The 70,583-nt window shown below is 43.9% G+C and overlaps 4 protein-coding genes and 1 pseudogene across 12 annotated transcripts; 3 read left to right on the forward strand and 2 right to left on the reverse strand.

The window, feature by feature from the left end:
* Nucleotides 1-19,993: 19,993 nt before the first annotated feature.
* LOC129476140 (melanoma-associated antigen 3-like) lies at nucleotides 19,994-23,055 on the forward strand. Of its 4 annotated transcripts, none has more exons than XM_055268779.2 (3): nucleotides 19,994-20,095; nucleotides 21,899-21,964; nucleotides 22,045-23,055. In XM_055268779.2, exon 3 carries the CDS (start codon nucleotides 22,110-22,112, stop codon nucleotides 23,052-23,054), a length of 945 nt encoding a protein of 314 aa, XP_055124754.1. In that variant the 5' UTR covers nucleotides 19,994-20,095; nucleotides 21,899-21,964; nucleotides 22,045-22,109; the 3' UTR covers nucleotide 23,055. The 4 variants fall into 4 exon arrangements, with proteins under 4 accessions (XP_055124754.1, XP_063491206.1, XP_055124755.1 ...); XM_063635136.1 differs by lacking the exon at nucleotides 19,994-20,095 and adding an exon at nucleotides 20,253-20,340; XM_055268780.2 differs by lacking the exon at nucleotides 19,994-20,095 and adding an exon at nucleotides 20,969-21,065.
* A 9,271-nt stretch (nucleotides 23,056-32,326) lies between these two features.
* LOC129476142 (chondrosarcoma-associated gene 2/3 protein-like) lies at nucleotides 32,327-38,637 on the reverse strand. Of its 4 annotated transcripts, XM_055268788.1 has the most exons (5): nucleotides 38,555-38,605; nucleotides 37,879-38,094; nucleotides 37,300-37,359; nucleotides 32,917-33,067; nucleotides 32,327-32,706 (listed from the first exon to the last, which is right to left on the reverse strand). In XM_055268788.1, exons 3-5 carry the CDS (start codon nucleotides 37,313-37,315, stop codon nucleotides 32,637-32,639), a joined length of 237 nt encoding a protein of 78 aa, XP_055124763.1. In that variant the 5' UTR covers nucleotides 37,316-37,359; nucleotides 37,879-38,094; nucleotides 38,555-38,605; the 3' UTR covers nucleotides 32,327-32,636. The 4 variants fall into 4 exon arrangements, with proteins under 4 accessions (XP_055124763.1, XP_055124762.1, XP_055124760.1 ...); XM_055268787.2 differs by lacking the exon at nucleotides 37,879-38,094 and having other exon boundaries at nucleotides 38,555-38,637; XM_055268785.2 differs by lacking the exons at nucleotides 37,300-37,359; nucleotides 37,879-38,094; nucleotides 38,555-38,605 and having other exon boundaries at nucleotides 32,866-33,401.
* MAGEA12 (MAGE family member A12) lies at nucleotides 38,594-42,606 on the forward strand. Of its 2 annotated transcripts, XM_055268783.2 has the most exons (3): nucleotides 38,594-38,746; nucleotides 40,043-40,148; nucleotides 40,983-42,606. In XM_055268783.2, the coding sequence occupies exon 3, from the start codon at nucleotides 41,078-41,080 to the stop codon at nucleotides 42,020-42,022; it is 945 nt and encodes a 314-aa protein (XP_055124758.1). In that variant the 5' UTR covers nucleotides 38,594-38,746; nucleotides 40,043-40,148; nucleotides 40,983-41,077; the 3' UTR covers nucleotides 42,023-42,606. The 2 variants fall into 2 exon arrangements, with proteins under 2 accessions (XP_055124758.1, XP_055124759.1); XM_055268784.2 differs by lacking the exon at nucleotides 40,043-40,148.
* A 2,465-nt stretch (nucleotides 42,607-45,071) lies between these two features.
* Nucleotides 45,072-45,921, forward strand: LOC129476143 (chondrosarcoma-associated gene 2/3 protein-like; annotated as a pseudogene). The gene is made up of 2 exons (XR_010119717.1): nucleotides 45,072-45,334; nucleotides 45,545-45,921. The product of XR_010119717.1 is annotated as a chondrosarcoma-associated gene 2/3 protein-like (transcript).
* Nucleotides 45,922-61,720: 15,799 nt separating this feature from the next.
* LOC129475719 (melanoma-associated antigen 3-like) lies at nucleotides 61,721-62,867 on the reverse strand. The gene is made up of 2 exons (XM_055267986.2): nucleotides 62,843-62,867; nucleotides 61,721-62,762 (listed from the first exon to the last, which is right to left on the reverse strand). Exon 2 carries the CDS (start codon nucleotides 62,695-62,697, stop codon nucleotides 61,753-61,755), a length of 945 nt encoding a protein of 314 aa, XP_055123961.1. The 5' UTR covers nucleotides 62,698-62,762; nucleotides 62,843-62,867; the 3' UTR covers nucleotides 61,721-61,752.
* Between the last annotated feature and the right edge of the window lie 7,716 nt (nucleotides 62,868-70,583).

The raw sequence follows: 70,583 nt of genomic DNA on the forward strand, positions 1-70,583 counted from the left end.
GATGTGAGGCTGGAAGGAAATGAAGAAGGAATATTAATGGGTACAGGGCTTCTTATTGGGAAGATAGAAATATTCTAAAATTGATTGTGGTGATGGTTGCACAATCGTGTGAACACAGTAAAAACAATGAATTGTAGGTATAAATGGGAGATTTTATGGTATTTGAATTGTATCTCAATAAAGCTGTTTTTTAAAAGCAAGTTGAAGGATAAGATGCCATTTGTGCTAATTGATGGGTGATTGAGAGTATTAGTTTAGAAACCTTTTGTCAACAGAGCTGATGTTTATATTTACTGAATCCATTACTACTTTAATCAAATAAAATTCATCCTCACTGACAGCCTCATTCTGTGAGCAAGTCCGCCTTTCCCCAAGATAGCAGAGCACACAGGGACCTTGGTGGCGGCTCTAACTCCCCAACATTCCCCCCATTGCACAGATGGGGAAACTGAGACTCAGGGAAGAGATAGCACGTGCTACTTAGTAAGTTAGCAGGAGAGCAGGGACTGGAATGTGAATCTCCTCACCCCTGTCCCAGGCTCTTACCACTGTACAACCTGTCATCCACATTCTTATTTCCTTCTCCTTTCCCTTCCTTTCCTTTCCCTCCTCTCCAAAGCAGACCCTATCTTCTCACATATTTGCTTCAGCGTTCTTTTAAAAAAAAAAAAAATTCTTCCTTTTCTCTCTCCCTCACTTCCTCTCCCCCTTCCTTCCCTTTTCCTTCCTTTTTAAAAAAAAAAACAAAAACAGGGCTACTATTTTCCCAAAGAGTGATTTAAAGCTGGTTCTCTATAGTCGACTGTAATCAGGGTCATACTTTCCCTTCAGTCCAACATCATTCCTCAAAGTACTGGACACAGTCCCTGGGGCTTGTGTATGAGCATGCCAGGCTGTGAAGAGTGCACATCTGATGGCAGAGGGGGAGGGGAAGGTTGTCCCACAGGAGTGGAGGTGGAAGTGGGTTGGGCAATTGCCATTCCATGAAGGTCTGAGGCCCTAGCTGTGGTTTCTTAATCTTCTCCTTTCCTCCTCTCCTCAGTACCACTGAGTATCTTTATATTTGAAATTGGCAGTACGTATTTAAATAATTCTGTCTGGAACTTGTACCAAAAACTGCTGTTTTTTTCCCCTTATTAGTCTATCTTGTACCTGCAGCCTCTGTTTCTGATTATTTAGAAGGTGACTCATGTCTAGCTGCTGCAAAGAAGAAGAGGCCTTCTAGAGCAAGCCATGTGAGTAGGGGGAGTGGATAAATTCATCCATGAGAACCTGAGTCATGTCTAGCCATCATGTTGATAGTCCCAGGGAGGTCAGTGGGGCCCTAGGGAGGGGTAGGTTCTCTGCGGGAAGATATTGTCCCAACAGTAGCATTTTGCACAGCTTGTCGGGGAGGGTGGCCTCTTCAAGGAACCAGGTCTGGGCTGGTTGTCCAGTTCTGACTTTCCTGCTGACTCGCTGCTTTTCTGAGATCCTCACTTTTCCTTTCACAGTATCTCCAGAACACTAACAAATCAAATTCCTGTATTTCAAACAAAATCATAGCAGCAAATAACTCCAGGAGTTCTCTCCTATAGACAAAGTGATTGCTCCTCCTTTCTATCTTTCCCCAATGTTTCTATACAGCTGGTCTATTTCTATAGTCTTGGTAGATAGCCTAGAGATCGTGTCTTCTCTTCCCTCCTCCCATCTCTTTTCACTTTTTTTTCTTCCAACACTTTCACCTGGAGGATGACCAGAGTGAAGGCTATGGCTGCAGTAGGTCCAGGATGGATCGAGTGGAATCTTCCAGGGACCTTGCCTTAGTTAAGGGCCAGGGCTGTGCCTGCCTCTCCCCACCTTTACCAGCTTTCTTGGGCACCAGTCAGAGTCCAGCACGTTGTTTTCAATGGGCACAACTGTCCTTAGTCTCCTCTCTGATGCAAAGAACATATAAGGATTCTAATCTCTACCTTCTGGGGACTAAAGTCTCAGGCCGAGTGGGGGGCCCTGGCTGGCCAGCTCATGGCTGTTTCAGTGGGTGAGGCACTTGGCATCTGGAATAACCTATAGCAGTGGGAGTACAGCCTTGAGAAGGCATGGGTCTCATTTGCTGGCTTGGCACCCATGAGCCTTTTCATACCCAGCAGCCTGGGAGGAAGCCAGGGAAATCCCTAAGGAAACTACAAGAACTTCAGCAAGGTTACATGGTCAGCATACAAAAATGAAGTGTTATTACATATAACTACAAAAGTAAAAAATGGGGTATCAAAAGTTTAAAATACCATTTTAATAGCTCCAAACACGTAATATGTCTGTATAAATCTAAAAAATCATGCGTAGGATCTATATGCTGAAAATAACAAAATGCTGATTAAATAAATCAAATACGACCTAAATAATTAACTAATTGATAGAGACACATATCGTGTTAGTGGACTGGTAGACCCAACCTAGTGAAGATGTCAATTCTCACTCATTTGATCTATATATTCAAAGAGATACCTATCAAAATTGCAGCAGGATTTTTGTAAATATAAATAGGCTGATTCCAAAAGTTCATGGAAGGGAAAAGGAACTAGAATATCTAAAACAATCATAATATGCTATTAAACACAGATGCAAAAGTCCCCAGCAAAATACTAGCAAACTGAATTCAACAGCATATTAACAGAATTATGCACCATTATCAAGTGGAATTTATCCTGGGGATGCAAAAGCTCCTTGATATTGTTCCTGGCAATGACTTTATGACTGTGACTCCAAAAGCTCAGGCAACAAAAGCAAAAATAAACACACGGAGTTCAATCAAACTGAAAAAGTTTCTGCACAGCAAAGGAAACAATCAATGAAATGGAAAGGGAACCTATGGAATTGGAGGAAATACTTGCAAACCACATGTCTGATAGAGAGCTAACATCCAAAATATATAAGGAACTCATATAATTCAACAGTAAAATAAACAAAATAGGCAAAATATCTGAATGGACATTTCTCTAAGGAAGGCCAAGAGGTATATAAAAAAGTGATCAGCATCACTAATCATCAGGGAAATGAAAATCAAAAGTACAATGAGATATCATCTTACCTCTTAGAATGGCTATTATCAAAAAGTCAAATGATAAGCATTGGTAAGGATGGGGACGAAAGAACATCCTTGTATACTGGTTGCTGGGAGTGTCAAATGGCACAGACATTATGGAAAACAGTACGGAAGTTTTTCAGGAAACAAAAAATAACGCCCATGATCCACCAATCCCAGCTCTGGGTAAATATCCAAAGAAATTAAAATTGGGATCTCAGAGAGACATCTGCACTCCCATGTTCATTGCAGCATTATTCGCAGTAGCAAAGGTATGGAAACAACCTACGTGTCCATCAGTGGATGGAGGAATAAAGAAACTGTTATTACTCAGACATAAAAAAATGAAATCCTGTCATGTGCAGCAACATGGATGAAACTGGAGGACATTATACTAAGTAAAATAAATCAGGCACAAACGAACAAATACTGCATAATCTCATTTACATGGGGAATCTAAATAAATCAACCTCATAGAAAGAGAGAGTAGAAAGGTGGTTGTCAAGGGCTGGAAGTTGGTGGAAACAGAGGAATCCTGGTCAATGGGTACAAAATTTCAGTCAGAAGACGAGTAAGTTCTGGAGATCTGATATACAACATGGTAACTATAGTTAATAATAATGTATTATACATACTTGAAATTTGCTAAGAGAGCAGATCTTAAATGTATTCACCCCATGTAAAAAGTAACTATATAGGCATTTTTATTTGTCAAAAAGTTATAAAAAGCATAATAAATTTGGAAGTTCAGAAGAATTATAGCACCTGATTTGAAGATAAGCCTGTAGTGATCAAGACCTTGTGCTGTTGGTTAAGGCATGGACACCGATCAATGAAACTGAGTAGAGAGCCCAGAAGTACACCCACATAAGTACGGCCTGTAGAGTTTTCCCAAGACCTAAAGCAATTCAGTTGACAAATTTTGGTCTTTTCAATAAATGATATTGGAACAATTAGATATCCAGGTGTAAAAAATGTATCAAAGACCTAAATGTTAAATGAAAAAGAACAACACTTTTAAAGAAAGCATTGCAGAAAATCTCTTGACCTGAACTAGGCAAAGAGGTCTTGAACATGACAACAAAAGTAGGATTCATAGAGGAAGCAAATAAATTAGAATTTCTCAAAATTAAAAACTTTCGCTCAACAATAAAAAAAGTCAAAAAGCCAACAACGGACGAGAAGTAAATATTTGCAGATCGTATATCCAACAAAGGATTTGTGTCTAGAATACGTAATGAGCTCTCAAAATTTAACAATTAAAAAACACATGACCCAGTTTTTTTTGTTGCTGTTTGTTGTTTTTGAGACACAGTCTCACTCTTTTTTTTTTTTTTTTTTGAGACGGAGTCTTGCTCTGTCACCCAGGCTGGAGTGGCGTGGTCTCAGCTCACTGCAACCTCCGCCTCCCAGGTTCAAGCGATTCTCCTGCCTCAGCCTCCTGAGTACAGGCACATGCCACCATGCCTGGCTAATTTTTGTATTTTTTAGTAGACACGGGGTTTCACCATATTGGTCAGGCTGGTCTTGAATTCCTGACCTCATGATCTGCCCACCTCAGCTTCCCAAAGTGCTGGGATTACAGGCGTGAGCCACCATGCCCGGCCTAACCCAGTTTTGATAAGGGGCAAAATACCTCAATAAATACTTCACCAAAGTGGGCATATAATGGCAAATAAGCACATAAAAATTGTTTTACATCATTAACCATCAGAAAAATGTAAAGTAAAATCAAAATGAGATAACACTACACACATTGGAAAATGATTAAAATAAAAAAATTGACATTACTAAGTGCTAGTAAGGATAAAGAACAACTTGAAACTCGTACATTACTGTGGGAATGTAAAATGTCATAGCCATTGCAGAAGATGATTTGGTAATTTCCCAAAAACATACACTTACATGACTCAGCAATGCCAGTCCTGGGAGAAATAACAACGTTTGTTCACACAAAAGCCTACACCTGAATTTTTACAAAAGTTCTATTCATATTTGCCCAAAATCTGCAAACAACCCAAATATCCTTCCATGGGTATTGGCTAAACAAACTGTGCTGCATCTGAACAATTGTATACTATTTAGCAAAGCAAGAAAGAAAAAGAAAGAAAGATACACACAACTTGGATTAACATCAAAGGCATTTTTGCTGACAAGTGTATTCATAATAAAATAGCAAGAAAATCCTCTTGATTATTGCAGTCCTCATTTCTATTTTTTAAAATATTTTGTGTTTTTTTATTATACTTTAAGTTCTAGGGTACATGTGCACAACGTGCAGGTTTGTTACATGTGTATACATGTGCCATGTTGGTGTGCTGCACTCATTAACTCATCATTTACATTAGGTATATCTCCTAATGCTTTCCCTACCCCCTACCCCCACCCCACAACAGGTCCCAGTGTGTGATGTTCCACTTCCTGTGTCCAAGTGTTCTCACTGTTCAATTCCCACCTATGAGTGAGAACATGTGGTGTTTGGGCTTCTGTCCTTGCGATAGTTTGCTGAGAATGACGATTTCCAGCTTCATCCATGTCCCTACAAAGGACATGAACTCATCATTTTTATGGCTGCATAGTATTCCATGGTGTATATGTGCCACATTTTCTTAATCCAGTCTATCATTGTTGGACATTTGGGTTGATTCCAAGTCTTTGCTATTGTGAATAGTGCCACAATAAACATATGTGTGCATTTGTCTTTATAGCAGCATGATTTTTAATCCTTTGGGTATATACCCAGTAATGGGATGGCTGGGTCAAATGGTATTTCTAGTTCTAGATCCTTGAGGAATCCCCACACTGACTTCCACAATGGTTGAACTAGTTTACAGTCCCACCAACAGTGTAAAAGTGTTCCTATTTCTCCACATCCTCTCCAGCACCTGTTGTTTCCTGACTTTTTAATGATCGCCATTCTAACTGGTGTGAGATGGTACCTCATTGTGGTTTTGATTTGCATTTCTCTGATGGCCAGTGATGATGAGCATTTTTTCATGTGCCTCTTGGCTGCATAAATGTCTTCTTTTGAGAAGTATCTTTTCATATCCTTTGCCCACTTTTTGATGGGGTTGTTTTTTTCTTGTACATTTGTTTGAGTTCTTTGTAGATTCTGGATATTAGCCCTTTGTCAGATGGGTAGATTGCAAAAATATTCTCCCATTCCGTAGGTTGCCTGTTCACTCTGATGGTAGTTTCTTTTGCTGTGCAGAAGCTCTTTAGTTTAATTAGATCCCACTTGTCAATTTTGGCTTTTGTTGCCATTGCTTTTGGTGTTTTAGACATGAAGTCCTTGCCCATGCCTGTGTCCTCAATGGTATTGCCTAGGTTTTCTTCTAGGGTTTTTATGGTTTTAGGTCTAACATTTAAGTATTTAATCCATCTTGAATTAATTTTTGTCTAAGGTGTAAAGAAGGGATCCAGTTTCAGCTTTCTACTTATGGCTAGCCAGTTTTCCCAGCAACATTTATTAAATAGAGAATCCTTTCCCCATTTCTTGTTTTTGTCAGGTTTGTCAAAGATCAGATGGTTGTAGATGTGTGGTATTATTTCTGAGGGCTCTGTTCTGTTCCATTGGTCTATATCTCTGTTGTGGTACCAGTACCATGCTGTTTTGGTTACTGTAGCCTTGTAGTATAGTTTGAAGTCAGGTAGTGTGATGCCTCCAGCTTTGTTCTTTTGGCTTAGGATTGTCTTGGCAATGCAGGCTCTTTTTTGGTTCCATATGAACTTTAAAGTAGTTTTTTCCAATTCTGTGAAGAAAATCATTGGTAGCTTGATGGGGATGACATTGAATCTATAAATTACCTTGGGCAGTATGGCCATTTTCACGATATTGATTCTACCTACCCATGAGCATGGAATGTTCTTCCATTTGTTTGTGTCCTCTGTTATTTCATTGAGCAGTGGTTTGTAGTTCTCCTTGAAGAGGTCCTTCACATCCCTTGTAAGTTGGATTCCTAGGTATTTTATTCTCTTTGAAGCAATTGTGAATGGGAGTTCACTCATGATTTGGCTCTCTGTCTGTTATTGGTGTATAAGAATGCTTGTGATTTTTGCACATTGATTTCATCCTGAGACATTGCTGAAATTGCTTATCAGCTTAAGGAGATTTTGGGCTGAGATGATGGGGTTTTCTAAATATACAATCATGTCATCTGCAAACAGGGTCAATTTGACTTCCTCTTTTCCTAATTGAATATTCTTTATTTCTTTCTCCTGCCTGATTGCCCTGGCCAGAACTTCCAACACTATGTTGAATAGGAGTGGTGAGAGAGGGCATCCCTCTCTTGTGCTGGTTTGCAAAGGGAATGCTTCCAGTTTTTGGCCATTCAGTATGATATTGGCTGTGGGCTTGTCATAAATAGCTCTTATTATTTTGAGATATGCCCCATCAATACCTAATTTATTGAGAGTTTTTAGCATGAAGGGCTGTTGAATTTTGTCCAAGGCCTTTTCTACATCTATTGAGATAATCATGTGGTTTTTGTCTTTGGTTCTATTTATATGCTGGATTATGTTTATTGATTTGTGTATGTTGAACCAGCCCTGCATCCCTGGGATGAAGCCCACTTGATCATGGTAGATAAGCTTTTTGATGTGCTGCTGGATTCGGTTTGCCAGTATTTTATTAAGGATTTTTGCATCGATGTTCATTGGGGATATTGGCCTAAAATTCTCTTTTTTTATTGTGGCAACGTTTGGAAGTTACCCTATATGGCTGAAAAAGGGGAGGAGCCCTCAGTCCCAAGAATTCCCCACTTTTTTCCTGGAAAACTCATGAATAGTCCACCCCTTGTTTAGCATATAATCAAGAAATAACCATAAAAATGGACAACCAGCCGGGCGCCATGGCTCACGCCTGTAATCCCAGCACTTTGGGAGGCCAAAGGGGGTGGATCACAAGGCCAGGAGATCGACAGCATCCTGGCTACAACAGTGAAACTCTGTCTCTACTAAAAATACAAAAAATTTGCCAGGCATGGTGGCAGGCACCTGTAGTCCAGCTACTTGGGAGAATGTGGCAGGAGAATGGCGTGAACCAGGGAGGCGGAGCTTGCAGTGAGCCGAGATCACGCCACTGCACTGCAGCCTGGGCGACAGAGTGAGACTCTCTCTCAAAAAAAAAAAAAAAAAAAAGGCAACCAGCAGCCCTCGGGGCTATGGAGTAGCCATTCTTTTATTTCTTTACTTTCTTAATAAACTTGCTCTCACTTTACTCTAAAAAATAGAAATAAAAAGAAAAGACAGTTAATTGTCGGCTTTTTATTCATGTGCTGTTCTATAAAATTAAGCCATATATGTGTACCTGGATTTTCTTGGCTTATTCAAGGATGTAGGAGAAATTATATCTTAAATGGAAGTCCCGGTCACTGGCTCATTCTTTCTCAAACACTCACTGAGCATCTGCTCTTTGGAAGGCCCTATGTTAGTGGAGATACTGGCATAAGTCAGACCCACCCCTACCCAAAGGGTGGTAGAGTCTAGGAGCTATAGTCATAAAATTAAGTTGGTGAGATTTCCTCTAAGACCTAAAGGAAAAGTAAGAGAGGGCAGAATGTGTGGTGCTCCCGGTGAGAGTGGTGGAGTGTAAATGCCTTGAGCCAGGGCCTTTTGGGCTTTGGGAAACTGCAGTTCCTTCTGAGGAAGCTGATTCTAATGAAGCTGGTGGGTCCAGGGTCAGATTCTCAGTGAGAGAAAAGCCTGGAATGGAAAACTGCTCTGAGCAGTTCGTTATGGTTGGTGGATGAACATAGACGAGTTTCCACCAGGGGCAGGAATGGAAGGCATCCTGTGCTCTTATCCCAGTGCGGTTGAATACAGCCCAAGAGCTAGGTGATGGATACTCATCATCTACAAGGGTTTCCTGGGAGGTAAGGGTGAATCTCTCAGGAAGGGAGGCCCAGAAGCCACTAGCAAGTTACTCTTCTGCCTTAGAGGGAGAGCTAGAGCTGACTCTAGTCAAATGGCATTCTAATTAGGTTATCTCAAGTGTAATTTGGCCATTCCTAAGCATGGGCTAGATTTTGGATGGTGATTATATGAATGAAAATAGTGGTTGAGATGGAAAAGCAGCTGAGAGGGAGGAAAAGAGTTGGTCCTGGACTCAAATTCCAGGGACATTGAGCTGCATCCAGCTGAAGAAGACTCCTCCACACACAAATTAAACAACAGATTATCTAGGAGGGAAATTCTACTGTGTTTTGTCTATGAAGCAACACTTTGGGCTGAGTTGGTATTCTCTGTACTGTACTCTGAGGTTTCCTAGATAACAATAACAACAGCAACAACAAAATTCCCAGAGGAATCTATGGTAGGCTCTGAGTTCCAAATAGTAACACAAATAACTGCCAAACATTAACGATCTAATATATGCCAGGCCCTGAGCCAAGTGCTTTACTTACATTGCACACACTCCAAAAGTCCTACAAGACAGACTTTATCAAACCTGCTTCACTTCACAGATGAAGAACCTGATGCTCATGCGGCTTGATAATTTCCCCATAATTACACGGCTAATAAGCAACAGGGTTGGGATTGTATCCCTGCTAGATTAGGATGGGCCCCAATCCAATATGACTGGTGTCCTTATAAGAAGAGGACATTAGGACACAGACACACACAGAGGAAAGACCATGTGAAGACACAGGAAGAGAATGGCCATCTACAAGTCAAGGAGAGAGGCCTCAGGACAACTCAACCCTGCCCACACTTTGAGCTTGAACTTGTAGCCTCCGGGACTGGGAAAATACATTTCTGACGCTAAAGCTCCCCCAGTCTGTGGTACCTTGTTATGATAGCCAAAGCAAACTAATACACGTGGTCTGAATTCATCTGAGTGTATGTCATTCCTTCTCGTCCCAACCTGAAGCAGACCTTCGTCTTGCTATTTACTTCTCAGGAATCCATGTCTCTCAGGCAACCAAAAGAAGCACCCTGTGGTCAAGCTACAAAAAGTATGCCTAAAGAAGTGCTATGGACTGAAATGTGCTCCCCTCCAAAAAAAATGTATATGTTGAAGCTCTAAGTCCCAATGTAGCGGTCTGGAGATGGGGCCTTTGGGAAGTAATTAGGGTTAGACGAGCTCCTGAGAGCGTAGGCCCTCACGATTGGATTAATGTCTGTATTAGTTCATTCTTGCATTGCTATAAAGAAATACCTGAGACTGGGTAATTTATTAAAAAATAGGTTTAATTGGCTTACGGTTTGCAGGATGTACAGGAAGCATGGCAGCATCTGCTTCTGGAGAGGCCTTAGGAAGCTTTTACTTATGGCAGTAGGCAAAGAAGGAGCAGGCTCTTCACTTGGTGAAAGCAGGAGCAAGAGAGACGGGGGGGCATTGCCACACACTGTTATATGACCATATGTCGTGAGAAATCACTCACTATCTTGAGCACAGTACCAAGGTGATGGTACTAAACTATTAATGAGAAATCTGCCCCCATGATCCAATCACCTCCCACCAGGCCCCACCTCCAACATTGCGGATTACAATTCAGCGTGAGTTTTGGTGCGGACACTGATCCAGACCATATCAGTGTCCTTATAGGAAGAAATGCGAGAGAGCTTGCACATTTTTCTTTTTCTCTCTCTGCCATGTGAGGACTCACAGAGAAGGTGGGCATCTATAAGCCAGAAAGAGGACCCTCACCAGACACCTACCATACTGACATTCTGACTTTTGGCCTCCCAGCCTCCAGAACTGGGAGAAAACAAGCATCTGTTGTGTAAGACCCCCAGTCTATAGCATTTTGTTACAGCAGCATGAAATAACTAAGACAAGAAGGAAGGCGACAATGAGAACCAACACAATTTAGGAATCGTCTGTGGTTCCTTGAGAGCCAACTCTGTCCAGGTGCCAGCATTTCTGTGCATTCCCAGCACTTTCCCGAATTATAGCACCCTTCCACAATGGTCTTGCCCCACGTGCCTGCCTGTCCAATTCTGGAATCTAGCTTGCTGCTAAGCTCTTCATGGTTGCATCCTTTAAAGGCTGTGCCCTACTTCCAGTGGGACAGCCAAGAGTCACCTGCCCTTCTCCTAACACAGAACAGTTCTACTTTCTGCAGAAGTCCCCTTACTGTCCCTGTTCTTCACACTGGGGCCCCTCTAATAGCAAAAATACATTTGACTTTGAATAGCGACCTTTAGACATCTGATCATCCTGTTGGATGTCTTCAACACATTCTTAAAATGTTTTCCAAATGAGCTGGTGAGTAGCATCTGATTTTGACTTATAATGTATCAGTTCCTGGGATACAACCCTGAAGTTTGAAAGTGTTTGAAACCATCCTATATTTACAGTAGGACTTTAATAGGCTGTCTCATTGGAAACTGGCCACAGAGCACAAACATAGATGGTCAAAAGCCAAAGCCTCTTGTATTAGCTCAGGCTGCCATAACAAAGTACCATAACAAAGTACCACTGGGTGGCTTAAAAAATAAGTAGATGTTTCTCACATTTCTGGAGGCCAGGAAGTTTGAGATCAAGGTTCCAGCAGGTTTGATGCCTGGTGAGGGTCTTTTCCTGGCTTGTAGACAGCTACCTTCTCTGTGTGTCTGCACATGACAGAAAGAGAGAATGCAAGCAAGCCCTCTGATGTCTCTTATAAGAGCGGTAATCCCATCATGAAGGTTCCACCTTAATGACCTCATCTAACTCTAATTATTCCCAAAGACCTCATCTACAGATACGTCACATTGGGTCTTAGGGTTTCAACATACGAATTTTGGTGGGGGTGGGGACACAGTCCAGTTCACAACATCTCCTTCATAAGTGATAGATGAGGAAGGACTGTCAAAATCACTGTGGGGCAAATATCTACTGAAGCTGAATTCCTAAAACCCTAAAGTTCTCCTAGGAGACGAAAAGTGGTTCCTTGGTAGGCATGCTGGCTCTGATTAGAAATGAAAAAAAAAAATCAAAAATGAAAAAAAAAAAACTCTCTTGGCACTACTTCTGGTCTGTGGATATGCCCCACAGGAAAGACATAGCTTTCAATGTGTCTAATGGCATCTGAACAGACACGTTCAGGTAACAGGAGGGTAGCAGAGACCCACAGGTTAAGGTTTTACCCATCAATTAAAAGAATGAGAAATTCTCAGCCTACTAAGGTTTCAGACATTAATATTGCAAATGATAGTGCAGAAAAGTGTTAGTAAGTGAAGATAGTATATCTAACTAAACGAGTAAGGGAAGAAGTTAGTATATCACACGAGGGGCTGAGGTATACTGGATCCTTAGAAAACTACATGTGATCCTGAATTTGAAAGCATCTGTCATACAGCACACACTTAAAAAAAGTTGGAGAACGTGAAGAAAATCTGGTTTTCTCAGAAACTCCTCCCAGCAATGAAGAGGACGGATGTCAGAGCAAATAATAATAGTTCCTTTTTGTTGAGCACCTACTATGTAACAGTTTATGGGAGAGACTATAGTGCTCACCCACATCTCATCTTCCTCTCTTTCCTGGATACATGGGAACAGTACAGTCCACTTGTAGTTAGGAAGGGTCATGTGACAACCCCTTACCACTGAAACATGAGCAGAAGCATTGTTAGTCACATCTAGACATACATCTGAGAGCCAGTGTGCCATTTCCATGCTTTCTCCCTCCATCTAATAGTAAAGATGGCAGCCTCATGTTGAGATGGTGGAATCCCAAGGTGGAAGCTGCCTGGATACCTGGGTCACCGGAGAGTGGAGAGGCCCTGTGAAACCACATCAGGACTCATGTGCACATAAAATAAACTTGTGTTTTGTCAAGTCACTCAAATTCCAGGGTTTGCCTATTGCATCAGCTAGCAGTTACTTCAGTTACTTTAACTAACACACAGCTACTGTTTTTGCTGTTAGGCTTATTTAGATATTGTAATTAAAAAGGTAATAGTGCCTATATTCTTGTTGCAAAAGAAATCTAAAATACAGATAATTCACAATTCTTCTCTGCATAAAGTTCCTCCACAATTCAGCCCGCACCTCAGAGGTCACCACAATTAGCAATTTTCTGTGTACTATTTTATTTTATATTTTTATTTTTTTCTGTTTTAGTTTGTTTTTGAATGCATTTATTTCACAAATATGTTCATTAAGTGCTATAAAAATGTTTGTATCACCTTTTGTGTTTGTATAAATTAAATCAACAATAATTTCGGTCAAAATTAGTAGTCACAAGAATTTTTCTCCTTTATACAGGGTGCATATCCAGGGGGCCTTCAAAAAGCTCATGAAGAAAATTGAATTAAAAGATAAAAATAAACAATATGAACTAATTTCTGAACATAAATTATATCAAGTTCAAGACACTTTTGTAAGTGATGATACCAGATATTTAGTCCATTCCTAAAGAACTGAGAGTCCTGGGAATTTAACCACGTCAGTGCAGTCCTTTTACATGATTAACTGAAGAAAACTGAGTGTCCTTTGACAACTTCTCAAGATTTGGACTGTGGGCTTTTGCGTTAACGCTGAAATGAGTTAAGACTTTGGGGGACTGTTGGGAAGGCAGGATTGGTTTTGAAAGGTGAAGACATGAGATTTGGGAGGGGCCACAGGTGGAATGATATTGTTTGGCTCTGTCTCCCCACACAAATCTCATCTTGCAGCTCCCACTATTCCCACATGTTGTGGGAGGGACCCAGTGGGAGATAATTGAATCATGGGGTTGGGTCTTTCCCATACTGTTCTCGTGATAGTGAATAAGTCTCAAGAGATCTGATGGTTTTAAAAATGGCAGTTTCCCTGCACAAGCCCTCTCTCTCTGTCTGCCACCATCCATGTAAGACATGACTTGCTCCTCCTTGCCTTCCACCGCGATTGTGAGGGCTACCCAGACACGTGGAACTGCAAGTCCAATAAACATCTTTCTTTTGTAACATTCCCTGTCTCGGGTATGCTTTATCGGCTGTGTGAAAAAGAATAAATACAGAGGGGTACCCCTACTTCATTTGAAGGTTTATAAACTAACAATAATCAGTATAGTGTGGAATTGTCATAATTTTAGAAACACATAAAAAGAAGAGAATAAAGTCCAGGAATGGATCCACATGTATATGCATATATATAAAAGCCAAATATTGATAAAGATACAAATGAAGATTAGAGGAGAGAAGTGATAGTGTATTCAACTGGGTCTAGAACAGTTGGATATCCATATGCAAAACTGAATTTCAATCCATAATTGCTTTCTGTCTGTCTATCTATCTATCTATCTATCTATCTATCTACCTACCTACCTACCTACATATCTATCTATGTAAAAAGGGAGGGAGAGAAAGAAAGATAAAGATTTCATAAGGAATTATCTCATGTGATTATGAGGTCTCGTATATCCCAAATCTGTGAGGCAGGCCAGCAGGCTAGAAACTCACGCAACATTTTTATGTTAGTCTTGTGGTAGATTTCCTTTTCCAGGAAACCTTGGTCTTTTGTCTTAACACCTTCAACTAATTGGATGAGGCCCATCCACATTATGGAGGTTAAACTGCTTCCCTTAAAGTCAACTGATGGTAAATGTTAATCACAACTACAAAATACCTTCACAACAACATCTAGAGTACTGTTTGACCACACGGCTGTGCACTATAGCCTAGACAAGTTGACACATAATCCTAACCATTGCACACATCTTAGGACATACAAAAATGTAACTCAAAATGAACGACAGACTTAAAGGTCAAAATTATGTTTTTTTTTTTTTTAGGAGAAAACAAAAAAAACTGTGTTACCTGGGGTTATGTCTTAGTAAGCTCAGGCTGCCCTAACAAAATTCCATGGACTGAGTAGCTGAAACAAAACAAATTTATTTTTTTTTTCACAGTTTTGAAGTATGGAAGTCCCAGATCAAAGACTGGCTGGGTTGGCTTCTGCTGATGGCCTTATTCCTGGCTTGTAGATAGCCCTTTCTCAATATATCCATACTTGGCCTTTCCTGTGTGCATGTGCGGGGGTGGGGGGGACAGAGAGAGAGAGACAGAGCTAGTGCAGGCACACAAGTAATTTCGTCTGTCTCTTCTAACTTCTTATAACCACACTAATCCTATGGGATCAAGGCCCCACCCTTATGACCTCTTTTAATATTAATTACTTCCTTAGAGGCCTCATCTCCAAATGCAGACACCCTGGGCTGAGGGCTTCAAAATATGAATTTGGTAGTGGACATAAGCATTAGCAAAGAATGCACACATAGATTAATAAAACAGAACAGAGCTCAGAAATAGACATGCACACATACAGTCAGGTGATTCACAACAAAGGCAATAATGGTGAAAGTACAGCTTCTCCAACGAAAGGTGCCCGAACAATTAGACATCTATATGCAAATTATAATAACCTAGGCACATCCTGACATATTCCAGAAAAATTAACTCAAAATACATCACAGACCTAATGCAAAATGCAAACTATACAACCCTCTATAGGAAAACATAAGAGAAAATTCACATAACTTTGAGTTCAGTGGTGAGTTTTTAAATTCAACACCAAAAGCATGATCAATGAAAGAAAAATTTGCCAACTAGGTTTTATTAAAACAAACATCATATGCTCTTCAAAGGACAATGTTAAGAGAATGAAAACAGAAGCCACAGACTAGCAGAAAACATCTGTGGTACACATATGTGATAAAGAACATGTCTCTACAACATACACGAATTCTTAAAGCGCAACAATAGGAAAAACATGAAAATAGTCAAAGATCTGAACACACTCTTCACAAAAAAGAAGATACACACATGGTAAATAAGCATAATAAAAGTACTGAGCATCCGTTCTCACTAGATAATTGTGTACTAAAATGAGAAACCAGTACACACCTATTAGAATGTCCAAAATCCATAAAAAAGCAAAACAAAAAGAACAAAACCAAGATCAATTGCCAGGGAAGATGTGGAGCAACAGAAACTCTCATTCACTGCTGGTGGAAATGCAACATGGTACAGCAACTTTGGAAGACAGTTTGGTGTTTTCTTAAAAAACTGAACATAGACTTAGCATAAGATTCAGCAGTCATAATCAATTTACCCAATTGATGTGAAAACTTATGTCTACATAAAAATTTGTATTTGATTGTATACCAAAGTTTATTTCATAATCACCAAAAATAGAAGCATCCAAAATGTATTTCATTTGGTGAATGGATATATAAATATATATACACACACACACACACACACTATGGTACAACCAGACAATGATACTACTACTCCTCAATGAAAAGGAATAAGTTCCAAGCCACACAAAATTATACATGACTCTTCAGTTCATTATGCTAGGTGAAAGAAAGCAGCCTAAAACGGCTACATGTTATAGGATTCTATTTATATGACATTCAGGAAAAGGCAAAATCATAAAGATGAAAAACCTATCAGTGGTAGCCAAGGGGGTTATCTGCCAGGGGCAAGGGATTTATCAGGGCAGTCAAATTACTATGGTAATACTGTAATGGTGGATGCATGCTTGCTTTCATCTGAGTATTTGTGTTGCCACAAAATTCATCTGCTGAAATACCAAGGTGATGGTATTTGGTAGAAGGTGGGGTATTTGGAGTATGACTAGATCGTAAGAGCAGAGTCCTCATGAACGGGATTAGTGTTTTTATAAAATAGACCCCACAGAGATCCCTTGCCCCTTCTTCCATGTGAGGACATAGGGAAAAGGCAACTGTCTATGAACTAGGGAGCAGGACTCCACCAGACATGAACTCTGCCAGCACCTTGATCTTGGACTTCCCAACCTCCAGAATGTGAGAAATAAAGTTGCGTTGTTTATCAGCCACCCAGTCTACACTATTTTTGTTATGGAAGCCCAAACGGATTAAGACAATGGCACGAGGCATTTGTCAAAACCCATAGATCTTTACAGCACAAACAGTGAAGCTTAATGTATGTAAAGCCTAAAAGTAACTTAAGAAGTTGGAGAATCATGGGACAGAATGTAGAATGTTACACACACACACAAACCTAGCTGTATTATACATGTATGAAACCTCCACAGTGAAGCAAGTGGGGGGAATGTTACCATATTTGGGTACTCCATCAAAGAAATATATTTTTTATAAAGTATAAGTCAGCCAGAGAAGCATGTAAAATAGTTCAACATTTGATAATCATTTATATAATTTTTCAGATATGAAAACTATTGGGATTTTGTTTAATAAAACGTCCTTATCTTTTAAAAATGCATACTGAATTATTTAGAGAGGAAATGGTATAATGCCTTAGATTTGCTCCACGTTATTCCAGAAGCTGATATGCAGATAGGCGAGTGTCTAACTGGAACCAGATTTGCTGTGTATTTAAAGTTGTTCATGCTGGGTATCAAGTATCCTGGGTTCATTACATTAGTTTCTATTATTCTGTATGTGTGAAGGCTTTCCCTAATAAAACTTCTTTCATGATAAATATGCCATTAAAAGTGAAATCCTAAATGAAACTGACCACTTTGTAGAAATAAAATAAATCAGTAACCAAACTGATCCAAAAAGAAAAAGAAAACTTTAATTAAACTATACAAACTGAAACTGTACAATATTCAAAGCTCAAGCCACCTTCAAACATTCCAGGTTATGCAGTATTGGAGGCCAAATCTACCAAATGATCAGGGAAAACTAACCACTATCTTATCTCATCTCTTCTAGAACATACAAAACAATTTACAATTGTTCAATTCATTCTCCCAGACTAGCCCTCCTGGATTCAAAAACCAGATGAGGACCACATCCCACCCTTGATGGAAAAAAAAAAACACACATTAAGTAAGCTCCCTTACATAGCAGTAAATACTCTACGTAAATTACTAGCATATTAAATGAATAAACAGGCTCTGCCCAAGGAAATAACATATGGTTTAACATTAGGGAAAAAAAAAAAAACGGTTTCATTGTAATTCCTTACATACGAAATGGAGGAGTAAAAAATTTGATTGTGTCAACGGGTACAGAAAAAGCTTTTAAAAGAAATTTAATATGAGTTCATGGTAAAAAAAAAAAAAAGTATTTAACCTATATTCAAAGAGAAATTGCATTTCCTAAAATCAACAGCAAACATACTTAAATGTGAAACGTAACTATCATTCACGTCAGGAACGAGAAGTAGATGTAGGCTATTACCGCTACGTTTGAAATCAGGATTGAGACACAAAGAGCTATAAGTACCAAAATGAGTAAGTGGTATGAATGTTGGAAGAACATGTAATGTTTAGTGATAATACCATTATCGATTTTGAAAATTCAAAGGAAAAGGTATGTGGAATATCCGAGTGCATCGGCCTTCAGAACGAGGTGTGCAACCGATTACCAGAGCAAAATCAAAATCTTCACCTCACGAAAGCAATAACTAACTACAACAATTAATAGACAATATGCCATTTGCAATAACAACAAAATTCAAGAATTGCCCGAAAAGAAGTCTAATAAAAATGTATAAGGTCTTTATAGAGACAACCCTCGAAGTGTACTGACATATTCAGGTAAAAAAAAGCTTGAAATCCATAGAGGAGTATAACATATTCATTCATGGGGAACACAACAGTGTAAAAATGTAAACTCGGCTTAAATTATTTACAATTTAGTGCCTTACCTGTAGCCGCCGACATTACAACAAATTTGGGCTGCTGTGCTCTGCTTCCCAAATCAAACCTGGAAAATGACAGAATGGAAACAGTAAGTAAAAAACCAATATCAGCAACAAAATCTACATAACAAAACAGAGAAAGCCCATTGTGAGACTGAAGACTGTGTTGAGCTGGTACTTGTGTTTGGCACTTGCAGTGTGGGTTGGAGGGGGTTAGCAGCAGGGATGTTGGGGAGGTTTGTAGCCTGCCTACACGGTAGATGACAGAATGGGTAGAATAAAAGTTTTAAATTTTCCACTTCACTTCATTGCACAATCTGAGGCAGCCCCTGAAAACACGATGCCAAGAGCCCTAGGTAATAGCAGGACACCAGGAAAATTTGGTTGGTTAAGGCAGTATGACTCCAGACTTCTGCTAATAACAACCTGGAACCAACATAGTGGCAGAAGAATTAAATTTAAAAAAAAATTCTTTCAACAGAACACAATGACTGAAATAGGAGTAGAATAGGATATCAGAATGACTCATGCATACTAAGGGTAGGTGTTAGTTCATAGAAATAAATATATATATATATATATATATATATATATATATATATATATTGCTACCTACACATATACTTGGAAGATAATGTAAACCCTGTTTCTTCGATTCAGAGAATAAATCATTTAGGACCAAAGGTTTGCCAAGTGTAGCTCTGGCTGGGGAGAAGCCCCGGTGGGAAGGTGTGCGTCTTCTCCCAGAGGTTACTACAACCAGGGGAGCTGCCGCCCCGCAGGGAACACCTGGCCTGGGACCCGCAGGCATTCTCTACAAGGGGTGCAGCTGTGCAAATGCTCACAGGTGACAGAAACTGAGCATCTCCTGCCCATCACTTCATCCAACAGCCGGAGGTGAGGAAGAGGACCCTCCTGAGTGAGGAGTGAGGGTCCACACCGCCCCCCACCCCCCACCATAGAGGGACCACAGAATCCAGCTCAGCTCCTCTTGTCAGCCCTGGTAAACGCAGGCAATGATGTCACCCAGACCACACCCCTTCCCCCAATGCCACTTCAGGGGGACTCAGAGTCAGAGACTTGGTCCGAGGGGAGTAGAAACAATCTGCAGAGCATGGCGGTCCAGGCTCAGCCAGGCATCAACTTCAGGACCCTGAGGGATGACCGAAGGCCCCTCCCACCCCCAACTCCCCCGACCCCACCAGGATCTACAGCCTCAGGATCCACGTCCCAATCCTTACCCGTTGCCCCATCACCATCTTCATGCTTACCTCCACCCGCATCCAGATCCCCATCCAGGAAGAATCCAGTTCCATGCCTGCCCGGAACTCAGGGAAGTACCGTTGCCAGGATGTGACGCCACTGACTTGCGCACTGGGCGTCAGAAGACCGCGAGATTCTCGCCCTGAGCAACGGCGTGATGTCGGCGGAGGGAAGCAGGCCCAGGCTCGGTGAGGAGGCAAGGTAAGACGCTGAGGGAGGACTGAGGCGGGCCTCACCTCAGACAGAGGGCCTCAAATAATCCAGCGCTGCCTCTGCTGCCAGGCCTGGACCACCCCACGGGGGAGGACTTCCAGGCTGGGTCGCCACTACCTCATCCCGCCAACCCCTGCCACTTTAGCCACAGGGAACTCTGGGGACAGAGCTTAATGTGGCCAGGGCAAGGCTGGTTAGAAGAGGTCAGGGCCCACGCTGTGCCAGGAATCAAGGTCAGGACCCTGAGAGGGAACTGAGGGCAGCCTAACCACCACCCTCACCACCATTCCCATCCCCCAGCACCAACCCCATCCCCATCCCCCATCCCCCACCCCCATTCCCCATTCCCATCCCCACCCCCACCGCCATCCTGGCAGAATCCGGGTTTCGTCCCTGGTATCAAGTCACAGAAGCTCCAGGAATGGCGGCCGGGCACGTGAGTCCTGAGGTTCACGTCTACGGCTAAGGGAGGGAAGGGGTTCGGTATCGCGAGTATGGCCTTTGGGAAGCAGTGAAAGGGCCCAGGCTTTCCTGGAAGACAATGGAGTCCTGAGGGGACCCACCATGCCACGACAGGGGCCCACTGTACCCCTGTCTCAAACTGAGGCACCTTTTCATTCGGCTATGGGAATCCTAGGGATGCAGACCCACTTCAGCAGGGGGTTGGGGCCCAGCCCTCTGAGGAGTCATGGGGAGGAAGAAGAGGGAGGACTGAGGGGACCTTGGAGTCCAGATCAGTGGCAACCTTGGGCTGGGGGATGCTGGGCACAGTGGCCAATGTGCTCTGTGCTCATTGCGCCTTCAGGGTGACAAGAGAGTTGAGGGCTGTGGTCTGAAGAGTGGGACTTCAGGTCAGCAGAGGGAGGAATCCCAGGATCTGCAGGGCCCAAGGCGTACCCCCAAGGGGCCCCCATCTGGTGGACAGATGCAGTGGTCCTAGGATCTGCCAAGCATCCCGGTGAGGAGCCTGAGGGAGGACTGAGGGTACCCCTGGGACAGAATGCGGACTGCGGGCCCCATAAAAATCTGCCCTGCTCCTGCTGTTACCTCAGAGAGCCTGGGCAGGGCTGTCAGCTGAGGTCCCTCCATTATCCCAGGATCATTGATGTCAGGGAAGGGGAGGCCTTGGTCTGAGGGGGCTGCACTCAGGGCAGTAGAGGGAGGCTCTCAGACCCTGCTAGGAGTGGAGGTGAGGACCAAGCAGTCTCCTCACCCAGGGCATATGGACTTCCATAAATTTGGACATCTCTCGTTGTCCTTCCCGGGAGGACCTGGGAATGTATGGCCAGATGTGGGTCCCCTCATGTTTTTCTGTACCATATCAGGTATGTGAGTTCTTGACATGAGAGATTCTCAGGCCAGCAGAAGGGAGGGATTAGGCCCTATAAGGAGAAAGGTGAGGGCCCTGAGTGAGCACAGAGGGGACCCTCTACCCCAGCAGAGTGGGGACCTCACAGAGTCTGGCCAACCCTCCTGACAGTTCTGGGAATCCGTGGCTGCGTTTGCTGTCTGCACATTGGGGGCCCATGGATTCATCTCCCAGGAATCAGGAGCTCCAGGAACAAGGCAGTGAGGACTTGGTCTGAGGCAGTGTCCTCAGGTCACAGAGTAGAGGGGGCTCAGATAGTGCCAACGGTGAAGGTTTGCCTTGGATTCAAACCAAGGGCCCCACCTGTCCCAGAACACATGGACTCCAGAGCGCCTGGCCTCACCCTCAATGCTTTCAGTCCTGCAGCCTCAGCATGCGCTGGCCGGCTGTACCCTGAGGTGCCCTCTCACTTCCTCCTTCAGGTTCTGAGGGGACAGGCTGACATGGAGGACCAGAGGCCCCCGGAGGAGCACTGAAGGAGAAGATCTGTAAGTAAGCCTTTGTTAGAGCCTCCAAGGTTCAGTTCAGTTCTCAGCTGAGGTCTCTCACACACTCCCTCTCTCCCCAGGCCTGTGGGTCTCCATTGCCCAGCTCCTGCCCACACTCCCACCTGCTGCCCTGACCAGAGTCATCATGCCTCTTGAGCAGAGGAGTCAGCACTGCAGTCCTGAAGCAGGCCTTGAGGCCCGAGGAGAGGCCCTGGGCCTGGTGGGTGCACAGCCTCCTGCTACTGAGGAGCAGGAGGCTGCCTCCTCCTCTTCTACTCTAGTGGAAGTCACCCTGGGGGAGGTGCCTGCTGCCGAGTCACCAGATCCTCCCCAGAGTCCTCAGGGAGCCTCCAGCCTCCCCACTACCATCAACTATACTCTCGGGAGCCAATCCGATGAGGACTCCAGCAACCGAGAAGAGGAGGGGCCGAGCACCTTCCCCGACGTGGAGTCCGGCTTCCAAGCAGCACTCTGTAGGAAGGTGGCTGAGTTGGTTCATTTTCTGCTCCTCAAGTATCGAGCCAGGGAGCCGGTCACAAAGGCAGAAATGCTGGGGAATGTCGTCGGAAATTGGCAGCGCTTCTTTCCTGTGATCTTCAGCAAAGCTTCCGATTCCTTGCAGCTGGTCTTTGGCATCGAGCTGATGGAAGTGGACCCCATCGGCCACTTGTACATCTTTGTCACCTGCCTGGGCCTCTCCTATGATGGCCTGCTGGGTGACAATCAGATCATGCCCAAGACAGGCCTCCTGATAATTGTCCTGGCCATAATTGCAATAGAGGGCGACTGTGCCCCTGAGGAGAAAATCTGGGAGGAGCTGAGTGTGTTAGAGGTGTTTGAGGGGAGGGAAGACGGTATCTTTGAGGATCCCAAGAAGCTGCTCACCCAAGATTTGGTGCAGGAAAACTACCTGGAGTACCGGCAGGTGCCCGGCAGTGATCCTGCATGCTACGAGTTCCTGTGGGGTCCAAGGGCCCTCGTTGAAACCAGCTATGTGAAAGTCCTGCACCATATGCTAAAGATCAGTGGAGGACCTCACATTTCCTACCCACCCCTGCATGAATGGGCTTTGAGAGAGGGGGAAGAGTGAGTCTGAGCACAAGTTGCAGTGGGGGCCAGTGGGAGGGGGTCTGGGCCCGTGCACCTTCCAGGGCCCCATCCATTAGTTTCCACTGCCTCGTGTGACGTGAGGCCCATTCTTCACTCTTTCAAGCGAGCAGTCAGCGTTCTTAGTAGTGGGTTTCTGTTCTATTGGATGACTTTGAGATTGACCTTTGTTTCCTGTTGGAATTGTTCAAATGTTCCTTTTAACGGATGGTTGAATGAGCTTCAGCATCCAGGTTTATGAATGACAGTAGTCACACATAGTGCTGTTTATACAGTTTAGGAGTGAGAGTCTTGTCTTTTATTCAGATTGGGAAATCCATTCCATTTTGTGAATTGTGACATAATAATAGCAGTGGAAAAAGTATTTGTTTAAAATTGTGAGCAAATTAGCAATAACATACGTGAGATAACTCAAGAAATCAAAAGATAGTTAATTGTTGCCTTGTACCTCAATCTATTCTGCAAAATTAAACAAATATGCAATCCTGGATTTCCTTGACTTCTTTGAGAATGCAAGTGAAATTAAATCTGAATAAATAATTCTTCCTCTTTGCTGGCTTGTTTCTTTTCCATTCACTCAGCGTCTGCTCTGTGGAAGGCCCTGGGTTAGTAGTGGGGATGCTGAGGTAAACCAGACTCACGCCCACCCATAGGGTTGTAGAGTCTAGGAGCTGCAGTCATATAGTTAAGGTGGTGAGAAGTCCTGTAAGATGTAGAGGAAATGCAAGAGAGGGGTGAGGGTGTGGGGCTCCAGGTGAGAGTTGTGGAGTGTCAGTGCCCTGAGCTGGGGCATTTTGGGCTTTGGGAAACTGCAGTTCCTTCTGAAGGAGCTGACTCTAATGAAGCTGGGTGGGTCCAGAGCCAGATTCTCAGAGTGTCAGAGAAAAGCCTGGAATGGAAAGCAACTCTGAGCAGTTTCTTTCGAATGGGGGATGAACAGAGAGGAATCTCCACCTCAGGCAGAGGTAGAGAATGGAAGGTGTCCTCTGCTTTTGTCCCACTGCTGTTGAACACAGCCCAAGATCTAGGTGATGGACACCCATCATCTGCAAGGGTTTCCTGAGCGATAAGGCTGAATTTCCCGGGAAGGGTGGCCCAGAAGCCACTGGCCAGGTGCTTTTCTGCCGGGCAGGGAGAGCCAGAGCTGACTCCATTAAAAAGGCATTCTAGCTAGGTTATCTCAAGTGCAATTTGACCAATTGTAAGCACGGGCTAGATTTTGGATGGTAACAAAATGGATGAAAATAGTGGTTTGGGTGGGAAAGCAGCTGGGAGAGAGAGAAGCAGTTGGTCTTTGACACAGATTATGGGAGCTTTGAGCTGCACCTGGCTGGGCAAAACTCCTGCACACCCAAATTTTGAGGTGCATTCTCTGAGAGGAAATACTTAACTGAATTTTATGGAAGAAGCTTCCTTCTTGGGCGAATTATTCCATGTCCTATTGAGCTGTATATTCTCTGGTAAGTCCTGGAGAACAACGACAGCAACAACAAAATCCCAGAGTGTTAGGGCCTCGGGTTAAAAAATATTGGAAATAACAGTCATCCGCCATTTGTTAAACTTCTAATTTATACCAGGCCCGGAGCCAGGTGCTTCACCTGCGTTGCATACACTCCAACTGTCCTACTAGACAGGCCTTATCACATCTGCTTACAGATGAAGAATCCAAGGCTCATACGGTTTCTAAATTGGGATATAAAAACAGGGTATTTCCTGGGTATTTCTCGGGATCAAGTGGCTAGTAAGGAACAGGGCTGGAACCAGTCCCGTGTTCTGAATTCCTTTAGAGCCCGTGCTGTTCCCACTTCTCCCAGCCCGAGGCTGACCTCCTGACAGGTACTTCATCTTTCTTCTCAGCACTGCGCCATGTCTCTCAGGTGACAAGAAGGAGGACCTTGAGGCCAGCATAATGAAGCAGGCCTGGAGAACGCGACAATGAAACTCAAACACCATTTGGGGCTGGTGTGCGCTGGGTTCCCTGAGAGCTGACACTGGCAAGATGTGTTCATCTCTGTCCAGCCCCAGCACTTTCAGAATTACAGCACATTTCCCCGGGTCACTTCCATGTGTCCTGTCTGACTCCGGAACCTACCTGGCCTGCTGATCAGCTCCTCACTGGTCCCCACAGAACAGCCCAGAATCCCCTGCTCACCTCCTGACAGGGAGCATTCCTTTTCCCTGTGGAAGTCCTCTGGCTGTCCCATCTCTCACCCAGGAAGCCATATGATATCAACAATCCTTTTGATATAAAAACTGACATGGGGACAGTGACGTTTAGACACCTGGTTACCACTCTGGTTGTCTTCAACACACTCTCTAATTGTTTTCTGAAACGGCTGAGTAGTCTGTTTTGCCATATTATCTAAGGGTTCTTGTGTGATGTCACCCTGAAGTTAGAGGAATTTGGAACCACCTTGATACTTGAATTCGGACTTTCACAGGGCGTCCTTTTGGAATTCGCCTCTGAATACATGCACAGATAAATGGTCAAAGAGCAAACCATCCCTCATGAGTATTAGATGAGAAAAATCTTGGGAAATCCCAGTGGAACGAACATCTACTTACTGAGGCTGAATTCCTAAATTTCTGGAGTCCTCCAGGAGTTTAAAAACGATTCCTTGAAAACATGTCAACTCTAATGAAAGAGGAATAATTAAGCAGCCTTCTGTTTCTTGTCTGTTTACCTGCTCCATGGGAAAATACTGGCCTTTATTGTGCCTACAGGCACCCGATAGGTGTTCAGGCTTGTGGAGGGTAGCGGAAATTCACAGGTTAACATTTTGATCGGGAATCAAATGGAGGAAAGATTCTCAGCCTACTAAGGATTAAAGGGTCATGCAAAGGGAAGGCTTCCTGCTGAGACTTTCAAGATTCTTGGGCAGTTAGTTGGGATCGTATATTTGAAAACATCAGTCACATATTTGACCCTGGAAAAAGCTGGAGAACGTCACGGCACATTTGGCCTTCTCAGAAACTCCTCCTAGAAATGAGAAGGGTAGTGTAATACCAGATAATCACAGTCGTTTTCGTTGAGCACCTACTATGTAACGGTTTATGGGGGAGGGTATAGTACTCACACACATTTTGTCTTTGTCTCCTTCCTGGACACATGGGAACAGTAAAGTCCTTGCAGTTAGGATGGGTCACGTGATATTTCCTTTATACCAATATAGGAGCAGAAGCATTGTTTGTCACATCCAGGCATGTGGGAGCCAGTGTGCCATTTCCACGCTTTCTCTCCGCTTTCACTAGCAAACATGGCAGCTTCATCTTGAGATGATGGAATCACAAGGTGGAAGCAGCTTGGATTCCTGGGTCCTGTGAGAGTGGAGAGCTCCTGGCAAACTGCATCAGAACTTATTTGCACATAAAATAAACTTGTGTTGTGGCAAGCCATTCATGGTTGTTCTGTTGCAATGGCTAGCAATTACTTACACTGACATGGCTAGTATCTCTGTTTGTCCGGTTTAAATATTTTTTATTTAAAATGTAGTATTGTATATATTCTTATTGCAAAAATTATAGAAATGCAGATAATTCACAATTTTCCCCTTTACAAATCTCCTCCACATTTAACAACGCCCACCACCCCCACCACCCCCTCAGAGGTCACCACAATTAACAGTGCTGTATATTATTTTACTGCTGACTCTAGGCTTTTCAATGACAGCTAAACTATAACAATATATTGTTTTTATTTAATATACAAGAACAATGATATACATATTGATATTCTTTTATCACTTTATTAAATGGATGTAGGATCTTTCCACAACAGTAGATAGACAGACAGACAGACAGACAGATAGATAGACAGACAGACAGACAGATACATAGATAAGATAAGTAGATCTATCTCACTTTTGAAACCACTTTCTATAATTCTAAAGCAGGCATGCACCACAATTAATTAAACTCTTTCTTCCTAATGGACATATAAGTTGTTTCTCATTTGCTATATGATAAATACAATAAAATCAACATCTCTGAATATGAATTTTTAGGCAAACATGGTTTTCTTATAAGAAGGATATATTAACATGGACATTGGGTTAAAGTGAAAGGGTGAAAATAGTTTAACATTTAAAATATTTCTAAAATGTTATTACGAAAATGCTATACCAATTCAAATTCTCATAAAAATCACAATTGATTTAAAATTCTGAAATGTGGACAAGACATTTCTTCTCTGCTTTGAGAAGGATTTGGTCAGACTGAAGAGAAGCCAGGTAATGAGAGCAGACAGGAGACCCTCAGCCCGTGAGGGAGGATCCAGGGGAGAGCCGTTGCTAGCGTCCATGAGAGAGACCACATGCAAAACCAAGTCCACAGAGCCCCAGGCAGGCTGGAACTCCGAGCTCTAAATCCAGACTTCAGGCCGGTGGGGTCAGGGGCCTGAGGGAGAGAAGGGGGAAGGGAGGAGGGAGGACAGGACAATGAATAGGAATAGGCTTGGGAAATCCCGGCAACATCATCACCAGCTGGAGGGGGCCCTGTGATCTGAGTGGGCAGGCCTGTTGGCTGAATGCACCAGGGCTGTGCTGGTCAACCTTCCCGCCCTCAGAATCCCCTTCCCTCTCTCAGGAAGAGCTTGGCTGACTCCCTGCATCATTCTGGGCCAGCTACCTCACCTGAACACTCCAGTGGTCCTTTGCACCTTCACCGGCCTCCCAGATGTGGGAGCTGTCTTCATGCCTGCTGGGGGCTGGTGTTTTATCCCCTGGGGACCCTCCATAGAGGCTGGGCTATGTGAGTGGGTTGCTGACTGATGATCAACTGCCGAGACAGGCTCGGAATGCTGATGGGCAGTTGAAAGGGGCAGTGGGGCTGCACGGAGGAGAAATGGGAGGAAGAGTGCCCTGGGACTAGTCAGCTCAGACTCTGCAGATGAGGGATTGGCTGTGGACGTGCCTTGAAAATGTTCCAGGTGGCGACTGTGTCTCAGATAGACTTCTGTGGCTTCTGAACCCTTGGCACAGAAGGGGACAGGTGTCCTAGGGCAGTGATCGCTGGCCTATGTGGCCAGCTGACAGTGTCTCGGGTAGTGGGCTGGGGCTGGACCAAGGTGTGTACGTGAGCAGGTTGTATGGCAAGGCAGTGGAGGTGGCAGCTTTCCTTGTTAAACTGATGGGGACGTGTGGGGTCCAATACAGGAAGCATCCTGTTGGGAGCATCCTCACCTCCGTGACAGTGTTTGGGCCTGGGGAGAAGGCGTCTGCCGTGACCCTCTCCGTGGTAGTTTCCACAGGATTTCTGAACTCAAGTGAGCACAGGTGAAGGAACTGTGGGTTTCTTCATGTAGGCAGGAGGCCCAGGAGGGGCAGACTCCATAATTTGAACCAAAGAATTCCCATACCTGGTACTTTCATTCATTTCACGCATTTATTCATTCCTACAGAAAACTTTTATTGAATATATGCTGAGGAAACACCAAGTCAACAAAAGAAAGTGCCAAGGCCCTTAATTAGGTCTGCAGGGAGTGGGGGGATATGGTGAGGTGGTGTGAATCGCCCATCAGAGCCAGGGAGGCCAGGAAGGCAGAGCCAGACTTGGGGACTGGCAGTGTGCAAGAAAAGGAGCGACAGCCTGTGTCCAGGCCAGAAAGCTCTCCTTCTGTGACACAATTGATCTGGTTTTCTTCCTGGATGCTGCCTGTGTGTGAAAGCAACTGCTGCTCTCTGTGCCTACCTGCCTTTGTTAACAGGGAAAATGCTCTTTGGTTGGTGGATGCTCACTTCTGCTCACCTTGGATCACTTCTACTGAAGAGATGGTTTGACAGCAAGAAGACAGGAAGAAACTTTTGGGGATGATGAACATATTTTTCACCTTCACTGTGGTTGTGGTTTCATGGGACTAAACATTCCTCAAAACTCTTTGATTTGTTTCTCAGTACTTAGGAGAAAAAGTAAGCAGAAAACCAGGAATGATATAGATGACCTGAAAAGCACCATTAATTACTCTGACTAAATAAAAGAATAAGAAAAGCACCGCATTCAACCATAGCAGAATAAACAATCCTCTCAAGTGTGCATGAAATATCTCCCAAGATAGATGGTATTCTGGGCCATCAAACAAAGCTTACAAATGGAAAAGAATAGAAATAATAGAAAGCCTCTTCTTAGACCACAATACAATTAAACTCAAACCCAAACACCAAGATATCTGAAAAATGCCCAAATATTGGAAATTTTAAAATATGCTCCTAAATAACCTATGGGTCAAAGAGGGAGTCTCAGGAGAATTTTAAAAATACATTAAGTTGGCGATGCGGGCTCTTTTTTGGTTCCATATGAACTTTAAAGTAGTTTTTTCCAATTCTGTGAAGAAAGTCATTGGTAGCTTGATGGGGATGGCATTGAATCTATAAATTACCTTGGGCAGTATGGCCATTTTCACGATATTGATTCTTCCAACCCATGAGCATGGAATGTTCTTCCATTTGTTTGTATCCTCTTTTATTTCATTGAGCAGTGGTTTGTAGTTCTCCTTGAAGAGGTCCCTCACATCCCTTGTAAGTTGGATTCCTAGGTATTTTATTCTCTTTGAAGCAATTGTGAATGGGAGTTCACTCATGATTTGGCTCTCTGTTTGTCTGTTATTGGTGTACAAGAATGCTTGTGATTTTTGTACATTAATTTTGTATCCTGAGACTTTGCTGAAGTTGCTAATCAGCTTAAGGAGATTTTGGGCTGAGACAGTGGGGTTTTCTAGATATACAATCATGTCATCTGCAAACAGGGACAATTTGACTTCCTCTTTTCCTAATTGAATACCCTTTATTTCCTTCTCCTGCCTGATTGCTCTGGCCAGAACTTCCAGCACTATGTTGAATAGGAGTGGTGAGAGAGGGCATCCCTGTCTTGTGCCAGTTTTCAGAGGGAATGCTTCCAGTTTTTGCCCATTCAGTATGATATTGGCTGTGGGTTTGTTGTAGATAGCTCTTATTATTTTGAGATACGTCCCGTCAATACCTAATTTATTGAGAGTTTTTAGCATGAAGCATGGTTGAATTTTGTCAAAGGCCTTTTCTGCATCTATTGAGATAATCATGTGGTTTTTGTCTTTGTTTCTGTTTATATGCTGGATTACATTTATTGATTTGCGTATGTTGAAGCAGCCTTGCATCCCAGGGATGAAGCCCACTTGATCATGGTGGATAAGCTTTTTGATGTGCTGCTGGATTCGGTTTGCCAGTATTTTATTGAGGATTTTTGCATCAATGTTCATCAAGGATATTGGTCTGAAATTCTCTTTTTTGGTTATGTCTCTGCCAGGTTTTGGTATCAGGACGATGCTGGCTTCGTAAAATGTGTTAGGTAGGATTCCCTCTTTTTCTATCGATTGGAATAGTTTCAGAAGGAATGGTACCAGTTCCTCTTTGTACCTCTGGTAGAATTCAGCTGTGAATCCATCAGGTCCTGGACTCTTTTTGGTTGGTAAGCTATTGATTATTGCCACAATTTCAGAGCCTGTTATTGGTCTATTCAGAGATTCAACTTCTTCCGCCAAAAGAACAAAGCTGGAGGCATCACGCTACCTGACTTTAAACTATACTACAAGGCTACAGTAACCAAAACAGCATGGTACTGGTACCACAACAGAGACATAGATCAATGGAACAGAACAGAGCCCTCAGAAATGATGCCGCATAGCTACAACTATCTGATCTTTGACAAACCTGACAAAAACAAGAAATGGGGAAAGGATTCCCTATTTAATAAATGGTGCTGGGAAAACTGGCTAGCCATATGTAGAAAGCTGCAACTGGATCCCTTCCTTACACCTTAGACAAAAATTAATTCAAGATGGATTAAAGACTTATATGTTAGACCTAAAACCATTAAAATCCTACAAGAAAACCTAGGCAATACCATTCAGGACATAGGCGTGGGCAAGGACTTCATGTCTAAAACACCAAAAGCAATGGCAACAAAAGCCAAAATCGACAAATGGGATCTCATTAAACTAAAGAGCTTCTGCACAGCAAAAGAAACTATCATCAGAGTGAACAGGCAACCTACACAATGGGAGAAAATTTTTGCAACCTACTCATCTGACAAAGGGCTAATATCCAGAATCTACAATGAACTCAAACAAATTTACAAGAAAAAAACAAACAACCCCATCAAAAAGTGGGCAGAGGACATGAACAGACACTTCTCAAAAGAAGACATTTATGCAGCCAAAAAACACATGAAGAAATGCTCCTCATCACTGGCCATCAGAGAAATGCAAATCAAAACCACAGTGAGATATCATCTCACACCAGTTAGAATGGCCATCATTAAAAAATCAGGAAACAACAGGTGCTGGAGAGGATGTGGAGAAATAGGAACACTTTTACACTGTTGGTGGGACTGTAAACTAGTTCAACCATTGTGGAAGTCAGTGTGGCGATTCCTCAGGGATCTAGAACTAGAAATACCATTTGACCCAGCCATCCCATTACTGGGTATATACCCAAAGGACTATAAATCATGCTGCTATAAAGACACATGCACACGTATGTTTATTGCGGCACTATTCACAATAGCAAAGAGTTGGAACCAACCCAAATGTCCAACAACGATAGACTGGATTAAGAAAATGTGGCACATATACACCATGGAATACTATGCAGCCATAAAAAATGATGAGTTCGTGTCCTTTGTAGGGACATGGATGAAACTGGAAACCATCATTCTCAGTAAACTATCGCAAGGACAAAAAACCAAACACCGCATGTTCTCACTCATAGGTGGGAATTGAACAATGAGAACTCATGGACACAGGAAGGGGAACATCACGCTCCGGGGACTGTTGTGGGGTGGGGGGAGGGGGGAGGGACAGCATTAGGAGATACACCTAATGCTAAATGACGAGTTAATGGGTGCAGGAAATCAACATGGCACATGGATACATATGTAACAAACCTGCACATTGTGCACATGTACCCTAAAACCCTAAAGTATAATAATAAAAAAAAAAAGACAGAAAAAAAAAAAATACATTAAGTTGAATGAAAATAAAAATATACATACAAAAATGAGATTCAGCTAAAGTGTGTCCTTGAGGGAAATGTATAGCATATTTTAAATGTTTATATTAGAAAATGAAATCTAAAATCAATAACCAAAACCTTCACCCCAGGAAACCAAAGAACGAAGAGCAAGTTGAATTAGAGAAATTGTAGAGGATCCCCCCTCCTGTCCCACACTCCCACCTCTTCCCCCTTACTCCCTACCCCTACCATTTGAGACACACAGACACACACATCATTTTGCAACATGTTCACTTTATTTTCATCACCATGGGGCATACCCTTTGGGGTGTAAAATGTACTCTATACCCGGTTGGCTACTTATCTGGGGTTAGACCTCTGGAGACTTTTCAGATAGCCTTGAGGTTTCTGCCCTTGCCCGGGAATTACTGACTGCCCAAAGAGACACTGGAGAAGCTGGGGGTCTCCTTGCCCTTGTGGTCCTACTGTGGCTCATTTTGATTGAGTTCCTCCTTCGGCTGGTCAGAGTGGCTGGATAGTGTTGGCCCACTCCATTCCTCAGGTTTTTTTGAAGCGGTGGTCTTTTAGGGAGAGTCTTTTGTTCCTGGAACTTCCTTGACGGGTCCTTTTTCCCTTCCGGGTTGTCTTGGGAACCTGGAAGGACAACAGGGAGATCAAAGAAGGGCACTGGTTTGGGGAAGAGGATGGAGGAGGGGTGAGAACAGGGGCTTCATAGAGAAATGGTACAGGCTGGGGTGGGGGTTGTGCCAGGGGAGGACAGGGTAGGAGTCAGAGCTTGGGTAGGCCGTTCACTTTGATAAGGCTTCTGGGCCAGGGTTGAGAGGATGCTTTCCACGTTCTTGCCTCTTTGGTGTTGGTGGGTGGTTGTTGAACAATGAGCTGGAGGCTCGTGGTTTCCCGGACATCTTCACCAGACCAGCGTCTCTCAATAGTCTACTCCAGTCCACCTGGTCTCTCCATGCCTCCTCCAGGACAGTGAAGGCAGGCCAGCAGGCTAGAAACTCACACCGCATTTTTATGTTAGTCTTGTGGTAGAATTCCTTTTCCAGGAAACCTTGGTCTTTTCTCTTAACACCTTCAACTAATTGGATGAGACCCATCCACATTATGGAAGTTAAACTGCTTTCCTTAAAGTCAACTGATTGTAAATGCTGATCACATCTACAAAACACCTTCACAGCAATATCTAGACTACTGTTTGACCACACAACTGAGCAGTATAACCTAGACAAGTTGACACATAATACTAGCCATTGCACATATCTTGCACCATACAGAAATGTAACTCAAAATGAACTACGGACTTTATATGTCAAAATTACTTTTTTTTTTTTCTAGGAGGAAAGAAAAAAATTGTGTTACCTGAGGTTATGTCTTAGTCAGCTCAGGCTGCCATAACAAAATGTCATTGACTGAGTAGCTAAAACAACAGAAATTTATTTTTTTTTTTTCACAGTTTTGAAGTCTGGAAGTCCTAGATCAAGGACTGGCGGGGTTGGCTTCTGGTGATGGCCTTATTCATGGCTTGCAGATGGCCCTTTATTAATATGCCCATTCTTGGCCTTTCCTCTGGGCATGTGCAGAGAGAGAGAGAGAAAGAAAGAGAGAGAGAGAGAAAGAGAGAGAGAGAGAAAGAGAGAGAGAGAGAAAGGTCATGCAGGCACAAAAGTACTTTCTTCTGTCTCTTCTCCCTTCTTATAACCAAACTAATTCTATGGGATCAAGGTCTCACCCTTCTGGCCTCTTTTAACATTAATCACTTCCTTAGAAGCCTCATGTCCAAATACAGACACCCTGGGGCTGAGGGCTTCAAAATATGAATTTGGTGGAGGACATAAGCATTAGCAAAGAATAGACACATAGACTAATAAAACAGAATAGAGCTCAGAAATAGACCTGCACACATATAGTCAGGTGATTCACAACAAAGGCAATAATGGTGAAAGTACAGGTTTTCCAACAAAAGGTGCCTGACCAATTAGACATCTATATACAAATTATAATAACCTGGACATATCCTTACATATTCCATGAAAACTCACTCAAGATACATCATAGGTCTAATGAAAAATGCAAAAACAATACAACCACTATAAGAAAACATAAGAGAAAATCCACATAACTTTGAGTTTGGTGATGAGTTTTTAAATTCAACACCAAAAGCATGATCAAGGAAAGAAAAATTTGCCAAGTTGATTTTATTAAAATAAAAATCTTATGCTCTTCAAAGGGCAATGTTAAGAGAATGTAAACAGAAGCCACAGTCTAGCAGAAAACATCTGTGGTACACATATGTGACAAAGAACTTGTCTCTACAATATATACGAATTCTTAAAGCTCAATGAGAGAAAAAAATGAAAATAGTCAAAGATCTGAACACACACTACACAAAAGAAGATACACACATGGCAAATAAGCATAATAAAAGTACTGAGCATCCTTTGGCATTAGATAATTGTGTACTAAAATGAGATACCACTACACACCTGTTAGAATGTCCAAAATCCATAAAAAACCAAAACAAAGAAAACAAAACCAAGACCAATTGCCAGAGAAGATGTGTAGCAACAGAAACTCTCCTTCATTGCTGGTGGAAATGCAAAATGGTACAGCCACTTTGGAAGACAGTTTGGCGTTTTCTTAAAAAAATGAAAATAGACTTAGCACAAGATTCAGCAGCCATACTCAATCAATTTACTCAACTGATTTGAAAACTTATGTCTACATAAAAATTTGTATATGAACGTATACAATAGCTTATTTCACAATCACCAGAAATAGAAGCATCCAAAATGTATTTCATCTGGTGAATGGATATAAATATATACATATATATATATATGATTAACCAGACATTGATACTACTGCTCCTCAATGAAAAGAAATAAGTTATAAGCCACACAAAGTTATACATGACTCTTCAGTTCATTATGCTAAGTGAAAGAAACCAGTCTAAAAAGGCTACATAGTATAAGATTCTATTTATATGACATTCTGGAAAATGCAAAATTATAAAGATGAAAAACCTATCAGTGGTGGCCATGGGGTTTATCCGACAAGCACAAGGGATTTATCAGAGCAGTGAAACTAGTATGCATAATACTGTAATGGCGGTTGCATGCTTGCTTTGGTCTGAATATTTGTGTTGCCACAAAATTCATCTGCTGAAATACCAAGGTGATGGTATTAGGTAGAAGGTGGGGTATTTGGAGAATGACTAGATCATGAGAGCAGAGTCCTCATGAATGGGATTAGTGTCTTTATAAAACAGACTCCACAGAGATCCCTTACCCCTTCTTGCATGTGAGGACCTAGGGAAAAGGCAGCTGTCTAGGAACGAGGGAGCAGGTCTCCACCAGACATGAACTCTGCCAGCACCTTGATCTTGGACTTCCCAACCTCCAGAATGTGAGAAATAAAGTTGTGTTGTTTATCAGCCACCCAGTCTACACTATTTTTGTTATGGAAGCCCAAACGGACTAAGACAATGGCACGAGGCATTTGTCAAAACTCATAGATCTTTACAGCACAAACAGTGAAGCTTAATGTATGTAAAGTCTAAAAGTAACTTAAGAGGTTGGAGAATCACGGGACGGCAGGTAGAATGTTACACACACACACACACCTAGCTGTATAATAGATATATGAAACCACCACAGCAAAGCAAGTGGGGGGAAATGTTAACATATTTTGTACTCCATCAAAGAAATATAGATTTTATAAAGTATAAGTTGGCCAGATAAGTGTGTAAAATAGTTGAACATTTGATAATCATTTAATTTTTTAGATATGAAAACTATTGGCTTTTTGTTTTAAAAAAAATCCTTATCTTTTAAAAATGCATATTAAGTTATTTAGAGATGAAATGGTATAATGCCTTAGATTTGCTCCATATTATTCCAGCAGCTCATATGCAGGTAGACGAGTGTTTAACTGGAACCAGATTTGCTGTGTATTTAAAGATGTTCATGCTCGGTATCAAGTATCCTGGGTTCATTATATTAGTTTCTGTTATTCTGTATGTGTGAAGGCTTTCCCTAATAAAACTTTTTTTATCATAAATATGCCATTAAAAGTGAAATCCTAAATGAAACTGACCACTTTGTAGAAATAAAATAAATAAGTAACCAAACTGATCCAAAGAGGAAAAGAAAACTTTTAACTATACAAACAGAAACTGTACAATATTCCAAGCTCAAGCCACTCTCCAACGTTCCAGGTTAGACAGCTTTGGAGGCCAATTTTACCAAATGATCAGGGAAAACTAACCACCGACTTATATCAACTCTTCCAGAACATACAAAAGATTGACAGTTGTTCAATTCATTCTCCCAGGCTAGCCTTCCTGGACTTAAAAACCAGATGAGGACCACATACCTCCCCTGACGGAAAAAGAACACATCAAGTAAGCTCTCTTACACAGCAGTAAATATCCTACATAAATTAGTAGTATAGTAAACGAATAAACAGGCTCTGCCCAAGGAAATAAAATATGATTTAACATCAGAAAAAAAACTATTTCATTGTGATTCCTTACATACAAAATGGAAGAGAAAAAAATTTGATCCTGCCAACAGGTACAGAAAAAGCTTTTTAAATAAATCTAATATGAATTCATGGTAAAAAAGAAAATATTTAGGTAACCTATACTGAAAGAGAACTTCTATTTCCTAAAATCAACAGCAAACATACTTAAATGTCAAATGTTCGAAGAATTATCATTCAAGTCAGGAATGAGAAGTAGATGTAGCCTATTATCTCTACATTTGAAATCAAGATTGAGACACAGAGAGCTATAAGTACCAAAATGAGTAAGTGGTATGAATATTGGAAAAACATGTAATGTTTAGTGATAATACCATTAACTATCTTGAAAATTCAAAGGAAAAGGCATGTGGAATATTCAAGTGCATCGGCCTTCAGAACGAGGTGTGCAACAGATTACCACAGCAAAATCAAAATCTTCACCTCATGAAAGCAATAACTAACTACAACAATTAATAGACAATATGCCATTTGCAATAGCAACAAAATCCAAGAATTACCTGAATAGAAGTCTAATAAAAATGTATAAGTTGTTTATAGAGGCAACTATCGAAGTGTACTGACATATTCAGGAAAAAAGAGCTTGACATACATAGAGGAGTATAACATATTCATTCATGGGGAACACAACAGTGTAAAAATGTAAGCTCAGCTTAAATTATTTACAATTTAGTGCCTTACCTGTAGCCGCCGACATTACAAGCAAATTTGGGCTGCTGTGCTCTGCTTCCCAAATCAACCCTGGAAAATTATAGAATGGAAACAGAAAGTGAAAAACCAGTATCAGCAAGAAAATCTACATAACAAAACAGGGCCAGTCCAGGGTGAGACTGAAGACCTTGTTGAGCTGGTACTTGTGTTTGACACTTGCCATGTCGGTTAGAGGGGGGTTAGAGGCAGAGATTTTGGTGAGGTTTGTACCCTGCCTAGACGGCAGATGACAGAATGGGTAGAATAAAAGTTTTAAATTTTCCACTTCACTTCATTGCACAATCTGAGGCAGCCCCTGAAAACACGATGCCAAGAGCCCTAGGTAATAGCAGGACACCAGGAAAATTTGGTTGGTTAAGGCAGTATGACCCCAGAGTTCTGCTAATAACAACCTGGAACCAACATAGTGGGAGAGGAATTACGTTTTAGAAAAAAATTCCTTCAGCAGAACACAAAGACTGGAATAGAAGTAGATTAGGATAATCAGAGTGAATCATGCATACTAAGTGTTAAGTGTTAGTTCATAGAAATAAATATATATATTGCTACCTACATATATACTTGGAAGATATGTAAACCCTATTTCTTCAATTCAGAGAATAAATCATTTAGGACCAAAGGTTTGCCAAGTGTAGCTCTGGCTGGGGAGGGGCCCCTGTGGGAAGGTGTGTGTCTTCTCCCAGAGGCCGCTACAATCGTGGGAGCTCCTGCCCTGCAGGGAGCACCTGGCCTGGGACTCGCAGACATTCTGTACAAGGGGTGCAGCTGTGCAAATGCACAGAGGTGACAGAAACAGAGCAGCTCCTGCCCATCACTTTATCCAAAAGCCGGAGATGAGGAAGAAGACCCTCCTGAGTGAGGACTGAGGGTCCACACCGCCCCCACCCCCCACCACAGAGGGACCACAGAAGCCAGTCAGCCCCTCTTGTCAGCCCTGGTAAACTTAGGCAATGATGTCACCCCGACCGCATCCCTTCCCCCAATGCCACTTCAGGGGGACTCAGAGTCAGAGACTTGGTCTGAGGGGAGCAGACACAATCTGCAGAGAATGGCGGTCCAGGCTCAGCCAGGCATCCAAGTCAGGACCAAAAGCCCCGGAGGTCATCCCGGAGGGAGGACCAAAAGCCCCTCCCACCCCTAACTCCCCCGACCCCACCAGGATCTACAGCTTCAGGATCCCCGTCCCTATCCCTACCCGTACCCCCAACACCATCTTCATGCTTACTTCCACCTCCATCCAGATCCTCATCCAGGAAGAATCCAGTTCCACCCCTGCAATGAACCCAGGGAAGTCACAGGGCCGGATGTGACGCCACTGACTTGCGCATTGGGGGTCAGAGGGCAGCGAGATTCTCGCCCTGAGCAATGGCCTGATGTCGGCGGAGGGAAGCAAGCCCAGGCTCGGTGAGGAGGCGAGGTAAGACGCTGAGGGAGGACTGAGGCGGGCCTCACCCAGACAGAGGGCCCCAAATAATCCAGCGCTGCCTCTGCTGCCGGGCCTGGACCACCCCTCAGGGGAAGACTTCTCAGGCTGAGTCACCACCACCTCACCCCGCCACCCCCTTCCGCTTTAACCGCAGGGAACTCTGGCGTAAGAGCTTTGTGTTACCAGGGCAGGGCTGGTTAGAAGAGAGTAGGGCCCAGGCTCTGCCAGGAGTCAAGGGCAGGGCCCTGAGAGGGGACTGAGGGTAACCCCCCTGCACCCCCACCACCATTCCCATCCCCCAACACCAACCCCACCCCCATCCCCCAACACCAACCCCACCCCCATCGCTCAAACATCAACGGCACCCCCAAACCCCGATTCCCATTCCCACCCCCATCCTGGCAGAGTCGGAGCTTTGCGCCTGCAATCAACCCACGGAAGCTCCGGGAATGGCGGCCAGGCACGCAGCTCCTGACGTTCACCTCTGTGGCTAAGGGAGGGAAGGGGTTGGGTATCGTGAGTACGGCCTTTGGGATGCAGAGGAAGGGCCCAGGCCCTCCTGGAAGACAGTGGAGTCCGGAGGGCTCCCAGCATGCCAGGACAGGGGGCCCACTGTACCCCTGTCTCAAAACTGAGGCACCTTTTCATTCAGCCGCGGGAATCTTAGGGATCCAGACCCACTTCCGCAGGGGGTTGGGGCCCAGCCCTGTGAGGAGTCAAGGGGAGGAAGAAGAAGGAGGACTGAGGGGACCTTGGAGTCCAGACCAGTGAGAACCTTGGGCTGGGGAATCCTGGGCACAGTGGCCTAATGTGCCCTGTGCTCATTGCCCCTTCAGGGTGACAGAGAGTTGAGGGCTGTGGTCTGAGGAGTGGCACTTCAGGTCAGCAGAGGGAGGAATCCCAGGATCTGCCAGACCCAGGATCTGCCGGACCCATCATGAGGACTGAGGATACCCCCGGCCCAGAAAGAAGGGACTCCACAGAGTCTGGCTGTTCCTTATTCTTAGCTCTGGGGGAACCCCATCAGGGATGGCTCTAATTGGCAATCTCATTTGTGCCACAGGCAGGAGGTTGGGGAACCCTCAGGGAGATAAGGTGTTGGTGTAAAGAGGAGCTGTCTGCTCATTTCAGGGGGTTGGGGGTTGAGGAAGGGCAGGCCCCGGCAGGAGTAAAGCTGAGTAACCCACAGGAGGCCATCAGAAGCCTCACCCTAGAACCAAAGGGGTCAGCCCTGGACAACCCACCTGGGAGTGACAGGATGTGGCTCCTCCTCACTTCTGTTTCCAGATCTCAGGGAATTGAGGACCTTTTCTTCAGAGGGTGACTCAGGTCAACACAGGGGCCCCCATGTAGTCGACAGACACAGTGGTCCTAAGATCTACCAAGCGTCCAGGTGAGAAGCCTGAGGTAGGATTGAGGGTACCCCTGGGCCAGAACGCAGACAGGGGGCCCCACAGAAATCTGCCCTGCCCCTGCTGTTCCCTCAAGAGAGCCTGGGCAAGGCTGTCTGCTGAGGTCCCTCCATTATGCTGGGATCTTTGATGTCAGGGAAAGGGAGACCTTGGTCTGAAGGGGCTGCACTCAGGTCACTAGAGGGAGGCTCTCAGGCCCTAGCAGGAGTAGCTGTGAGGACCAAGCAGGCTTGTCACCCAGGACACCTGGACTCCAATGAATTTGGACATCTCTCGTTGTCCTTTGCGGGAGGACCTGGTTACGTATGGCTAGATGTTGGTCCCCTCATGTCCTTCTGTACCGTATCAGGGATGTGAATTCTTGACATGAGAGTTTCTTTGGCCAGCAAAAGGGCGGTAATAGGCCCTGCAAGGAGAAAGGTGAGGGCCCTGAGTGAGCACAGAAGGGACTCTCCACCCCAGTAGAGTGGGGACCTCACAGAGTCTGGCCAACCCTCCTGACAATTTTGGGAATCTGTGGCTGTACTTGCAGTCTGCACCCTGAGGCCCGTGGATTCCTCTCCCAGGAATCAGGAGCTCCAGGAACAAGGCAGTGAGGCCTTGGTCTGAGGCAGTGTCCTGAGGTCACAGACCAGAGGGGATGCAGACAGTGCCAACATTGAAGGTTTGCCTTGAATGCACACCAAGGGCCCCACCCGCCCCAGAACACATGGGACTCCAGAGCGCCTGGCCTCACCCTCCCTACTGTCATTCCTTCAGCCTCAGCATGTGCTGGCCGGCTGTACCCTGAGGTGACCTCTCACTTGCTCCTTCAGGTTCTGAGGAGACAGGCCGACAAGGAGGACTGGAGGCTCCGGAGCAGCACTAGCTCCTGCCCACACTCCCGCCTGCTGCCCTGACTGGAGTCATCATGCCTCTTGAACAGAGGAGTCAGCACTGCAAGCCTGAAGAAGGCCTTGAGGCCCAAGGAGAGGCCCTGGGCTTGGAGGGTGGGCAGCCTCCTGCCACTGAGGAGCAGGAGGCTGCCTCCTCCTCCTCTATTCTAGTGGAAGTCACCCTGGGGGAGGTGCCTGCTGCCGAGTCACCAAGTCCTCCCCACAGTCCTCAGGGAGCCTCCACCCTCCCCACTACCATCAACTACACTCTCGGGAGCCAATCCGACGAGGACTCCAGCAACCAAGAAGAGGAGGGGCCGAGCACCTTTCCTGACATGGAGATCGGCTTCCAAGTAGCACTCAGTAGGAAGATGGCTGAGTTGGTTCATTTCCTGCTCCTCAAGTATCGAGCCAGGGAGCCGTTCACAAAGGCAGAAATGCTGGGAAGTGTCATCAGAAATTACCAGCGCTTCTTTCCTGTGATCTTCAACAAAGCCTCCGAGTACGTGCAACTGGTCTTTGGCATCGAGGTGGTGGAAGTGGTCCCCATCGGCCACTTGTACATCCTTGTCACCTGCCTGGGCCTCTCCTATGATGGCCTGCTGGGTGACAATCAGATCATGCCCAAGACAGGCCTCCTGATAATCGTCCTGGCCATAATCGCAATAGAGGGCGACTGTGCCCGTGAGGAGAAAATCTGGGAGGAGCTGAGTGTGTTGGAGGCGTCTGACGGGAGGGAGGACAGTGTCTTCGCGCATCCCAGGAAGCTGCTCACCCAAGATTTGGTGCAGGAAAACTACCTGGAGTACCGGCAGGTGCCCGGCAGTGATCCTGCATGCTACGAGTTCCTGTGGGGTCCAAGGGCCCTCGTTGAAACCAGCTATGTGAAAGTCCTGCACCATATGCTAAAGATCAGTGGAGGACCTCACATTTCCTACCCACCCCTGCATGAATGGGCTTTGAGAGAGGGGGAAGAGTGAGTCTGAGCACGAGTTGCAGTGGGGGCCAGTGGGAGGGGGTCTGGGCCCGTGCACCTTCCAGGGCCCCATCCATTAGCTTCCACTGCCTCGTGTGACATGAGGCCCATTCTTCACTCTTTGAAGAGAGTAGTCAGTGTTGTTAGTAGTGGGTTTCTGTTCTATTGGATGACTTTGAGATTGATCTCTGTTTCCTGTTGGAATTGTTCAAATGTTCCTTTTAACGGATGGTTGAATGAACTTCAGCATCCAAGTGTGTGAATGACAGTAGTCACACACAGTGCTGTTTATATAGTTTAGGAGTAAGAGTCTTGTTTTTTATTCAGATTGGGAAATCCATTCCATTTTGTGAATTGTGACATAATAACAGCAGTGGAAAAAGTATGTGCTTAGAATTGTGAAAGAATTAGCAGTAGAATACATGAGATAAAGACCTCAAGAAGTTAAAAGATACTTAGTTCTTGCCTTATACCTCACTCTATTCTGTAAATTTGAAAAAAAAAAAAAAGACATGGATACCTGGATATGCTTGGCTTCTTTGAGAATGTAAGAGAAATTAAATCTGAATAAATAATTCTTCCTGTTCACTGGATCATTTCTTTCCCATTCACTCAGCATCTGCTCCGTGGAAGGCCCTGGGTTAGTAGTGGGGATGCTGAGGTAAGCAAGACTCACGCCTACCCATAGGGTTGTAGAGTCTAGGACCTGCAGTCATATAATTAAGGTGGCGAGAAGTCCTATAAGATGTAGAGGAAATGCAAGAAAGGGGTGAGGGTGTGGGGCTCCAGGTGAGAGTTGTGGAGTGTAAATGCCCTGAGCTCAGGGCATTTAGGACTTTGGGAACCTGCGGTTCCTTCTGAAGGAGATGACTCTAATGAAGCTGGGTGGGTCCAGGGCCAGATTCTCAGTGGATGAGAGAAAAGCCTGGAATGGAAAGCAACTCTGAGTAGTTTATTTCAGATGGGGGATGAACAGAGAGGAATCTCCACCTGGGGCTGGAATGGAAGGTGTCCTGTGCTTTTGTCCCACTGCTGTTGAACACAACCCAAGATCTAGGTGATGAAAATCTATCATCTGCAAGGGTTTCCTGAGCAATATGGCTGAATTTCCCAGAAGGGTGACCCAGAAGCCCCTGGCCAGGTGCTTTTCTGCTGCGCAAGGAGAGCCAGAGCTGACTCCATTAAAAGGGCATTCTAACTAGGTTATCTCAAGTGCAATTTGACCAATTGTAAGCACAGGCTCGATTTTGGATGGTAACAAAATGGATGAAAATAGTGTTTTGGGTGGGAAAGCAGCTGGGAGAGAGGGAAGGAATTGGTCTTTGACACACATTCTAGGAGTTTTGAGTTGCACCTGGCTGGGCAAAACTCCCGCACACACAAAGTTTGAAGTGCATTCTCTAAGAGGAAATACGTAACTGAATTTTACAAGTGAAGCTTCCTTTTTGGGCTAATTATTCCATGTCCTATTGAGCTGTATGTTCTCTGATGACTCCTGGACAACAACAACAACAACAGCAAAGTCCCAGAGTGTTAGTGCCTAGGCTTTAAAAATATTGGAAATAACAGCCATCTGCCATTTGTTAAACTTCTAATTTCCACCAGGCCCGGAGTTTCTGTTGCTCCACATCTTCACTGGCAATTGGTCTTGGTTTTGTTTTCTTTGTTTTGCCTTTTCATGGATTTTGGACATTCTAATAGGTGTGTAGTGGTATCTCATTTTAGTACACAATTATCTAATGCCAAAGGACACTCATTATTTTATTATGCTTATTTGCCATGTGTGTATCTTCTTTTGTGTACAGTGTGTTCAGATCTTTGACTATTTTCATTTTTTTCTATCATTGAGCTTTAAGAATTCGTATATATTGTAGAGACAAGTTCTTTATCACATATGTGTACCACAGATGTTTTCTGCTAGACTGTGGCTTCTGTTTTCATTCTCTTAACATTGTCCTTTGAAGAGCATAAAATTTTTATTTTAATAAAATCAACTTGGCAAATTTTTCTTTCCTTGATCATGCTTTTGGTGTTGAATTTAAAAACTCACCACCAAACTCAAAGTTATGTGGATTTTCTCTTATGTTTACTTTTAGAGGTTGTATAGTTTTTGTATTTTTCATCAGGTCTATGATGTATCTTGAGTTAATTTTCGTGGAATATGTAAGGATATGTCTAGGTTATTGTAACTTGTATATAGATGTCTAATTGGTCAGGCACCTTTTGTTGGAAAACCTGTACTTTCACCATTATTGCCTTTGTTGTGAATCACCTGACTATATGTGTGCAGGTCTATTTCTGAGCTCTATTCTGTTTTATTAGTCTATGTGTCTATTCTTTGCTAATGCTTATGTCCTCCACCAAATTCATATTTTGAAGCCCTCAGCCCCAGGGTGTCAGTATTTGCAGATGAGGCTTCTAAGGTAGTAATTAATGTTAAAAGAGGCCGTAAGGGTGGGAGCTTGATCCCATAGAATTAGTGTAGTTATAAGAAGGGAGAAGAAACAGAAGAAAGTACTTTTGTGCCTGCATGACCTTTCTCTCTCTCTCTCTTTCTTTCTCTCTCTCTTTTCCTCTCTCTCTCTGCACATGCACAGAGGAAAGTCCAAGAAAGGACATATTAATAAAGGGCCATCTACAAGCCAGGAATAAGGCCATCACCAGAAGACAACCCCACCAGTCCTTGATCTGGGACTTCCAGACTTCAAAACTGAAAAAAGATAAATTTCTGTTGTTTCAGCTACTCAGTCAATGGCATTTTGTTATGGCAGCCTGAGCTAAGACATAACCTCAGGTAACACAATTTTTTTTGTTTTCTCCTAGAAAAAAAAAAGCAATGTAATTGTGACATATAAAGTCTGTCGTTCATCTTGAGTTACATTTTTGTATGGTGCAAGATATTTGCAGTGGCTAGTATTGTGTGTCAACTTGTCTAGGCTATACTGCTCAGTTGTGTGGTCAAACAGTAGTCTAGATGTTGCTGTGAAGGTATTTTGTAGATTGATCAACATTTACAATCAGTTGACTTTAAGGAAAGCAGTTTAACTTCCATAATGTGGATGGGTTTTATCCAATTAGTTGAAGGTGTTAAGAGAAAAGACCAAGGTTTCCTGGAAAAGGAATTCTGCCACAAAACTAACATAAAAATGCAGTGTGAGTTTCTAGCCTGCTGGCCTGCCTTCACTGTCCTGGAGGAGGCATAGAGAGACCAGGTGGACTGGAGTAGACTGTTGAGAGACGCTGGTCTGGTGAAGATGTCCAGGAAACCACGAGCCTCCAGCCCGTTGTCCAACAACCACCCACCAACACCAAAGAGGCAAGGAAGTGGAAAGCATCCTCTCAACCCTGGCCCAGAAGCCCTATCAACGTGAACGGCCCATCCAAGCTCTGACTCCTACCCTGTTCTTGCCTGGCACAACCCCCACCCCAGCCTGTACCATTTCTCTATGAAGCCCCTATTCTCACCCCTCCTCCATCCTCTTCCCCAAACCAGTGCCCTTCCTTCATCTGCCTGTTGGCTTTCCAGGTTCCAAAGACAACCTGGAAGGGAAAAGGGACCCACCAAGGAAGTTCCAGGAACAAAAGACTCTCCCTAAAAGACCACCGCTTCAAAAAAACCTGAGGAATGGAGTGGGCCAACACTATCCAGCCACTCTGACCAGCTGAACGAGGAACTCAATCAAAATGAGCCACAGTAGGACCACAAGGGCAAGGAGACCACCACCTTCTCGAGCGTCTCTTTGGGCAGTCAGTAATTCCAGGGCAAGGCCAGAAACCTCAAGGCTATCTGGAAAGTCTCCAGAGGTCTAACCCCAGATAAGTAGCCAACAGGGTGTAGAGTACATTTTACACCCCAAAGGGTATGCCCCATGGTGATGAAAATAAAATGAACGTGTTGTAAAATGACGTATGTGTCTGTGTGTCTCAAATGGTAGGGGTAGGGAGTAAGGGGGAAGAGGTGGGAGTGTGGGACGGGAGGGGGGATCCTCTACAATTTCTTTAAATTCAACTTGCTCTTCGTTCTTTGGTTTCCTATGGTGAAAGTTTTGGTTATTGATTTTAGATTTCATTTTCTAATATAAACATTTAAAATACGCTATACATTTCCCTCAAGGACACACTTTAGCTGAATCCCATTTTTGTATGTATATTTTTATTTTCATTCAACTTAATGTATTTTTAAAATTCTCCTGAGACTCCCTCTTTGACCCATAGGTTATTTAGGAGCATATTTTAAAATTTCCAATATTTGGGCATTTTTCAGATATCTTGGTGTTTGGGTTTGAGTTTAATTGTATTGTGGTCTAAGAAGAGGCTTTCTATTATTTCTATTCTTTTCAATTTGTAAGCTTTGTTTGATGGCCCAGAATACCATCTATCTTGGGAGATATTTCATGCACACTTGAGAGGATTGTTTATTCTGCTATGGTTGAATGCGGTGCTTTTCTTATTCTTATATTTAGTCAGAGTAGTTAATGGTGCTTTTCAGGTCATCTATATCATTCCTGGTTTTCTGCTTACTTTTTCTCCTAAGTACTGAGAAACAAATCAAAGAGTTTTGAGAAATGTTTAGTCCCATGAAACCACAACCACAGTGAAGGTGAAAAATATATTCATCATCCCCAAAAGTTTCTTCCTGTCTTCTTGCTGTCAAACCATCTCTTCAGTAGAAGTGATCCAAGGTGAGCAGAAGTGAGCATCCACCAACCAAAGAGCATTTTCCCTGTTAACAAAGGCAGGTAGGCATAGAAAGCAGCAGTTGCTTTCACACACAGGCAGCATCCAGGAAGAAAACCAGATCAATTGTGTCACAGAAGGAGAGCTTTCTGGCCTGGACACAGGCTGTCGCTCCCTTTCTTGCACACTGCCAGTCCCCAAGTCTGGCTCTGCCTTCCTGGCCTCCCTGGCTCAGATGGGCGATTCACACGACCTCACCATATCCCCCCACTCCCTGCAGACCGAATTAAGGGCCTTGGCACTTTCTTTTCTTTTGTTGACTTGGTGTTTCCTCAGCATATATTCAATAAAAGTTTTCTGTAGGAATGAATAAGTGCATGGAATGAACGAAATTACCAGGCATGGGAATTCTTTGATTCAAATTATGGAGTCTGCCCCTCCTGGGCCTCCTGCCTACATGAAGAAACCCACAGTTGTTTCACCTGTGCTCACTTGAGTTCAGAAATTCCATGACAACTACCACAGAGAGGGTCACTGCAGACGCCTTCTCCCCAGGCTCAAACACTGTCGTGGAGGTGAGGATGCTCCCAACAGGATGGTGCATGACGCTTCCTCTATTAGACCAAACACATCCCCATCAGTTTAACAGGGAAGGGTGCCAACTCCACTGCCTGGCCATCCAACCTACTTAGGTACACAGCTTGGGCCAGTTCCTCTACCCCAGACGCTGTCTGGTGGCAACACAGGCCTGTGATCAGTGCCCCAGGACACCTGTCTCTGTGTGCCGAGAGCTCAGAAGCCTCACGAGTCCATCTGAGACGTGGTTACCACCTGGATCATTTTCACTGCATGTCCACAGCCAATCCTTCACCTACAGTGTCAGAGCTTACTAGTAGCAGGGCACTCTTCCTCCAACTTCCCCTCCATGCAGCCGTGCTGCCACCTTATACACCTCATAAATATTCCTGGCCTGTCTTGGCTGTTGCTCATCAATCAGCAACCCATTCACATAGTCCAGGCTCTATGGAGGGTCCACAGGGGATAAAACAGGAGCCTGCAGCAGGCTTGAAGACAACTTCCTGCCCTGGGACGCTGGCAAAATTGCACATGACCACTGGAGTGGTGGAGAGAGGGAGCTTGCCCAGAATGATGCAGGGAGCCAGCCATACTCTTCGTGAGAGAGGGAAGGGGATTCTGAGGGAGGGTTGGGTGTCTAGCACACCCCTGGTGTATTCAGTCAACAGGCCTGCCCATTCAGATCACATGGACCCCTCCAGCTGGTGACGATGGTGCTGGAATTTCCTAAGCCTATTCCTGTTCATTGTCCTGCCCTCCCTCCTCTCTTCCCCCTTCTGTCCCTCAGGTCCCTGCCCCCACCGGGCTGAACTCTGGATTCAGACCTCTGAATGCCAGCCCGCCTGGGGAAATGTGGACTTGGTTTCACATATGGTCTCTCATGGACTCTGGCCATTGCTCTCCCCTTGTATTCATTTATTTTCATACTGCTATCAAGAAATATGTGAGACTGGGTAATTTATAAAGAAAAAGAGGTTTAATGGACGGACAGTTCTACATGGCTGGGGATGCCTCATGGCAGAAGGCAAAGGAGGAGCAAAGATGTGTCTCACATGGCAGCAGGCAAGAGAGCATGTGCAGGGAAACTGCCCTTTGTGAAAACATCAGATCTCCTAAGACTTATTCACTATGGCGAGAACAGCATGGGAAAAACTTACCCCTGTGATTAAATTACCTCCCACCTGGTCCCTCCCATGACACGTGGAGGTTATAGGAGCTACAATTCAAGATGAGATTTGGGTGGGGAAACAATCAAACCATATCAGTGCTGGATCCTCCCGATTACCCTCATGGGCTATGGGTGTCCTGTCTGCTCCCCTTCCCTGGCTCCTGTTCATTCTGACCAAATCTTTCTCAAAGTACAAAAGAAATGTCCTGTCCCCATTTCAGAATTTTAAATCATTCCTAGAGAAATGTTACTCAGGATGTCACTGTACAAATCCAACTTTATATGGGTGAGGGATTAAGTTAGTGTGTACTTAACCTAGTTAAACCTAGTTAGAGAAAGTAAAGACACAATTTAAAATAACAGTGAAACAATATTTCTTCACCAAATTTTATTCATAATTTTCACCAAAAATTAGAAGATTGATAACACAAAATCTTTCTGTGAATGTAGGATATTCACATCTATTAATTTGTGAGAAAATTAATTGGTACAGTATTTTTGGAATAAAATTTTGACAATACTTCTAAAAAGCTAAACTATTCACACCATTTCTATATTAACCCAATGTCCACGTTAATATACCTTTCTTACTGGAAAGCATGCATATTTGTCCAAAAACGTATGATTATTTCAGTTCTATTAATCATAGCAACAAATGGAAATGAATGTATGTGTTTATCAGGAAAAGAAAAGTTTAATTAACTACGGCACACACCTACTTTAGAATTATAGGGAATAGTTACAAAAGTGATGTCGATTGTAGGTACAGTTGTGGGAAGACCTTGCATTCATCTTATTACGTGGCAAAGGCATGTGACATATCAATACGTACATCACTACTTGTGGGTGTTAAAACACTATATATTTTCATAAAACATCCATGTCTAAAAAATCCTAGACTGAGCTTTAAAATGCTGCCCACGGATCTCATCCTCCACACTCTTCTTCATCAAATCACCACCAACTCTTACCCTTCTCCCTCCCTCTCAACTAAGGGAACAACGTCACCAACCTCAGAAGTCAGGTCAATAGAGATTCTCTCCATCAGTTCACAGTCCCTCACTTCCTAAAACTTCCGTGTCTTTCCACCTCACCATCTCCCTCACGCCTCCCATAGACTGAATTAAGGGCACTGCTGCTTTCTTGTATTTTGTTGACTTGGTGTTTCCTCAGCATATATTCAATAAAAGTTTTCTGTAGGAATGAATAAGTGCATGAAATTAATGAAAGTACCAGGCATGGGAATTCTTTGGTTCAAATTATGAGGTCGGTCTGGCCTGGGCCTCCGACCTGCATGAAGAAACCCACAGTTCCTTCACCTGTGCTCACTTGAGTTCAGAAAAACCCGTGGAAACTACCACTGAGAGGGTCACAGCAGACGCCTTCTCCCCAGGCCCAAACACTGTCATGGAGGTGAGGATGCTCCCAAAAGGATGCTTCCTGTATTGGACCACGCACGTCCCCATCAGTTTAACAAGAAAAGCTGCAACCTCCACTGCCTTGCCATACAACCTGCTCATGTACACACCTTGGTCCAGCCCCCTACCCCAGACAGTGTCTGCTGGCAACATAAGCCAGCGATCACTGCCCTAGGACACCTGTCCCCTTCTGTGCCAAGAGTTCAGAAGCCACAGAAGGCTATCTGAGACACAGTCGCCACCTGGAACATTTTCAAGGCACGTCCACAGCCAATCCCTCATCTGCAGAGTCTGAGCTGACTAGTCCCAGGGCACTCTTCCTCCCATTTCTCCTCCATGCAGCCCCACTGCCCCTTTCAACTGCTCATAGGTATTCCTGGCCTGTCTCGGCAGTTGATCATCAGTCAGCAACCCACTCACATAGCCCAGCCTCTATGGAGGGTCCCCAGGGAATAAAACACCAGCCCCCAGCAGGCATGAAGACAGCTCCCACATCTGGGACGCTGGTGAAGATGCAAAGGACCACTGGAGTGTTCAAGAGAGGTAGCTGGCCCAGAATGATTCAGGGAGTCAGCCAAGCTCTTCCTGAGAGAGGGAAGGGGATTCTGAGGGCGAGAGAAGGTTGACCAGCACAGCCCTGGTGCATTCAGCCAACAGGCCTGCCCACTCAGATCACAGGGCCCCCTCCAGCTGGTGATGATGACCCTGGAATTTCCTAACTCTATTCCTATTCACTGTCCTGTATTCCCTCCTCCCTTCCCCCTTCTCTCCCTCAGGTCCCTAACCCCACTGGCCTGAAGTCTGGATTTAGAGCTCGGAGTTCCAGCCTGCCTGAGGCTCTGTGGACTTGGTTTCATATGTGGTTTCTCTCATGGACGCTAGCAACGGCTCTCCCCTGGATCCTCCCTGGATCCTCTCTCACATGCTGAGAGTCTCCTGTCTGCTCTCATTTCCTGGCTCCTCTTCGGTCTGACCAAATCCTTCTCAAAGCAGAGAAGAAATGTCCTGCCCACATTTCAGAGTTTTTTTTTTTAAATTGACTTTTAATTAAAAGCAACTCGACATTTTAAAAAATTCTACATTCTCCCTTTCCCCTGACATTTGAAATTCTCAATGAAGTCTTTCCTGAGACATTTAAATAGACATTCAACATTATGAGAGTTCCTTCTTTTGGGGGTTTTATAAATACGAAGCACGGAACACATCAAAGTAAAGACATATTTGTTCATCTATTGCTATTCATTTTTCTTTCCCTTTTTCGTCTCCCTCTATTCCAGGTCACACTGTCCCACCCACACCATAGCGAGTGTCTTAGGAGGTCTCATTCTGACTTAAGACTGTCTTAAAGTCTTTTTAATTTTTTCCTAAAACAGAGAAATGTCTTCAGGGGCCAGATAGGTAATATACATGTGAGTTACAGAACAGGAGGAAGTGGGAGAAATGGAATTTAGGTAAGTAAGTTCACATCTTCCTCAAGAACATTCAGATTAAAATTTAAAAGCCATACTGTTCTGATGAGATGAAACAAACGTACAAGAGCACAATTTCATCCCCATTTTATTTTTTTTGTTTTTTTTTTTTGTTTTTTTATCTAAGGAGTGTTTTATTTATTTTTATTTATTTATTTATTTATTTATTTATTTATTATACTTTAAGTTCTAGGGTACATGTGCACAACATGCAGGTTTGATACATACGTATACATGTGCCACGTTGGTGTGATGCACCCATTAATTCATCATTTACATTAGGTATATCTCCTCAAGCTCTCCCTCCCCCCTCCCCCAACCCCACAACAGGCCCTGGTGTGTGATGTTCCCCTTCCTGTATCCAAGTGTTCTCACTGTTCAATTCCCACCTATGAGTGAGAACATGCAGTGTTTGGTTTTTTGTCCTTGTGATAGTTTGCTGAGAATGATGGTTTCCAGCTTCATCCATGTCCCTACAAATGACATGAACTCATCATTTTTTATGGCTGCATAGTATTCCATGGGGTATATGTGCCACATTTTCTTAATCCAGTCTATCATTCTTGGACATTTGGGTTGGTTCCAAGTCTTTGCTATTGTGAATAGTGCCACAATAAACATACGTGTGCATGTGTTTTTATAGCAGCATGATTTATATTCCTTTGGGTATATACCCAGTAATGGGATGGCTGGGTCAAGTGGTATTTCTACCTCTAGATCCCTGAGGAATCGCCACACTGACTTCCACAATGGTTGAACTAGTTTAGAGTCCCACCAACAGTGTAAAAGTGTTCCTATTTCTCCACATCCTCTCCAGCACCTGTTGTTTCCTGACTTTTTAATGATGGCCATTCTAACTGGTGAGAGATGATATCTCACTGTGGTTTTTATTTGCATTTCTCTGATGGCCAGTGATGATGAGCATTTTTTCGTGTGTTTTTTGGCTGCATAAATGTCTTCGTTTGAGAAGTGTCTGTTCACATCCTTTGCCCACTTTTTGATGGGGTTGTTTGTTTTTTTCTTATAAATTTGTTTGAGTTCTTTGTAGATTCTGGATATTAGCCCTTTGTCAGATGAGTAGATTGCAAAAATTTTCTCCCATTCTGTAGGTTGCCTGGGGGGTGGAGCCAAGATGGCCAAATAGGAACAGCTCCAGTCTACAGCTCCCAGCGTGAGCGATGCAGAAGACAGGTGATTTCTGCATTTCCAACTGAGGTTCCAGGTTCACCTCACTGGGGAGTGTTGGAAAGTGGGTGCAGGACAGTGGGTGCAGTGCACCGAGCATGAGCTGAAGCAGGGCAAGGCATTGCCTCACCTGGGAAGCACAAGGGGTCAGGGAATTCCCTTTCCTAGTCAAAGAAAGGGGTGACAGACAGCACCTGGAAAATCGGGTTACTCCCTCCCTAATACTGCACTTTCCACACCAGGAGATTATATCCTATGCCTGGCTCGGAGGGTCCTATGCCCACGGAGCCTCACTCACTGCTGGCACAGCAGTCTGAGATCAAACTGCAAGGTGGCAGCGAGGCTGGGGGAGGGGCGCCTGCCATTGCCGAGGCATGAGTAGGGAAACGAAGCAGCACGGAAGCTCGGACTGGGTGGAGCCCACCGCAGCCCAAGGAGGCCTGCTTGACTCTGTAGACTCCACCTCTGGGGGCAGGGAATAGCCAAACTAAAGGCAGCAGAATCCTCTGCAGACTTAAATGTTCCTGTCTGACAGCTTTGAAGAAAGTAGTGGTTCTCCCAGTATGCAGCTTGAGATCTGAGAATGGACAGATTGCCTCCTCAAGTGGGTCCCTGACCCCCGAGTAGCCTAACTGGGATGCACCCCCTAGTAGGGGCAGACTGACACTTCACATGGCCAGGTACTTCTCTGAGACAAAACTTCCAGGGGAACAATCAGGCAGCAACATCTGATTTTCAACAATATCCGCTGTTCTGCAGCCTCCGCTGCTGATACCCAGGCAAACAGGATCTGGAGTTGACCTCCAGCAAACTCCAACAGACCTGCACCTGAGGGTCCTGACTGTTAGAAGGAAAACTAACAAACAGAAAGGACATCCACACCAAAACCCCATCTGTACGTTACCATCATCAAAGACCAAAGGTAGATAAAACCACAAAGATGGGGGAAAAGCAGAGCAGAAAAACGGGAAACTCTAAAAATCAGAGTGCCTCTCCTACTGCAAAGGAATGCAGCTCCTCACCAGCAATGGAACAAAGCTGGACAGAGAATGACTTTGACGAGTTGAGAGAAGAAGTCTTCAGACAATCAAACTACTCCTAGCTAAAGGAAGAAGTTCAAACCCATGGCAAAGGAGTTGAAAACCTTGAAAAAAAATTAGACGAATGGCTAACTAGAATAACCAATGCAGAGAAGTCCTTAAAGGACCTGATGGAGATGAAAGCCAAGGCACGAGAACTACATGATGAATGCACAAACCTCAGTAGCCAATTCGATCAACTGGAAGAAAGGGTATCAGTGATTGAAGATCAAATGAATGAAATGAAGTGAGAAGAGAAGTTTAGAGAAAAAGGAATGAAAGAAATGAACAAAGCCTCCAAGAAATATGTGACTATGTGAAAAGGCCAAATCTACATCTGATTGGTGCAACTGAAAGTGACAGGGAGAATGCAACCAAGTTGAAAAACACTCTGCAGGATATTATCCAGGAGAACTTCCCCAATCTAGCAAGGCAGGCCAACATTCAAATTCAGGAAATACAGAGAACGCCACAAACATACTCCTTGAGAAGAGCAACTCCAAGACACATAATTGTCAGATTCACCAAAGTTGAAATGAAGGAAAAAATTTTAAGCACAGCCAGAGAGAAAGGTCGGGTTACCCACAAAGGGAAGCCCATCAGACTAACAGCTGATCTCTCAGCAGAAACTCTACAAGCCAGAAGAGAGTGAGGGCCAATATTCAACATTCTTAAAGAAAAGAATTTTCAACCCAGAATTTCATATCAAGCCAAACTAAGGTTCGTAAGTGAAAGAGAAATAAAATACTTTACAGACAAGCAAATGCTGAGAGATTTTGTCACCACCAGGCCTGCCCTACAAGAGTTCCTGAAGGAAGCACTAAACATGGAAAGGAACAACTGGTACCAGCCACTGCAAAAACATACCAAATTGTAAAGACCACCGATGCTAGGAAGAAACTGCTTCAACTAATGAGCAAAATAACCAGCTAACATCATAATGACAGGATCAAATTCACACATAACAATATTAACCTTAAATGTAAATGGGCTAAATGCTCCAATTAAAAGACACAGACTGGCAAATTGGATAGTCAAGACCCATCAGTGTGCTATATTCAGGAGACTCATCTCACGTGCAGAGACACACATAGGCTCAAAATAAAGGGATGGAGGAAGATCTACCAAGCAAATGGAAAAGAAAAAAGGCAGGAGTTGCAATCCTAGTCTCTGATAAAACAGACTTTAAACCAACAAAGATCAAAAGAGACAAAGAAGGCCATTACGTAATGGTAAAGGGATCAATTCAATAAGAAGAGTTAACTATCCTAAATATATATGCACCCAATACAGGAGCACCCAGATTCATAAAACAAGTCCTTAGAGACCTACAAAGAGACTTAGACTCCCAAACAATAATAATGGGAGACTTTAACACCCCGCTGTCAACATTACACAGATCAGTGATACAGAAAGTTAACAAAGATATCCAGGAATTGAACTCAGCTCTGCACCAAGCAGCCCTAATAGACATCAACAGAACTCTCCACCCCAAATCAAGAGAATATACATTCTTCTCAGCACCACATCACACTTATTCCAAAATTGACCACATAGTTGGAAGTAAAGCACTCCTCAGCAAATGTAAAAGAATGGAAATTATAACAAACTGTCTCTCAGACCACAGTGCAATCAAACTAGAACTCAGGATTAAGAAACTCACTCAAAACTGCTCAATTACATGGAAACTGAACAACCTGCTCCTGAATGACTACTGGGTACATAATGAAATGAAGGCAGAAATAAAGATGTTCTTTGAAACCAATGAGAACAAAGACACAACATACCAGAATCTCTGGGACACATTCAAAGCAGTGTGTAGAGGGAAATTTATAGCACTAAATGCCCACAAGAGAAAGCAGGAAAGATCTAAAATGGACACCCTAATATCACAATTAAAAGAACTAGAGAAGCAAGAGAAAACACATTCAAAAGCTAGCAGAAGGCAAGAAATAACTAAGATCAGAGCAGAACTGAAAGAAATAGAGACACAAAAAAACCCTTCAAAAAATCAATGAATCCAGGAGCTGGTTTTTTGAAAAGATCGACAAAATTGATAGACCGCTAACAAGACTAATAAAGAAGAAAAGAGAGAAGAATCAAATAGACACAATAAAAAATGATAAAGAGGATATCACCCCCGATCCCACAGAAATAAAAACTACCATCAGAGAATACTATAAACACCTCTATGCAAATAAACTAGAAAATCTAGAAGAAATGGATAAATTCCTGGACACATATACCCTCCCAAGACTAAACTAGGAAGAAGTTGAATCTCTTAATTGACCAATAACAGGCTCTGAAATTGAGGCAATAATTAATTGCTTACCAACCAAAAAAAGTCCAGGAATAGATGGATTCACAGCCGAATTCTACCAGAGGTACAAAGAGGAGCTGGTACCATTCATTCTGAAACTATTCCAATCAATAGAAAAAGAGGGAATCCTCCCTAACTCATTTTATGAGGCCAGCATCATCCTGATACCAAAGCCTGACAGAGACACAACAAAAAAAGAGAATTTTAGACCAATATCCCTGATGAACATTGATGCAACAATGCTCAATAAAATACTGGCAAACTGAATCCAGCAGAACATCAAAAAGCTTATCCACCATGATCAAGTGGGCTTCATCCCCTGGGATGCAAGGCTGGTTCAACATATGCAAATCAATAAACATACTCCAGCATATAAACAGAACCAACGACAAAAACCATATGATTATCTCAATAGATGCAGAAAAGGCCTTTGAGAAAATTCAACAGCCCTTCATGCTAAAAACTCTCAATAAATTAGGTATTGATGGGACATATCTGAAAATAATAAGAGCTATTTATGACAAACCCACAGCCAATATCATACTGAATGGGCAAAAACTGGAAGCATTCCCTTTGAAAACTGGCACAAGACAGGGATGCCCTCTCTCACCACTCCTATTCAACATAGTGTTGGAAGTTCTGGCCAGGGCAATCAGGCCGGAGAAGGAAATAAAGGATATTCAATTAGGAAAAGAGGAAGTCAAATTGTCCCTGTTTGCAGATGACACGATTGTATATCTAGAAAACCCATCGTCTCAGCCCAAAATCTCCTTAACTGATAGGCAACTTCAGCAGAGTCTCAGGATACAAAATCAATGTGCAATAATCACAAGCATTCTTATACACCAATCACAGACAAACAGAGAGCCAAATCATGAGTGAAATCCCATTCACAATTGCTTCAAAGAGAATAAAACACCTAGGAATCCAACTTACAAGGGATGTGAAGGAACTCTTCAAGGAGAAGTACAAACCACTGCTCAACGAAATAAAAGAGGACACAAACAAATGGAAGATCATTCCATGCTCATGGGTAGGAAGAATCAATATCATGAAAATGGCCATACTGCCCAAGGTAATTTATAGATTCAAGGTCATCCCCATCAAGCTACCAATGACTTTCTTCACAGAATTGGAAAAAACTACTTTAAAGTTCATATGGAACCAAAAAAGAGCCCACATTGCCAAGTCAATCCTAAGGCAAAAGAGCAAAGCTAGAGGCATCACACTACCTGACTTCAAACTATACTACAAGGCTACAGTAACCAAAACAGCATGGTACTGGTACCAAAACAGAGATATAGACCAATGGAACAGAACAGAGCCCTCAGAAATAATGGCACATATCTACAACCATCTAATCTTTGACAAACCTGACAAAAACAAGAAATGGGGAAAGGATTCTGTATTTAACAAATGGTGTTGGGAAAACTGGCTAGCCATATGTAGAAAGCTGAAACTGGATCCCTTCTTACACCTTATACAAAAATTAATTCAATATAGATTAAAGACTTAAATGTTAGACCTAAAACCATAAAAACCCTAGAAGAAAACCTAGGCAATACCATTGAGGACACAGGCATGGGCAAGGACTTCATGTGTAAAACACCAGAAGCAATGGCAACAAAAGCCAAAATTGACAAGTGGGATCTAATTAAACTAAAGAGCTTCTGCACAGCAAAAGAAACTACCATCGTCTAATCTTTTAAATCAATTGTGATTTTTATGTGAATTTGAATTGGTAGAGCATTTTTGTAATAAAATTTTAGAAATATTTCAAATGTTGAACTATTTTCATCCTTTTACTTTAACCCAATGTCCATGTTAATATATCCTTCTTATAAGAAAACCGTGTTTGCCTAAATATTCATATTCAGAGATGTTGATTTCATTCTATTTATCGTACAGCAAATTTGAAACAACTTGCTGGTCCATTAGGAAGAAATAGTTTAATTAACTATGGTGCATGAGTACTTTAGAATTATAGAGTGGTTTCCAAAGTGAGATCTATCTATCTATCTATCTATCTTATTATCTATCAATCTATATATATACTGTTGTAGAAAGATCCTGCATCCATTTTATAAAGTGATAAAACCATACCAATATGAATATCATTGTTCTTGTATATTAAATAAAAACAATATATTGTTATAGTTTATCTGTCAATGAAAAGCCTAGAGTCAGCTGTAAAATAATACACAACACTGTTAACTGTGGTGACCTCTGCAGGGGCAGCGGGGGTGTTGTTAACTGTGGAGGTTCTTTGTAAAGTGGAAAATTGTGAATTATTTACATTTCTGTACTTTTTGCAATCAGAATATATACAATACTACATTTTAAATGAAAAATTTTTAAACCTGACAAACAGAAATACTAGCTATGTTAGTTTAAGTAACTGCTAGCCAACGCAACAGAACAACCATGAATGGCTTGCCACAACACAAGTTTATTTTATGTGCAAATAAGGTCTGATGCAGTTTGCCAGGGGCTCTCCACTCTCACAGGACCCAGGGATCCAAGCTGCTTCCACCTTGTGATTCCGTCATCTCAAGATGAAGCTGCCATGTTTGCCGTTGAAAGTGAGGAGAAAGCGTGGAAATGGTACACTGGCTCCCACAGGCCTGGATGTGACAAACAATGCTTCTGCTCCTATCTTGATATAGAGGAAATGTCACATGACCCATCCTAACTGCAAGGACTTTACTATTCCCATGTGTCCAGGAAGGAGACAAAGACAAAATGTGTGTGAGTACTATACTCTCCCCCATAAACCGTTACATAGTAGGTGCTCAACAAAAAGCAACTATGATTATTTGGTATTACACTACCCTTCTCATTTCTAGGAGGAGTTTCTGAGAAGGCCAAATTTGCCGTGACATTCTCCAGCTTTTTCCAGGGTCAAATATGTGACTGATGTTTTCAAATATACGATCCCAACTAACTGCCCAAGAATCTTGAAAGTCTCAGCAGGAAGCCTTCCCTTTGCAATACCCTTTAATCCTCAGTAGGCTGAGAATCTTTCCTCCATTTGATTCCCAGTCAAAATGTTAACCTGTGAATTTCCGCTACCCTCCACAAGCCTGAACACCTATCGGGTGCCTGTAGGCACAATAAAGGCCAGTATTTTCCCATGGAGCAGGTAAACAGACAAGAAACAGAAGGCTGCTTAATTATTCCTCTTTCATTAGAGTTGACATGTTTTCAAGGAATCATTTTTAAACTTCTGTAGGACTCCAGAAATTTAGGAATTCAGCCTCAGTAAGTAGATGTTCGTTCCACTGGGATTTCCCAAGATTTTTCTCATCTAATACTCATGAGGGATGGTTTGCTCTTTGACAATTTATCAGTGCATGTATTCAGAGGCGAATTCCAAAAGGACGCCCTGTGAAAGTCCGATTTCTAAGTATCAAGGTGGTTCCAAATCCCTCTAACTTCAGGGTGATATCACAGAAGAACTCTTAGATAATATGGCGAAACAGACTACTAAGCCCATTCAGAAAACAATTAGAGAGTGTGTTGAAGACAGCCAGAGTGCTATCCAGGTGTGTAAACGTCACTGTCCCCATGTCAATTTTTATATCAAAAGGGTTTTTGATGTCATATGGCTTCCTGGGTGAGACATGGGACAGCCAGAGGACTTCTACTGTGAGAAGGAATGCTCCCCGTCAGGAGGTGAGCAGGGGATTCTGGGCTGTTCTGTGGAGACCAGTGATGAGCTGATCAGCAGGCCAGGTAGGTTCCGGAGTCAGACAGGACACATGGAAGTGACCCGGGGAAATGTGCTGTAATTCTGAAAGTGCTGGGGCTGGACAGAGATGAACACATCTTGCCAGTGTCAGCTCTCAGGGAACCCAGTGCACACCAGCCCCAAATGGTGTTTGAGTCTCATTGTCACGTTCTCCAGGCCGGCTTCATTATGCTGGCCTCAAGGTCCTCCTTTTTGTCACCTGAGAGACATGGCGCAGTGCTGAGAAGAAAGATGAAGTACCTGTCAGGAGGTCAGCCTCGGGCTGCGAGAAGTGGGAACAGCACGGGCTCTAAAGGAATTCAGAACACGGGACTGGTTCCAGCCCTGTTCCTTACTAGCCACTTGATCCCGAGAAATACCCAGGAAATACCCTGTTTTTATATCCCAATTCAGAAACCCTATGAGCCTTGGATTCTTCATCTGTAAGCAGATGTGATAAGGCCTGTCTAGTAGGACAGTTGGAGTGTATGCAACGCAGGTGAAGCACCTGGCTCCGGGCCTGGTATAAATTAGAAGTTTAACAAATGGCGGATGGCTGTTATTTCCAATATTTTTTAACCCGAGGCCCGAACTCTGGGATTTTGTTGTTGCTGTCGTTGTTCTCCAGGACTTACCAGAGAATATACAGCTCAATAGGACATGGAATAATTAGCCCAAAAAGGAAGTCTCTTCCATAAAATTCAGTTAAGTATTTCCTCTCAGAGAATGCACCTCAAAATTTGGGTGTGCAGGAGTTTTGCCCAGCCCGGTGCAGCTCAAAGCTCCTACAGTCTGTGTCAAAGACCAGCTGCTTCTCTCTCTCCCAGCTGCTTTCCCACCCAAACCACTATTTTCATCCATTTTGTTACCATCCAAAATCTAGCCCGTGCTTACAATTGGTCAAATTGCACTTGAGATAACCTAGTTAGAATGCCTTTTTAATGGAGTCAGCTCTGGCTCTCCCTGCCCGGCAGAAAAGCACCTGGCCAGTGGCTTCTGGGCCACCCTTCCCGGGAAATTCAGCCTTATCGCTCAGGAAACCCTTGCAGATGATGGGTGTCCATCACCTAGATCTTGGGCTGTGTTCAGTAGCAGTGGGACAAAAGCACAGGACACCTTCTATTCCAGCCCCTGGTGGAGATTCCTCTCGTTCATCCCCATCCGAAAGAAACTGCTCAGAGTTGTTTTTCATTCCAGGCTTTTCTCACACCCTGTGAGAATCTGGCTCTGTACCCACCCAGCTTCATTAGAGTCAGCTCCTTCAGAAGGAACTGCAGTTTCCCAAAGCCCAAAATGCCCCAGCTCAGGGCACTGACACTCCACAACTCTCACCTGGAGCCCCACACCCTCACCCCTCTCTTGCATTTCCTCTACATCTTACAGGACTTCTCACCACCTTAACTATATGACTGCAGCTCCTAGACTCTACAACCCTATGGGTAGACGTGAGTCTGGTTTACCTCAGCATCCCCACTACTAACCCAGGGCCTTCCACAGAGCAGATGCTGAGTGCATGGAAAAGAAATGAGCCAGTGAACAGGAAGAATTATTATTCAGATTTAATTTCTCTTGCATTCTCAAAGAAGCCAAGGATATCCAGGTATGCATATTTGTTTAATTTTACAGAATAGACCAAGGTATAACTATCTTTTAATAGAATTAACTATCTTTTAATATCTTGAGTTCTTTATCTCATGTATGTTATTGCTAATTCACACACAGTGTTAACCAAATACTTAGTCTACTGCTGTTACTATGTCACAATTCACAAAATGGAATGGATTTCCCAATCAATAAAAAACAAAACTCTTACTCCTAAACTATATAAACAGCACTGTGTGTGACTACTGTCATTCATAAACCTAGATGCTGAAGTTCATTCAACCATCCGTTAAAAGGAACATTTGAACAATTCCAACAGGAAACAAAGATCAATCACAAAGTCATCCAATAGAACAGAAACCCACTACTAAGAATGCTGACTACTCACTTGAAAGAGTGAAGAACGGGCCTCATGTCACACAAGGCAGTGGAAATTAATGGATGGGGCCCTGGAAGGTGCACTGGCCCAGACCCCCTCCCACTGGCCCCGGCTGCAACTAGTGCTCAGACTCACTCTTCCCCCTCTCTCAAAGCCCATTCATGCAGGGGTGGGTAGGAAATGTGAGGTCCTCCACTGATCTTTAGCATATGGTGCAGGACTTTCACATAGCTGGTTTCAACGAGGGCCCTTGGACCCCACAGGAACTCGTAGCATGCAGGATCACTGCCGGGCACCTGCCGGTACTCCAGGTAGTTTTCCTGCACCAAATCTTGGGTGAGCAGCTTCCTGGAATCCGCAAAGACACTGTCCTCCCTCTCGTCAAACACCTCCATCACATTCAGCTCCTCCCAGATTTTCTCCTCAGGGGCACAGTCGCCCTCTTTTGCAATTATGGCCAGGATGATTATCAGGAGGCCTGTCTTGGGCATGATCTGATTGTCACCCAGCAGGCCATCATAGGAGAGGCCCAGGCAGGTGACAAGCATGTACAAGTGGCCGATGGGGTCCACTTCCATCAGCTCAATGCCAAAGACCAGCTGCAAGTACTCGGAGGCTTTGCTGAAGATCACAGGAAAGAAGCGCTGCCAATTTCCGACGACACTCCCCAGCATTTCTGCCTTTGTGACCGGCTCCCTGGCTCGATACTTGAGGAGCAGAAAATGAACCAACTCAGCCACCTTCCTACGGAGTGCTGCTTGGAAGCCAGACTCCAGGTCGGGGAAGGTGCTCAGCCCCTCCTCTTCTTGGTTGCTGGAGTCCTCATCGGATTGGCTCCCGAGAGTGTAGTTGATGGTAGTGGGGAGGCTGGAGGCTCCCTGAGGACTCTGGGGAGGATCTGGTGACTCGGCAGCAGGCACCTCCCCCAGGGTGACTTCAACTAGAGTAGAAGAGGAGGAGGCAGCCTCTTGCTCCTCAGTAGCAGGAGGCTGTGCACCCACCAGGCCCAGGGCCTCTCCTCGGGCCTCAAGGCCTGCTTCAGGACTGCAGTGCTGACTCCTCTGCTCAAGAGGCATGATGACTCTGGTCAGGGCAGCAGGTGGGAGTGTGGGCAGGAGCTGGGCAATGGAGACCCACAGGCCTGGGGAGAGAGGGAGTGTGTGAGAGACCTCAGCTGAGAACTGAACTGAACCTTGGAGGCTCTAACAAAGGCTTACTTACAGATCTTCTCCTTCAGTGCTCCTCCGGGGCCTCCGGTCCTCCTTGTCGGCCTGTCCCCTCAGAACCTGAAGGAGGAAGTGAGAGGGCACCTCAGGGTACAGCCGGCCAGTGCATGCTGAGGCTGCATCACTGAGACTAGGGAGGGTAAGGCCAGGCGCTCTGGAGTCCCATTTGTTCTGGGGCAGGTGGGGCCTTTGGTTTGCATTCAAGGCAATCCTTCAGTATTGGCACTATCTGAGCCCCCTGTACTCTGTGACCTGAGGACACTGACTCAGACCAAGGCTTCCTTGCCTGGTTCCTGCAGCTTCTGATTCCTGGGAGAGAAATCCACGGGCAGTCCGGGTGCAGACTGCAAGCACAGCCACAGATTCCCAGAACTGTCAGCAAATATGGCCAGACTCTGTGAGTTCCCCACTCTATTGAGGTGGAAGGTCTCCTCTGTGCTCACTCAGGGCCCTTGCCTTTCTCATTGTAGAGCCTAATCCCACCCTTTTGCTGGCCTGAGAAACGCTTATATCAAGAACTCACATCCCCAATACGGTACAGAAGGCCATGAGGACACCCACATCTGGCCACACATGCCCAGGTCCTCCCAGGAAGGACAACGAGAGATGTCCAAATTCACTGGAGTCCATGTGTCCTTGGTGAGGAGCCTGCTTGGTCCTCACCTCCACTCCTGGCAGGGGCTGAGACCCTCCCTCTACTGACCTGCGTGCAGCCCCCTGAGACCAAGTCCTCCCCTTCCCTGACCTCAATGATCCCAGGATAATGGAGAGACCTCAGCTGACAGCCTTGTCTGGGCTCTCTGAGGTAACAGCATGGGCAAGGCAGATTTCTACAGGGCCCCCTGTCTGAGTTCTGTCCTAGGGGTACCCTCAGTCCTCCTTCAGGCTCCCCACCTGGATGCTTGGTAGTCCTAGGACCACTGCATCTGTGGACCCTGTGTTGATGTGAGTCACCCTGTGAAAACAAGGAACTCACCCCACTGAGATCTAGCAACAAAAGTGAGGAGGGGCCACATCCTGTCACCCCCCATGTGCGTTGTCCAGGGCTGACCCCTTTGGTCCTAGGGTGAAGGTTATGATGGCCTCCTGTGGGTTACTCATCTTTACTCCTGCTGGGGACCGCCCTTTGTCAACCCCCAACCCCCTGAAATGAGCAGACAGCTCTTCTTTACACCAACACCTTATCTCCCTGAGGGTTCCCCAATCTCCTGCCTGTAGTACAAATGAGATTGCCATTTAGGGCCGTCCCTTATCGGGACCCCCAGAGCTAAGAACAAGGAGCAACCAGACTCTGTGGCGTCCATTCTCTTTGGGCTGGGGGTATCCCCAGTCCTCACGAAGGGGGCACACCTTGGATCCGGCAGATCCTGGGATTCCTTCCTCTGCTAACCTGAAGTGCCACGTCTCAGACCACAGCCCTCAACCTTCTGTCACCCTCAAGGTGCAATGAGCACGGGGCACATTCGGCCACTGTGCCTAGGATTCCCCAGCCCAAAGTTCCCACTGATCTGGACTCTAAGGTCCCCTCAGTCCTCCTTCTTCTTCCTCCCCTTGACTCCTCGCAGGGCTGGGCCCCAACTCCCTGCTGAAGTGGGTCTGCATCCCTAGGATTCCCGCGGCCGAATGAAAAGGTGCCTCAGTTTGAGACAGGGGTACAGTGGGCCCCCTGTCCTGGCGTGCTGGGTCCCCTCAGGACTCCGTTGTCTTCCAGGAGGGCCTAGGCCCTTTTGCTGTTTCCCAAAGGCTGTGCGGACGATACCGAACCCCTTCCCTCCCTTAGCCATAGATGTAAACGTCAGGATCCGCGTGCCCGGCCGCCATTCCTGGAGCTTCCGTGGGTTGATATCAGGGACAAAGCCCGGATTCTGCCAGGATGGGGGTGGGGGTGGGGATGAGAATGGGCGGTGGGAGTGGGGTTGGTGTTTGAGGGATGGGGGTGGGGTTGGTGTTGGGGGATGGGAATGGTGGTTAGGGTGGTGGTTAGGTTGCCCTCAGTCCCCTCTCGGGGTCCTGACCTTGATTCCTGGCACAGCGTGGGCCCTGACCTCTTCTAACCAGCCCTGCCCTGGCCACATTAAGCTCTGTCCCCAGAGTTCCCTGTGGCTAAAGCGGCGGGGGTTGGCGGAGTGAGGTAGTGGCGACCCAGCCTGGAAGTCCTCCCCCGTGGGGTGGTCCAGGCCTGGCAGCAGAGGCAGCGCTGGATTATTTGGGGCCCTCTGTCTGGGTGAGGCCCGCCTCAGTCCTCCCTCAGCGTCTTACCTTGCCTGCTCACCGAGCCTGGGCCTGCTTCCCTCCGCCGACATCAGGTCGTTGCTCAGGGCGAGAATCTCGCAGTCTTCTGACGCCCAGTGCGCAAGTCAGTGGCGTCACATCCTGGCCCCGTGAGTTCCCTGGGTCCGTGGCAGGGGTGGAACTGGATTCTGCCTGGATGGGGATCTGGATGGGGGTGAGGGTAAGCATGAAGATGGTGTTGGTGGTAGGGGTACGGGTTGGTAAGGGGATCCTGAGGCTGTAGAGTGTGGTGGGGGTCACAGGTGTTTGGGGTGGGAGGGGTCTTTGATCATCCCTCAAGGTCCTGACTTGGATGCCTGGCTGAGCCTGGACCACCATCCTCTGCCAATTGTGTCTGCTCCCCTCAGACCAAGTCCCTGACTCTGAGTCGGCCCGAAGTGGCATTCGGGGGAGGGGTGTGCTCGGGGTGAGATCATTGCCAGTGTGTACCAGGGCTGACAAGAGGGGCTGAGCTGGATTCTGTGGTCCCTCCATGTGGGTGAGAGTGGACCCTCAGTCCTCATTCAGGAGGGTCCTCTTCCTCACCCCTGCTGTTTGATGAAGAAATGGGTGGGAGATACTCTGTTTCTGTCACCTCTGTGCATTTGCACAGCTGTACCCCTTGTACAGAATGTCTGCGAGTCCCAGGCCAGGTGCTTCCTGCAGGACGGCAGCTCCCGCGATTGTAGTAACCTCTGGGAGAAGACACACACCTTCCCACCGGGGCTCCTCCCCAGCCAGAGCTACACTTGGCAAACCTTTGGTCCTAAGTGATTTATTCTCTGAATCAAAGAAATAGGGTTTACATTATCTTCCAAGTATATATGTAGGTAGCAATATATATATTTATTTCTATGAACTAATACCTATCCTTACTATGCGTGATTGACTCTGATATCCTATTCTTCTATTCCAGTCTTTGTGTTCTGTTGAAATAAGATTTAAAATCGTAATTCCTCTCCCACTATGTGGGTTTCGGGTTGTTATTAGCAGAACTCCGGAGCCATACTACCTTAACAAACCGAATTTTCCTGGTGTCCTGCTATTACACTAGGGCTCTTGGCATCGTGCTTTCAGGGGCTGCCTCAGATTGTGCAATGAAGTTAAGCGGAAATGTAAAAACTTTTATTCTACCCATTCCGTCATCTGCCGTCTAGGCAGGGTAAAAACCTCACCAAAATCTCTGCCTCTAACCCCCTCCAACCGACACTGCAAGTGTCAAACACAAGTACCAGCTCAACAAGGTCTTCAGTTTCACCCTGGGCTTTCTCTGTTTTCTTGTATAGATTTTGTTGCTGATACTGGTTTTTAACTTTCTGTTTCCATTCTATAACTTTTTAGGGTTGATTTGGGAAGCAGAGCACAGCAACCCAAATTTGTTTGTAATGTTGGCGGCTACAGGTAAGGCACTAAATTGTAAATAATTTAAGCTGAGTTTACATTTTTACACTGTTGTGTTCCCCATGAATGAATATGTTGTACTCTTTTATTTATTTCAAACTCTTTTTTCCTGAATATGTCAGTATACTTTGATAGTTGCCTCTGTAAAGACCTTATACATTTTTATTAGACTTCTTTTCAGGTAATTCTTGGATTTTGTTGCTGTTGCAAATGGCATATTGTCTATTAATTGCTGTAGTTATTGCTTTCGTGAGGTGAAGATTTTGATTTTGCTCTAGTAATCTGTTTTACACCTTGATCAGAAGGCACATGCACTTGAATATTCCACATACCTTTTCCTTTGAATTTTCAAGATCGATAAGTGCATTATCACTAAACATTACATGTTATTCCAATACTCATACCACTTACTCATTTTGATACTTATAGTTCTTTGTGTCTCAATTCTGATTTCAAATGTAAAGATAATAGCCTACATCTACTTCTCATTCCTGACTTGAATGATAATTCTTCAAATGTTTCACATTAAACTATGTTTGCTGTTGATTTTAGGAAATGGAAGTTCTCTTTGAATATTGGTTAAATAAATATTTTCTTTTTTCCATGAACTCATATTAAATTTCTTTAAAAAGCTTTTTCTGTACCCTTTGACAGGATCAGATTTTTTCTCCTCCATTTTGTATGTAAGGAATTACAATGAAACCGTTTTTTTTCTAATGTTAAATCATATGTTATTTCTTTGGGCAGAGCCTGTTTATTTGTTTAATATGCTACTAATTTATGTAAGGTATTTACTGCTATTTAAGGGAGCTTACTTGATGTTTTCTTTTTCCATCAGTGGCGGGATGTGGTCCTCATCTGGGTTTGAATCCAGGAGGGCTGGTCTGGGAGAATGAGTTGAACAATTGTCAATCATTTGTGTGTTCTGGAAGAGTTGATATAAGATGGTGGTTAGTTTTTCCTGATCATTTGGTAGAATTGGCCTCCAAAACTGCCTAACCTGGAATGTTTGAGGGTGGCTTGAGCTTTGAATATTGTACAGTTTCAGTTTGTATAGTTTAATTAAAGTTTTCTTTTTCTTTTTGGATCAGTTTGGTTACTGATTTATTTTATTTCTACGAAGTGGTCAGTTTCATTTAGGATTTCACTTTTCATGGCATATTTATGATAAAAAAAGTTTTATTAGGGAAAGCCTTCACACATACAGAATAATAGAAACTAATATAATGCACCCAGGATACTTGATACCCAGCATGAACAACTTTAAATGCACAGCAAATCTACTTCCAGTTAGACACTCGCCTATCTGCATATCAGCATCTGGAATAACATGGAGCAAATCTAAGGCATTATACCATTTCCTCTCTAAATAATTCAATATGCATTTTAAAGGAAAATGACTTTTTATTAAACAAAAACCCAATAGCATTGATATCTAAAAAATTAAATAAATGGTTATCAAATGTTCAACTATTTTACAAACTTGTCTGGAAGACATATACTTTATAAAATATATATTTCTTTGATGAAGAACCCAAATATGATAACTTTCCCCCCACTTGCTTCACTGTGGAGGTTTCATGCATCTATTATACAGCTAGGTGTGTGTGTGTGTAACATTCTACATTCTGTTCCGTGATTCTGCAACCTTTTAAGTTACTTTTAGACTTTACATACATTAAGCTTCACTGTTTGTGCTGTAAAGATCTATGGGTTTTGACAAATGCCTCGTGCCATTGTCTTAATCCGTTTGGGCTTCCATAACAAAAATAGTGTAGACTGGGTGGCTGATAAACAACACAACTTTATTTCTCACATTCTGGAGGTTGGGAAGTCCAAGATCAAGGTGCTGGCAGAGTTCATGTCTGGTGGAGACCTGCTCCCTAGTTCATAGACAGCTGCCTTTTCCCTACGCATATGTAAGAAGGGGTAAGGGATCTCTGTGGAGTCTATTTTATAAAAACGCTAATCCCATTCATGAGGACTCTGCTCTCATGATCTAGTCTTTCTCCGAATACCCCACCTTCTACCTAATACCATCACCTTGGTATTTCAGCAGATGAATTTTGTGGCAACACAAATATTCAGACCAAAGCAAGCATGCAACCGCCATTACAGTATTATGCATACTAGTTTCACTGCCCTGATAAATCCCTTGTGCTTGTTGGATAAACCCCATGGCCACCACTGATAGGTTTTTCATCTTTATAATTTTGCATTTTCCAGAATGTCATATAAATAGAATCATATACTATGTAGCCTTTTTAGACTGGTTTCTTTAACTTAGCATAATGAACTGGAGAGTCATGTATAACTTTGTGTGGCTTATAACTTATTTCTTTTCATTGAGGAGTAGTAGTATCATTGCCTGGGTGTACCATATTTTAGTGTGTGTGTACATATATATATTATCCATTCACCAAATGAAATACATTTGGGATGCTTCTATTTTTTTTTTTTTTTTTTTTTTTTTTTTTTTTTTTGAGACGGAGTCTCGCTCTGTCGCTCAGGCTGGAGTGCAGTGGCGCGATCTCGGCTCACTGCAAGCTCCGCCTCCTGGGTTCACGCCATTCTCCTGCCTCAGCCTCTCCGAGTAGCTGGGACTACAGGCGCCCGCCACCACGCCCGGCTAATTTTTTTGTATTTTTAGTAGAGACGGGGTTTCACCGTGGTCTCGATCTCCTGACCTCGTGATCCGCCCGCCTCGGCCTCCCAAAGTGCTGGGATTACAAGCGTGAGCCACCGCGCCCGGCAGGGATGCTTCTATTTTTGGTGATTGTGAAATAAGCTATTGTATACATTCATATACAAATTTTTATGTAGACATGTTTTCAAATCAGTTGGGTAAATTGATTGAGTATGGCTGCTGAATCTTATGCTAAGTCTATGTTCAGTTTTTTAAGAAAATGCCAAATTGTCTTCCAAAGTGGCTGTGCCATGTTGCATTTCCACCAGCAATGAATGAGAGTTTCTGTTGCTCCACATCTTCACTGGCAATTGGTCTTGGTTTTGTTTGCTTTGTTTTGCTTTTTTATGGATTTTGGACATACTAATAGGTGTGTAGTGGTATCTCATTTTAGTACACAATTATCTAATGACAAAACACGCTTAGTACATTTATTATGCTTATTTGCCATGTGTATATCTTCTTTTGTGTAGTGTGTGTTCAGATCTTTGACTATTTTCATTTTTTTCTATCGTTGAGCTTTAGAATTCGTGTATACTGTAGAGACAAGTTCTTTATCACGTATGTGTGCCACAGATGTTTTCTGCTAGTCTGTGGCTTCTGTTTTCATTCTCTTAACACTGTCTTTTGAAGAGCACATGATGTTTATTTTAATAAAATCAGCTTGGCAAATTTTTCTTTCCTTGATCATGCTTTTGGTGTTGAATTTAAAAACTCATCACCAAACTCAAAGTTATGTGGATTTTCTCTTATGTTTTCTTATAGTGGTTGTATTGTTTTTGCACTTTTCATTAGACCTATGATGTATCTTGAGTGAGTTTTCATGGAATATGTAAGGATATGTCCAGGTTATTATAATTTGTATATAGATGTCTAATTGGTCAGGCACCTTTTGTTGGAAAACCTGTACTTTCACCATTATTGCCTTTGTTGTGAATCACCTGACTATATGTGTGCAGGTCTATTTCTGAGCTCTATTCTGTTTTATTAGTCTATGTGTCTATTCTTTGCTAATGCTTATGTCCTCCACCAAATTCATATTTTGAAGCCCTCAGCCCCAGGGTGTCTGTATTTGGACATGAGGCTTCTAAGGAAGTGATTAATGTTAAAAGAGGCCAGAAGGGTGAGACCTTGATCCCATAGAATTAGTGTAGTTATAAGAAGGGAGAAGAGACAGAAGAAAGTACTTTTGTGCCTGCATGACCTTTCTCTCTCTCTCTCTTTCTCTCTCTTTCTTTCTCTCTCTCTCTGCACATGCCCAGAGGAAAGGCCAAGAATGGGCATATTAATAAAGGGCCATCTACAAGCCACGAGTAAGGCCATCACCAGAAGCCAACCCCGCCAGTCCTTGATCTAGGACTTCCAGACTTCAAAACTG

Source organism: Symphalangus syndactylus, chromosome X (assembly GCF_028878055.3).
Source record: "Symphalangus syndactylus isolate Jambi chromosome X, NHGRI_mSymSyn1-v2.1_pri, whole genome shotgun sequence".
Lineage (NCBI taxonomy): Eukaryota > Metazoa > Chordata > Mammalia > Primates > Hylobatidae > Symphalangus > Symphalangus syndactylus.

Coding starts and splice junctions, on each gene's coding strand:
- LOC129476142 (XM_055268785.2), bottom strand. CDS start 33,179: ATGTGGATGGGTCTCATCCAATTAGTTGAAGGTGTTAAGAGAAAAGAC. Junction 32,707..32,865: donor GGCCCAGAAGCCTTATCAAA/GTGAACGGCCTA, acceptor TTGTCCTTCCAG/GTTCCCAAGACAACCCGGAA.
- LOC129475719 (XM_055267986.2), bottom strand. CDS start 62,697: ATGCCTCTTGAGCAGAGGAGTCAGCACTGCAGTCCTGAAGCAGGCCTT.
- LOC129476140 (XM_055268779.2), top strand. CDS start 22,110: ATGCCTCTTGAGCAGAGGAGTCAGCACTGCAGTCCTGAAGCAGGCCTT.
- MAGEA12 (XM_055268783.2), top strand. CDS start 41,078: ATGCCTCTTGAACAGAGGAGTCAGCACTGCAAGCCTGAAGAAGGCCTT.